The sequence below is a fragment of the Marmota monax genome, unplaced genomic scaffold (genome assembly GCF_021218885.2).
Source record: "Marmota monax isolate L192 unplaced genomic scaffold, Marmota_monax_Labrador192_F-V1.1 WCK01_AAM20220418_F8-fsc00141, whole genome shotgun sequence".
In the NCBI taxonomy this organism is placed as follows: Eukaryota; Metazoa; Chordata; class Mammalia; order Rodentia; family Sciuridae; genus Marmota; species Marmota monax.
In genome coordinates this window covers 2,685,599-2,757,687 of record NW_026692981.1, presented here as the reverse complement: position 1 = coordinate 2,757,687, position 72,089 = coordinate 2,685,599, and positions in this window count along the sequence as shown.

Genomic DNA, 72,089 nt, shown 5'->3' with positions numbered 1-72,089 from the left:
TCTTTATGTTGAGTCCTATTGTGGAAGTTAGTAAGGCTTTTAAAATAGGCACCATAACAGACTGGCATTAACTCCAGAGACTGGCGCAGCTCAGACAGAACATCTTTCATATAGATCCATGTGGTAAAAGGGGAAGGTAACTTACACTAAATTATGGGGGGGTCCCATCCTCTTCTATGATGTCTTTTCATAGGTGAGGTCTGCATGCTACAGACTCTACCTGCTAAGGCAGTTGCTGCCAGCAAATGCAGCCACCTAGTTCTGCTTCATGGACACATAGTGATTTTACCAGGAGTAAAAATTACATCATAGAAAAACAGCAATAACTTTCGTATATGGAACACCTGCTATGAGCCACCCACAATGCTGTGAGACTTATATTTTTAATAACATCTTACTTCTCTCAGCTATTTTTAAAATAGGAGCAATCCTAATTTAGAGATAGCAAATAGGGGCCTAGGAAAGTTAAGCTACCTGTCAATAGTCACAAGATCAATTTAATTATGTTTAAAGTCAAGATTAACGCTATAAAGCTCTATGTTTCAAAATAAATGAATGAGAGGATGAATGAATATCTACACATATTAAATATCTATTCACTGTTATGTACCTTGTATGATCTAAGTAAGTTTTAGAGACAGAACAAACTGATTATGCCTTGATTATAACTACTGAAATAATAAGTATTGTGTGGTTATTAATTAAAAGAATTTATGATACTCTCAGCCATCAGTAGCTCAACCCAGAAATACAGCTCTTTCCATTCTTGTGTGGTCAGTAGAGCTGAGAGTCAACCACTTATAGAACTTTGGATTCACCACCCCTATTTCAAAGATAGTGAACCTGCATTCAAAGGCCAATGAATGGGAAATCCACGCCACATCACCATACACAGAGCAAGGCAGGGTAGGGACAGAGACAGAAGTGCTCTTCACCACATTCTCAGTGGGTACTCACCATTGCGTTAAACTCCCTCCCTGAAATGCACGACCATTACTTCGTCACAGACAGAACGGAGTTTCTCCCTCATGGCCTCCTCTGTATTCACTTGGAAACACTGAGGCCCAGAAAAGCAAAGAAAGAAGAAATCTGCGAGGTGACCTGTGGTGGTAAGTGTGGTTTCGTTCTGGTGAGTGGCATCTAGCCAAATAAAATTCTCTAAAAGGAGTGGTTCAGAAAGGGCTGCAGTAATGTGCTACATCATCGTTGTTTGAGTCTTTCTTACCTCTATCTCAGAAGTCCCACTGATGGAATTCAATAATCCGATTTAAAATGCAGAGAACTTTACTTGATGGGAAACTTCTGAGATCTAAGATAAATGAAAGCTAGGCGACTTAACCTTTTTTACAGATTTGATCAACCCAAAGCAGAACAAAGCATACTCACACAAGTTTTTGCACCGAGTAGGTCTAGAAAACTAACTTCAACTTCCACGATGCTGATAGTGAAGATAGGCAGATGGACATGAATACATACACGTGTAAGTACATATTATATGTAGACAGATACGTGCATACATATCATAGATATATAAACATACACATAAATATAGATATAGACTGTGTATAAATATATGTAAAATATCTACTACACGTGTAGCTAAGTCTACATTAGTCAGTAGTCAGTAGTCAGTAGAGGTGAGGCCAAGCATCATAGTGGAGGGTGTGGAGGAGGAAGCATCTCAGGACACAGTTACCACCCAATTAATCCATTTCAGTGGATGAATCCACTATTTACCTCCCATAATCTAGTCATTTCATCTCTGAAACTTCTTGCAGTGTCTCCCATGTGAGCTTTGGTGAGACACCTCATATCTAAACCTTAAGAGCAGATATATAGATAAACATGATAAGAACTGGTGAATCTGAGTGAAGGATGGTCAGGAGATTTTTGTGTCATCATACAACTTTTCTGGAAGCATGAAATCACCTCAAAATATAAGTACTGTATGTTTTAATTACACAATAAGTTGTTGAAAGATGCTTAGCAAACATTTGTAGAAATAAGTAACTAAAAATACCTCCTCAAAGTGAGCATATTTTAAAAGATGTCTAAAATTAGAACAAGAAAGGCCACAAAAAATCAAAACCTCAGATGCTTCTCCAGTAAAAACAACCCAGATCCACATGAGAGTGAGCGATGGAGAGGTGGGGTCTAGGGAGTGGCTCCTCTTTACAAAGCATGTTCAGGACTTTCATCCACCTACCACTCATTCTTAAATAATGAATTTAATCATTTTAAATGCAAAGAAGAAAGATTCATATAAGCAAATCAATGAAGAAGCATCTTGGAGAAAATTCAGAAGGCTCAGAGAAAGATTCCCTGAGGTCTAACTGAATAGTAAGAATTTCAACAGGAAGACAGTGTCATCCCAGGTCAGACTAAGATCTGCAGAGACATTGGGACAAGCCGAAGAATATTGAAAACAGATGTCACAGTGAGGTGTTTTCACCAAAAGAATAACTATCATCTGTAATAAGTAGACAGAAAAATAAACAAATAAATAAATAGTTAAAGCTCGATGCCCAGGTCAGCAGGGAAGCCAGGGCTGATGCTCCAGTGAGCGGCTTAGCCCTTCTGCATTGGTGTTAGAGGGGCTGCTGAAGTGACCAAAGGTTGTCTAGTCCACGGCCACTCTTGAGCATGGCCCAGAGGGGGTGCAGTGCTGTGTGTTCACCAAGCCCTGAGTGCTTTTTATATCTGCTTCCTGATTTCCAACAATGAGCGCACTGAAGACTAGTGAAGCTGAGAATGGACCTGGGCTTTCCATTGATAATGAGAGCTGCCCCCTGTTCAGTGTTGTTCCTGTGTATACTTAACATGAAGAGTGCAGGTCCTCTATAGGATCTTCAGATTAAATGTGAGTAGGAAACTCTATGGGTCCCATCACCAGAGCGTTTGCCCCCTGGAGAACATGTGGCTGAGAGCTCTGAATGGGGAAGGCTGTTGTGCAGGTAGAGGACGGGGACTGTCAGTCGACCCCTGTGTGGGGCTGGGATGCTCAGCAGAGCCTGAGTTTGTGACCCTTCAGCTCCCTCCCGGGAATTCAGAAGGTGAGATCCAGTGGGGTAATGATCCGCCATTGTCTTTATTCTAATGGTCTGGAGCTGGGATGCTACACTCAGTGGTGGATTTTGGAATTCTGCTCCTCTCGTGAGGTTCCTGGAAGCACCAGGAGTCAGCAGGAGGACTGTGAGAGCCAGGGGGCACTGGAGTCACTAGGATCTGGCTTCCAAGTCCCAGTTGTGACGTTGGGAACTGGTGGAGACCTCTGCTATGTTTTCCGAGCCTTGGCTTTCTTGTCTATAAAAGAGTGGTGTAGGACTCTTCTTCACAGTGGTGACATCAGGATTAAAATGGGTAGAATTTTAAAGCATGAGAACAGTGCTTGGCTAGAAGTGCCCGACAAACAGAGAGCACTTCACGATGCTTCTCACATGACATTTGTTCATTAAAAGTTCATTTTAACTGAGTGTCCTGTTGCACCTATGCGCTAAACCCAGCAACCTTCTTTCAGGGACAACTAGGGGCCTAAAGAATATTTCTCTTTCCCTTTCTTCATCTTGATCTTTAAAACCCAGGCCTGGGAGCTCTTCCTCTGCATAGTTTTTGCTGACAACAAGATCAAAAGTGCATCCTGCGCCTGTGTGCCTGGAAACGGACTTCAAACAACAATAGAGCCCCTCACATTGGCAAATGGAGACAGACTTAGCCACCCAAACGATCAGAACCTGAAGCAGAGTAAACTTACATAAACCCCCACTATCCCCAAAGTAAAATATGAACACGTGTTCCAAAAGAGTGGAAAGACCAAACAGTAAGAACAGGAATAGAAAATGTCTTGATTCCCCACCCTCTCATGATGCTGCAGAACACATGTGCTGACTTCCCTGAAAACCACTTCAAGACCTGAGGAAGCTGAGATGCAACATGAGTTTGAGAAGAAACATTCAGCCACATACCCATGACGTTTCCATGATTCTCCTTCCTAGAGTCGAATGTGCAATTGCAAGATTAAAGAATCAAGAAGCTTCTCCCTTATTGCTTTCCTGAGATAACCAACAGAGCCGGGAAGTCAGGTTTCCAATTTTCTTTTCAACCTAGAAAATCCTGCCAGATTCCAGAAAGATGTGCCTCCAAGATAATGAAAATAACTATTCAAACTTAGTTCATGAAGACCTCACTGTGGCCCATCATCTCCTCCTTCAAAACGACCTGATTTTACTGGGAACCACTTCAGTTTCTCCAGTCAGATCACAGTTTTAACTCGACAGGGTGCTTCCTGACTGGAACCTTCAGGTCATAAACTCTTTTCAACCGATGCTTAACGGCAGAGTTTGGCTGCTTGCCTTTCACGGGCCAGATTCCACTCTCAGCTTTGAACCCTGGATATTCCCTTCTTCACAGGGATAGTTATCAGTATTGAATGAGACCGTCCCATGAGGCCTGGGGCACAGAGCTGGCCCTCCATAAACCTGAAACTCTCTTGGCTGGCTGTCCCCTCCCCACAGCCCAGATACTGAAGGGAAACCATAAAACATAGTTCCCTCCCTACTTACCTATGCATGCTAGATTATTTGTGATATTATTTTAATTTATTTCTTCTTCTGGTTGATAAGCCATGAAAAAAAAATATATGAGACTTACTTTGTGGAAAAGAGTAAATTTTGCAACCATGAAGACGGTTTAGGTACGGTTTCCTTGGGGATCAGGTAGGAGTTTAAGAAGTCCCTGAGTTATCGTCCTAATAACAAAGAGAAAAAATACTGTTTAGACTTGGAAAATAATGCATCAACAAAATCTGTACTCCCACGGGAGGATAAGCTTGCAGGGGGAGCAAACAGCCATCCAGGCCACAGGCAGTGGCTCTGCTGCTACGCTCTATCCACGCCCGGAACCCTGGCTTCACCCTCCCCACTGCTCCCGGAAGCCGTGCCACCACTACCCAAGAAACCCCACCATTTTTCTAGCTATAGATTCAGACAAAGGGAAGGTGATCTGGGCTTGTGTGATAATCAACCACGTCCTGAATGCAGTTCACACAGGGGCAGCCTCAGGGAAGGGCACTCCAGGGCTGTCGCTGAAGTCCAGGCTTAAGGGCCCTTAGATGGGCTGACACTCCTGAGAGTGGCTCATCCCCAGAAGAGGAGCCAAAAAGCTGAGCAGGGCCAGCAGAGGAAGGAGCACATCAGACAGAACATTCTGAATCAGTTTACACAGGAAGATCTCTGATACGAGCTGAAATAACAGCGGGTTCTGCCTGGAATCACTGTCTGCATTCCCCTTGACTAATCTGCTCTAATGAATCCCTTACTCCCACAGTAACAGCAAGACATAACAACCTCCTGGACACCCTCCCTCTATTGTCTCAAGCAAGAGGCCAGCACAGCTGAGGGAAAAATCCTTGCCTGGTGCCCCGGGTTATCAGTCTGCTTCTCTTAAACCTGCTCCTGAATTGGGCCACGTGGTTGAGAAGATCGATGCACATGGCTCCATCTGCGAGCTAAACTGGGGAGCCCATGGTGCAGGCCATGCGCCCAAAACAGGTGAAGCCAAAAGAGAGAACCTGAGCCCTGCAGAGGGTCAGCCTGACACTTGGGTAGGTCCAGTCCAGGTACTCGGCATCGTTAGAAATCAGCATCTGTGAACCAGATGGCCCCATCCTGTCCTGAGTGCTCTCTGTTTTCTGCTTATGTTCCTAAATCTAAGTCTTATATTTTAATTTTGTTTTGTTTTGAGATTCTTTGCTGTTTTCTTTGAACTCATAATTATTTAAAAATAAAGCTGGTCATGTTTATGGATATAGCCTTTGGAGAAGAAGACAGATATAAGCAGGCATTTGATTTCTTCCTGGGTTCACCTTCTAGAAGCCTAAAGGTACACAGTGGTCAGAGAGAAAATAAAATGCTTGGAAGACCTGCTGAGGCAGATAAGGGGGCTCATGCCATCTCCCCTAAGTGCCCTCCCAATGGGAGAACTCTCACCTGGCAGGAAGAGGGAGACCTGGGAGTCTTTCTGACCTGGTGTGTATTTGCGTTTCTCTACCTGAGACGCTCTCCCCACATCCTCCAGATCCACAGGAAACCCCCACATACCCCAGGTGAGGAGAACTTCTGGCTGACTGGCCAGGCCCTCGTTCAACACCGTCCCTATTCCACACTGTCTGACAACCAAAGATCACTTTTTGTTTTTTGATCCCAAGCTCAAGAACTTTCTAAGCCTGCAAAGCCCTCCAGACACATGACATGGAGCTAACGTAGCTCCTCAGTGCCACTGCTGTCCCCATGTGTCCTTACAGCACTGTCCACACGCTAGTGTAAGTGTCTGGACTTGCTTATGTTTTTATGTTTCTGTCTCTACTAGTACACTGCAGGGGAGAGGTCCCCTGTTATTAAGCTTTGTGTCCTCATCCTCTTTTACAAAGCCTGCAAAAAAATAGAAAACTATTCCAAGAGTTGGGCTTCTGGCAAAGCCAGGCTAATTTGCTTTAGACCAAATGTCCCTCTCACAACAATTACAAAAAATATACAATGTGTTTTAAAGTTGGAATGCACTAGAAAAGCAAAGCAATGGGAATTGTCAGGGTCTAGCTTCCAGGAGAATGGGAGGCCAGAGAGGTGAGCCTGGTGGAAGAGCCTCTGTGGGGAGGGCTGGTCACCCAAAGCGCTGAGCGCTCCAGAATCCGTCGGAGGCGTCCCCTACAGGGGCTGGTGGATAGGCTTTGAATTAAAGGCCTCTGAGGGACAAGGAGGCCAGGTGGACCTCCCCCAGTTTGATCTGGGAAGCAACAGGAATATAACGCAGGAGTAAGGAGGAATTGGAATATTCTCAGAAGATCGAAAGCCCTGTGACAAATCATCTCACTCTGATCGAATCACAGTGGGTTCCTGGCAGAGCCTTCTGTCTAAAGCGAAGCACATCCTTTCTGGAAGAAGACTGGCTCCCATTACCTGTGAGCACTTCCACAAACAGAGTAGCTCAACCAAACACCATCCAGCACAGGAAAAAAAGATCCCAACAGACCAAGGAAGAGACAGACTTAAGGACATCGAATTAAGGTTCAGACTCTCAGAAGGCAAGAAAAATAGAGTTATTAACAAGTACTTTAAAAACTGTGACTATTATTTTTAAGTCACTGTAAGAAGAACCATTTTGTAGGCAATTAAAAAATGAAAAGAAAATGTTTTCAGCACATGAAAAAATCATGGGGGAGTTTTCTGGGAGTGGTCTTGATCTTGGTGTAATTGTGCAGAGAATACAACAAGCTGTTCGCTGAAAGTGCTGCTACACAACACTCCTGGTGGTGTGCACCCAAGAGGAACACTGGTGAATACCAAACCTACGGTTCAAAAATGTTCAGAGTAACATTACCCTTATTATAGAAATGGAGCTACCCACTGTAGCCTGCTGGGTATCTTCCCTTGGTTTATTTAGACAACAGGATAATACAGACATAATAACCCATGACATACTATTTTGTACAACATGCATAAATCTGCAAAGACAATCTTGCATGAGAATCCAGACAAGAAAAAGCATCTGGGAGGAGTCCATGTGTGTCAAGTCTAACTTGGCCACAAGTCGGGATGGTGGTCATCTCCAGGAGGTATGTATGCAGAGGGTATTCAGAGATGCTGAGAATTTTCTGTTTCCTCAACTGGGTGGTATGGCCCATTGTGTTTGCTTTATAATAATTCACTGAGCTGTATATTTATGATTTGTGCACCTTTCTCTATGTGGGTTTTATTGCATTAAAATCTTATATGAAAATTATAAATAAAAGTAGGCACTCAATAAATGTTGTTGAAGGAATTAATGTATGAATGAACAGATCAATGAATCTTGTTTCGAGGATTTACAGCCACTAGAAAGGGAAGGGTAACGGGAACAGGTACTAAGGAATGAATAACCTAACACTTCACCTGGATTTACTGGGATTTATGTCACTGTTAAAATGAGGTGACTATTGGGCACTTGAAATAAATGTCTTTCAGGATATTACCCAATATTTGACTTAGCAATAAATTCTTTCTGTTATTATGACCTAAATTACTCTCACAGTTAACATTCTATTTGTCTTTGGTCATATTTTACTTCTGTTTCCAAAGACTGCTCTCAAGATACGCCACTGAATAAATAGATCTTTGGCTGGGAAGAGCAGTAGGAAAATGGATTGTTAAAATCTGTCCTACTGTGTCCCTCTTCTCCATGAATGTGTCCTGAAACTAATACACACAGATATTCAATTGGCTCTTTTATGAGTTCCGGTACCAATTAGGACGGAAAAGGGGCGGTTCACCAAGTGAGTTCCTAAAACCCTAGAAAGTCAAAGGGTGTCGAATTATTCGTTGCTTATAAATAATACAATCAAAGGATCTGGTTCACTGTTTCTTTGGTGGTGTTTGACTTGACTTGTTACCACACTTTCCCAATGTTGGCTAATCCCGGGCATTCTCCTTTAGATATTTCATAAGCCACTTCTAGCATTTGACATTTCACAAACATGCAAGGGTCCCAGATTGTCTTAGCATCAGAAGATGCTGGGCTGGAGTTCTTCAGCAAGCTTCCAACAGAGGAAACCAGGAGTGTTCTAAGAAAAAAATGAAACCTAAGAAGATCTCAGGTCAAGCAGCTGCTACCATGTGTTCACAGCCACGCCCATTTTGAAGGTGGCCTCTGTTGATCACCTCAAGCCTAAGTGTCTGTCGAGGACCAGTGGGCCAGGGAAGTGGCCAGCATGCCACAGGTCTAAGGCAGCGGTGGCATGACCCCAGGACCACAATATCTGACTTTGTGACCAGCCAAAGCAGCTGTGGTCTCTCCATCCTGAGGGCAGGGCACCTCGGGCTCTGCTGGCTGATGAGTCTCTGCTCAAGGACAGGGAGGATACAATCACTGAGAGGTAGGTGGCATCAGCAGGCACTTTAGCTGGAGATCGAGTGCCCAGTCTGCAATGTGACCAAGTAGTTCTTTCTCAAAAGGGGAAAGAGAAATTCTCTCAGGGGTCATGCCTTTGGAAAATAATTTTATAAATATATAATAGGTTCTTCACAGTTTTTTGAAAATAAATTGCAACGGAACCAATTTTTAGTGGATCAACCCTACTTGGTATAGTTCATTGCATGACTTTCCGCCCTCAGGATGTCTGCCCTATCAGATCAGCAGGCCTCTATTATTATTGCTTACTAGGTACTTTGTTTTTCTTTTATTTGACTCAACTTGTTTTCCTTAAGTAAGTTGGCTTCATCATAATATTTTCAGACCCATGACCTTGATAAATTAGTTGCATTTTTTCCTAACATGTTTACAATAAAAACACAATTGTAAAAACTTAAAAACATGTATCAGTCATTCTACTATTGAAAATTAGCTCCTGGTATACTGATGGAAAGAATACCACACTTTGGAAGGTCTTCCACAAGTCATCTCAGCTACATGCTCCTTCTAGCCCTCCTAATGAGCAGATGAAACAGGTGATGTGGGTAAAGAATTCATATTCAAAGTCAGATCTGGGTCTTCTAACCCAGCAGCTGTAACATGGGTGGTCACTGTGTTTTATCATCTGTCCCATGCAAGCAAAAAGACCTGCCTTGTGGGAATATAAAATTTAAGTAAGATCATGTTTTTAGAAGACAGAGTACAGTGCCTGCAACGGAAAAGTGCTCAATAAATGCAAATCCGTCTTTCATTCCTTTGTTTTTAGCAAAAAAAAAAAAAAATCTTACATTCTCTGAGTTTGCAGTTTATTTTGTTTTCTTCAATGCATGGAAAAGACCTATTATGAGATTTTATACAAATGGACAACACATGCACATTACATGGGTCATATTACATATAATTGTATTGATATATCATTCTCACTTGTACATATTACATTAATTCATAATTAACTGTTCAAACATCTGTCCCATTAGACTACAGATTCTTCAGCACAAATTCTGGGTGTTTAACTCTCTACAATCTAAACATATTTGGATTCTGCCACTTCTTTCCAATCACACTATCACTAGTCGAAACCACCATGATTTCTAATGGAGACTTCTGTAATAGCTTCCTGTCTGGGCTCTTGGCCTCTTTTTTTTTTTTTGGATGGGCCTTGTTCTGTGGCCCAGGATCTGCCCCTGAATTCTTGGGTTCAATCCAGTCTCCTGCCTCAGCCTCCTCAGTAGCAGAGGCTGCAGGTGCACACCACATTGCCTGGCTAAAAAGTGCTTCTTTCAAAGACACAAATTGTATCCTTCCTTACAACCATCTGGCCTGACCTAAGCATGTGGCCTCATCCCATGACAAGGACACTTCTTTTCATTAGTGTGTCCTCAGCAACTAGAGTGGTCTTGACATATGGATGTACATTGTGTGTGTGTATGTGTGTGTGTGTCAGGAATTGGACCCAAGGGTGCTTAGTAACGGAGCCACATTCCCAGCCTTTCTTATCTTTAGTTTTGAGACACAGTCTTGCTAAATTGCAGAGACTGGCTTCGAACTCGTAATCCTCCTGCCTCAGCCTCCTGAGCTGCTGGGATTACAGGTGTGTGCCACTGCGCCCAGCCACTCATGTACTTTCAATGAATAAATAAACACTTTCGAACAGGTCCACTCATGGTACAGAGGTAAAATATTCAATCTTTTTACAGAAAACGTGTGGACCTAAATATGCACATATAGTTATCCACTTAATTCTAAAAGAGGGGCTAGAATCATGAATACCCTTCTTCTAGTCCCCAAGGTTAACATCCCTCTAGTGCCATCCACTCTCCCCGCTCCCTGCCCCACGTCAAGTCCATGGCGCCACATCTAGGCCTGTTTCTGCCCTGAACCATGAGAAGAGGCAGAGGGCCCTCAATGAGCAGGGTGCCCCTGCCATCCCCGCACACGGGCCCAGCTCCCCACTTGACCCCAACTGGAGCATCCTTTCTGGTGAGTGAGGCCAGTGAGATTGAAATGTATAAATCTGCCTGTCTGCTACTCAGAGGGGGCTGAGATGTCAGTTCCAAACCCAGTGATAAGGAAATTCTCTAATGATAACAGCAGGCATGACATTGATGAAGCCTCCCCATCTGGTGTGTTCAGGGGATCAATCACGGGTGAGGGGCTGCAAACGCGTTCTCCTGGCTGCTGGCCACCACACATCGTGCTGAGCCGCTTGCTCTTCCCCTGCTCCGCCATCCCCACCTTAGTGTGACTTGCAAGAATGGTTCTAGAAATTTTGAGCTCCTTCTGAACATTTTCCTTTCTTCCTTTCTACCTAATCTGGCTATTTTACTCAAATGGGACAGATGCCTTCCCTTTGGATGTGCTCGGAAAGTTCTTTTGCAGAGAAGAAAGTTTCATATGCATTTTGTGGCCCATTAACATCCCCTCAGAGGCCAATGTGCTGTCTAATGGAGTTGCTAGATACTTTTAAAAGTCAGCAACATTCTTAAATTACTGTTGCTGCTCTGTTCCCTGGCAGTTAGACGCTCTCCCTTTTTCCGTTCGGATGCGCCGGGTGGGTGTTGGCACACTTAGGCACCCAGCTTTATCTAATGTCCTTGATGAATTTCCAGGTGTCTTCCTTCCCCATAAAAATGATTTGCAGATTCCACGTCCCTTCGCTGCAAATAAAGGCACACATCCATTGTGTAACTAGCATTGCTTCTGGGCAGCGATAAAACAATAGCACACTAATTAGCCAGCACACCACAGCTAGCGTCGACTGATATCAGACACAACAGATCTTTCACCAAAGTTGCCATCAGCCTATCCCCTGGAGAGGGAAAAACTGGAAATATCTTTGGACTTATGTACAAAACTTTGCCCTGTATTAGTATGTAATCATAAAGTTTTGCAAAAAAATATAAGTAGAAATGTACAGGGCAATTAACTTGCTGTGCACAAGAAGAAAAGCAAAATGTAATCATTATATTTTAGAATAGAAGGACGTTGAAAGAGAACTGAGAAATAAATAGCCTAACCAAGGTTATGAACTGGTTAGTGAAAAAAATCTGAAATAGAACCAGTATCCTAATTCCTAATTAGTCCTTTAAACAGTACAATAGCCTGAATCATTGGTTCAAAAACTAATGGATGGAATACTGCTTTTCAGTAGTATTATCAGTAGCACTGGAAATATTAGTCCAACTAAAATCCTTGTGTTAACAGCCATATTCTATGACTCCTTCTACCATTACATGATCTAAATCTGCAAATGTTAGTTTTACTTTTACCATCATAATTGTTTTTACTGTCCTCGCAATCAACATAAGGGTTTAGGAAAGATATGATGATGTGTATTATGTGGTTTAAACTTTCAGTGAACCGCTTGATGATTATCTGTTGGACAATTACAGCTAATTGTTAGTCTGAAATGGATAACTATTGGTCCCCATCCATACAGACCCCTTAGCTGCTACAAATCAGATTATGATATGTGCAGATAAAAGTATTTCCCACATAGTTGTAAGAAAAACATATTCATCCCCTAATGTCTTCATTAATAATGTGACTCTTCCCATAAAAGAGATAAAATGTAGCTCATGATTCACTTCTACCATTCCTTTCCTCTGGTCTATCTCTCTCACTATTTCTTTCTAAAAACAACAACACATGCTTAAATTCCCACTGAGATGTAGCATTGCTTACAGGAATATGTAGGAGCATCCATTACTGACCAAACAGGTTTGGTAGAGCGTGTTCTCCACCCTCCGTATACATCCAAGAAGTGAACTTGTGCTTAAACTACCTTTGACCAAGCTGAAAAGCTCAGGCACAATTCCTGTCCCCAAGCGGACGTACTCCCACCCTGGGCAGTGGTGTCAGAAGAGGATGTCCAGCTGGAGCAGGATCACATGGGGCAGTGGTCAAGCCCAGCAGGATTATGTCCACACTGGACTGCTTTCCCAGCTCATCCCACAAAGAAAATCGGTGACATTGAGCTATGTCATGGTGGCATGCTACTGCAAGCTACTCTAAAACATCAATCATATTAACTAACTCAAAAGATTTGGGATAAAATGAGATTGACATTTTCAGCTCTAATTTTTAAATCTGGAACATGGTATTCGAGAAGTATCAGCTGTTATTCATGGAATTAAGTTTATAAATCCATCAATTTCATTTCCTCCCAACAAAGGAATTCCATCAGCAATCTCCCTGTTTTAGTCAGCCTTGTGGATCACTGTGACAAAAATACCTGACAAGAACAATGAGAGGAGGAGACGTTTATGGCTCCAGAGGTCTCAGTTCACAGTTAGCTGACGCCATTGTTCTGGCCCAGGTGAGGCAGGACATCATGGCGGAAGGGTGTACAGGAGGAAAGCATCTCAGGACACGACAATCAGGAAGCAGAGAGAGCTCCCTTCCCCAGGGACAAAATATAAACACAAAAGCACACTCCCAGGGACCTACCTCCTCAGTCACTCCTGACTGCCTACAGTTACCACCCAGTTAATCCATATCGGTGGATTAATTCACTGATGAGTTTGAGACTCTTACAACCCCATCATTTCACCTCTGAACCTTCTTACATTGGCTTACACATGGACTATGGCGGGGGACACCTCCTATCTAAAACATGACACTCCCTGGTAGTGACTCAGCTTCTGGTCAAATACTTCTGATACATGCAGACCTACTGTGCATAAGCTCTCCTCTTCCATCACTTGACAACACGGAGTGTAGAAAGCCCCTCCTGCCTCGTGTTAACCCCACGTGCTGCAAGCCACCATTCACCTCAGCTGTGCAGCGCCAGGGACCCTGCCTGGGCCCGGGCAGCCCTCTCAACCCTGAGCGTCACCCTCCACGCTGTCCTCACCATCAACACCTTCCTCTAGGTATTGTTAGGTTAATCACAACCAAGTTTTCTAGTAATCCTGCAGGTCATTTTTCTTACTTCATAAAGTGAGAAAGCAAGGAAAATTCTCAGTTTATTCAGAGGCCGTTTCTTTCTCTTGATAGAAGGTGAGAGGAGGGCAGGCTGGCAACGTCATCCAAGTCATGCTCCATACTTTCCGCTTTTTGTTCTGAGTCTGTTGTTTGATTTCAAACACAGTGAGGCCTCACGGCCACTCAGGCAGGCCGTGCCACAGTCCTGGGAGCACTGAGGAAGGCAGCGATTAGCTTCTCTAAATTTTATACAGTTAGAGCATGTTTTGTTTGTCTCATTTTTGGTACTTCTAAACAAGACTCCCATGCTTTTTAAAAAAATATGACAGAAACTTTTATGCAACAGCTTATTTAACCATAATAATTTTCTCTTCACTTTTATCTTCATTTTCCTACAAATAAATGATGTACCCTTCAGTAGTCAACATGTCTTCTTATCCCGCTGTGTCTTTAACTTTTTCTTATGTTCTAAATATATTAGAATTGTTTTTTAATGTACTGAGGATTGAACCTAGGGGAAGTCAATCACTGAGCCACATCCCCAGCCCTTTTTATTTTTATTATAAGACAGAATCTCACTAAGTTCCTTAGGGTCTTGCTAAGTTGCTTAGGCTGGCCTTGAGCTTGCATTCCTCCTGCCTCAGCCTCCTGGGCCACTGTTTTAGTCAGCCTTGTGGATCACTGTGACAAAAATACCTGACAAGAACACTTAGAGGAGGAAACGTGTGGTGGCATGTGCCACCACGCCTGGCAATATTTCAGAACTCCGTGGAAAAATCCCTTAGATACTTCCATTCGTCTTCTCAGAGACGTCCAATTGTCCAGGCAGAAACTCCCTGAAGACAGTGTTTGAGACCCACAGAGTTTAACATATTTTTCCTTTAACACACCATTCCTCTAGTTTTCTTTGTTCATACAGGTTTGAAATGTGGTCTTTATAGTATAGAGAATCACAGACCCTTTTTCTATTGTGTTCATTTAAGTAATTCATATTTAGTAATGCCAAATGTGATTTTTCTTTTTTTGAAGAAAATAATAGCCATCTCTTAGAAAAACACCCAGAGCTATTTTTATTACACTAAAGTTCTTTTTATTCCATTTGATAGTAATGCATTGCTACAGTGTTTTTCTGATAGATCTGTATAACTGGCAATTTATCCCAGCCAACACAGAGGAAAGCCTGCATTGTTGCTGCTTTGCAACTATTTTGAGTAATGTACAGAATATTGAGCTTTTGTTTTTAAGTGTTATGTGGGGAGTTGCTAATTATTTGTACAAAAGGAGAGAAAAGTGGAGATAATATTAGATATTAGAACAATCCCAACATCAAAATGAAACTCATGAGTATCTTAAACTCTGGAGATTCAAAATAAAAAAAAAATACTGAAATCATTCATTGAAAACAGATTACCAGGATCAGGAATGGATACTACGCATTCCCCTAGCTTACCCAAATGTCTGCATCTTTCCTTGCTGGAAGAAGATCATGTATCTTGCAGGCTGATCAAAGAAATTGCCATAGCAGAGATAGCTTCTTCCAAATTTTTCTATAGCTAAAGACACAGGTAATCTGGAGTAAAGTGGATCAAATATCTCAGCAAAAATATATATATATTCTATAAATAATATATATTTTTATAAATAATATTTTAATATATTATAATATTATTTATAAAATATATAATAATATAATATATAGAGAGAGCATTTGGTGTTTGTCCCCATGTATGGCAAGGAGACTGTTAAAGTAATCTGCCAATTTGAAGATATATAAATTAGCTTTGCGTCTATCCGTCTGTATCCTCCTGGACTGAACGTCAGTGTGTGCTAAGCACTGTGCCTGTATTACATCACTTAATTTAACACTCATGGTCGCTCTCTCAGTCTACAACACCGGGTCTACACTGAGAACGCTAAGACTCGGAGAGGGCAAGTGATTCTCCCCAAGGCTGTCGACAGCAAGCTGCGGAATGAAGGATGGGAGAACTGGATCACTCCCAGCTCCAGGTTAGCACTGTGTGTGCCCCTGTCAGGCCACCCCCCCCCCCACCGCTTCTACTATTGAAAACTTAGTCTCAGGACACCTGTAAGCTGGGCTCATCTCTTTTCTCTGATGAGGTGTTTTCTCTGATGCTGGCAATCATCATCGCTGGCTGCTTCCTGCCATCCTTTACAAAATCTTTGAGAGATCCTTGAAGTTTCCCAGTGAATGTAAATGATGTCTAATGATTCACTCTTCTTAGCCCAGGAATGAGAGCAGCAGGCATGTCTTGCTGTCTGACAAAGTCAGATTTATCACTCGTGCGCGTCTTGGGACCTGCAGTCTTGGCGACCAGGGGCACCCAATTCGCTTCTGCAATCAGTCACGCCTAGTGTATGCTCAGCATCCCTCTTGCTGTTGGGTCTGGCCATATTTCCCACAGTCGGAAATTTATTCCCATCAGCCTGCACCCCAGCAGCTGATAGTTTGTCTCTTTGATATGTTATTGGCTTCTAGAAGCCTGACAGTCTTCCCTGTGTGGTTTTAATACATACTGATGAGTTTCCTGGACCATTATGTATTTTCAGAAGCCCTTGCAGTCACCCAGAAGCATTTCACCTTATTTATTGGATCTCCATATGGGCTATCTGGACTACTAGGGACTCCTCAGAATACCAAAAGGCTTAGGAGATTTTTTTTCTTTTTCTTCAAAATTCACAAGACTTAGTGGGGAAAATGGTATTGTTAGCAATGAGGAAGGCATTGAACTCCATATGACATTAAATTTCTTTTATTGTATTAAGATTATGCTAACTCACTTTGATAATTTAGTCAGTGAATGCTTTTTGAAATCACTGGTTAAGAATTGTGAACAGCATTGAGTTTTAAATATGAAAAACTAGCCAAATTATTACTTCATTAAAGCCAATTTTTATTGAGAAAATCCTAAATCTTAGAGTCCAGACAGAAAGGTTAATGTAATGACTTCTTAGAACTGACCAGATTCAGAATTACTGGTTTTTTTAAAAAAAAAACAATAAATATATTATATAGCATAATCAACTGTCATTGAGTGCCCAGTAAAAATCATGTAATTTAACATATTATTTTTTTTAATTTGAAATATATACAAAATAGAAAATATGTCTTCCTTTTGTTGGTAAGCAAAATAAGTTAAAAAGGGCAAAAAATAACCCTTAATTTCAACACGGGTCAACCTTTTCTTTGTACTCTTACAGAAGCCTCCAGTCTAAACAGAAGCAATTATTTACAATTTCCCTTTTTTAAGTAACAAGTATAGACAAACTGAATAAACTCATCTTTGAAAATTACCCACTTTGGGAATGGACCTGACTAACCTAGCTAAGGGCTAGATTTTCTAATGTGACAAAGTGAACCATGTGGTTGTCATTCATGGCTTTGTGCCACATAGACAGGAAACACATGCAACGTGAGCCGGTCTGTATCTTCTGTCTATACCCACAGATGGTTTCCCTGTTTTGATTTTCTTCTTTTTTTTTTTTTCTTTTGGTACCAGGGATTGAACCCAGGGCCACTCAACCACTGAGCCACATCCCCAGCCCTTTTTTATGTTTTGAGACAGAGTCTTGCTGAGTTGCTTAGGCCCTTGCTAAGTTGCTGAGGCTGGCTTTGAACTTGTGATCCTCCCTGCCTCAGCTCCCGAGCTGCTGGGATTATAGGAGTGTGCCACGGCGCCCAGCTCCCCATGTTTTATTGTACTGAAGACACACACACGTGAAGGGGCACTTCTTCCCCATTAGGAGAATGGAAACGGCCCCAGACCAGGGACTTAGGAAGGCACCTGAGCCCAGGAAAAGGGCTCTACAGGGTCCAGCCTTGAAAGATGAGCAGAATCTGAACTGCAGAGCGTGCGGCCCACCACACTGCTCTGCGCTGTGGCTTGGCAGTGAGTAGCCCCCAAACGGAGGCCGTTGCTCCAGAATGCTCTTCTATACAACCCGTGTTCTGACTTCCTGGGGTGTTTGATGCATGTGCCTTTTGGCCCCAAATCTCATTCTCTGGGGATGTTTCAATCCTCAAACCGGATGTTTGGGAAGTTTTCAGCTCACTCCTCGAATGCTTCATGATCTGTTAGGGAGTTTCCAGTGACCCCGTCGTTTTCCTAATGACATTATGATTTCAAAATCATTTTATTTTTTTCTAGGTTTTCTGATCAGTCTTCTCTTAATTTAGCATTGAAGTCTTATTTTAGTTTTTTTTTCCTGAGTTTGCAATCACCTCCTAATCCATCTGTCAAATAATCGATGATCTGTAAATGACTTCATAAATGCTAACAGTCATGGAGGGGCCTCTCTTACAGATTCCACACTGAGAGGCCTCAAATAAGTTTGTCAGGCAAGTAGGGCATGAGCGAAGCCTGCTGCCCTTGACTGGCCCATCCCTTAATCCTCTCTTCATTTGCCTCCATTGTCACTTGCACATTTCAGAGCTATGAACCCATTCCCCCTCCCTCTCTGGAATTCATGGTCCCCATCATCTGCTCTGTGCCCTCATATTAACATGCTATTACTTATTAATGCTGAAGCGCTTTCCTTTATGCACGGGCTTTCTGTCTTTTGTCAGCATGAACGTCTTCCCTGGATCCACCCCATTAGCTATCTTGCTAGTACATGGCTCCTTATTTGATGTATTTTACATTTAGACTTGAATTTGAATACTGTTTTTCTGAAATTTGAGTCCTCTTTAGAGAAAATGGACATAAAAAAAATTGCCAAGGTGATGGAAGAATAATTGACTAGTTTCACTGTGAAGCCAGAGAGCCTACATAACATTTCATACTCCTCCCCCAAATCAGTCATCCTGCATAAGGTGGACAGGCAAACCCTGGGGTCTGTTGGCTCTGCCTCTGCATTCCACATCCAGATGCTCAGCAATGTCATCAGCGGGATTTAAGATCAGGTAGCCATGGTGATGAGAAGGGTTATGAGAGGGCAGTAATGAAAACCAGTCCCTCCACATACCTGAAGTGATGCCTTTTGAATGAAAATAGTTCATCAGATCTGGACACGAGAATAAAGGAGAGCATGGTATTTGAGCAATGTCAATTTCCAAAGAGGCTGACACGGGAGGGTAGCATGGCAGGGTTGAGTCGCATACCACTCTGAAAAAATCAGAGCCATGTGACAGCCCCCTGATGTGTTTGTGCACCAAGGGTGCTATTATGTGTTCAGTCACCAGCAATGGACTCTCCACCTAAGACAAGATTGTCACAGCCTGTAAGAGAGTGAATGGCTCATGCCGACACCAAGCAAGACACACCTGCAGTAGCCAGCACCGATTAGCATTTCTCAGAAGACAATTTTAAAGTCTCAACTCTCCCTAACAGTGTGCAGAAACCTGATTGCATGCAGGGCCTGCTGAGAATACTCAGTGGTCTGTTGGATTGGGGCTAGGATGATCCGGCCGTGTGCTAACTTGGAAACTGCCACAAATGGACCTCTCCTTTCTGTTTTCTAATTTGTTAATTTAGAGAAGAAGATTTAAGTAGCAATCTCTGTATTTCTTTTGCTCCATGATTCTCTCAACTCCATAACAAATGCACATACATGAGTATAGGGGAAATGAAAATAAACGGTAGCTATTACAGAAGCAACTCTCCAAAAGCAATTTGGAGATGTTTCATAAGGTAGTTAAGAATGAAAGTTATAATAAATATGAATTTTTACCATGGCCATCTACATCTACAAATTAATCAATATAACTATCTAGTAATATTAATATAATTATTAGTAAGTACCGAAGCAAAAGCTGAAGAGGCTTTCCTTTAATATAGCAGAAGCAGATGACTTGCAAGTTTAGACTACGTATTTAGTCCAAAAGTGAAATGGATTTGGGAGAACTGTCTGTTCATGCAAAAAGTATCACATCACGACCCTCCTTGTTAGCAGTGAAATAACTCAGGACCCTTAACTTTGAAATCCAATTCTTTAAGGTATCATCGTCCTCTAAGTAGAGATAGGGACACAGTAAGTAATAATCCACATTTATTTGTTCTTTGCTTGGTCTATTCAAGTGTGACCTACTTAGACTCTTGCAAATCTTCAACTCCATGTGCTCCTTCATGGCCCCTGAGATTTTCTACCCAAGTTCAGATCTTTCTTAGTCTCAACCTATTTTTGGTTTTACACCCTTCCACACCACTACATAAATTTTTAAATCCCCAGATTTTTATGTATTTGCATGCTTTGCTTTATCTCCTACTCCTAATCTCTACTAATTTAGGGAGGGTTATATATATTTAGCTTTGACAGACATTCTAATAAGTCAATGTCTTAGTCACTCTCCTTGCTCTTTGCCAAGTTGCTGCCATTTATCAACTCCTTAAATTTGATTGCCAAACCCCAAATACAGCTGCAGAAGTTGAGCTGTATTCTCATGAGACTGAATACAGGAAAAATTGATAACTCCAGGAAATGAAACTTGGATCAAACCATTGCTGCTTGAGACTAATCCCCCAGAACTGAGTAGGAACAATAATTTAGCTTTACCACCTCAACACAAAAACATCAAACTAAAAAGAAAATCACCTTAAAAAAAATGAGATCTATATTGGACCTTTGAACTGATAGTTTTTAACACTGAAAAGAATAAATATCATGAAATAGAGGTTCCCAAGTGATTGTGAAAATACTCACAGGCACAGCTAGGGGGTCACTGATCCCTTTCTTTGAATCCAGGCAGTATTATAGCGAAGATAGTCCCACGAGAGTTGACATAGACTTCATTTATTATATTTATGACTGCCAATCATTTTTTGATTAGCCTTTCCATATTGGTAAAATCCTACATTATGAGTTCTGCTTCCTCAAATTAGAATTCATAATTCAAATATTCTGCCTTTCTTTAGGGAAAAGAAAAAGACAAAAAAGATTCCATCAATCAAATCTTCGACAAGAGACTTTGACTTGGTAGTAAATACTGTGGAAATAGGCTGATGTAGACAATGAAGCTTGAAAGTACAGGTGGCAAACAGAAATCTACCTTTTGAGATCAGTTACAGTTCTAAGAGTTGAATCCCTGATGCTTGGAAGAAAGTTGCAATAAAGATGAATTCCAGGCATTTGGTGCTTATTGGTGGCAGCAGAAATGGGGGATGGATTTTTTTCCACTCTTAAATAAATTTCTCCATCCCTTCCAAAGATTTGGGAGAAACCCAATATCCTTCAATAAATAGCAGCCCTGCTTTATATGAGCCTAAGCAATTTCTGTTGTTCACAACTAAGATTGCTGACCTCAAAACTAATCAATCCAAAATCACTTATAGCAGTTAAAGGCTAATGAAAATGTTGTTTATGTGGAGAGAGAAATCAAGATAAAATGTTTGAACTAGCAATAGAAGTTCAGTAAGTTCATAAAACTATCAGAAAAAAAAAAAGATGATAAGGCCCTCAGGTAACAGGCTCAGACCACTTACCACCACAAATTAACAAGTATTTATCAAGATGAATGTTACCTACCAGACAACATAACAAAAAGAGAAAATAATTGAGGATTAGAAGCACTAAATTGTAAGGAATTAAAGCCTCATCCAGGTTGCTGTTAGTTTTATTGACAGGTTTATGATTACCTAGGAAGTCTGGATAGTAAAAGGGAGTGATCTCCAAAGCCTCACATTTGAAATACATTCCAAGTTTTTTTAAAGGATATAACTTCTCTTTCGACATTATGTTGCACTTATATTACTCCATGCTTTTTGTTAGAAATCTTTTAGTGTTCTTTATATATTGATACCTCATAAATGGCTTGACCTGGGGGGTAACTAAATCTATTCCACTATGGTACATCACATGATTAATATTTTTCTCAATATATGGCCAACAGAAAAGATATGGACCTCAAAGAGTAAACAAGGACCATTTACTACCTAGATGTACACATTTCACTTTTAGTAATACGGTTTAAGAATATTTTTGGTTTTAAGTAGCCAGACAATAAGGAATAGCTATAGTTAGTTCATGGTTGGTAAGAACTTTAATTCTAAATATTCATTATCTCTGAGATGTTGGGTCTCCTCACTGAGTTGATTAAAAAAAAGATTGAAGAGGTTTGGAAGACTGAGGCACAGGGAATTTACAGTTTTCAATGTCAACATTAAAGCCAAGCCGTGTGAAGAAAGATCTCCAGGACACTTGATGTCAAGGTCAAGGCTCAGCCCTCCTTTTGAGAGCTGTGAGGACAGGACCTGGTCCAGGCCGCTGAGGCTTTTAGATGGGCATCTTTATGTTCTCATGCTACTTTTTCTGTGTGTGTGCTTGTGTCCAAATCCCCTTTCATAAGGACATCCATCTTACTAGATTAGAAGCCACTATTCCAGTATGAGCTCATCTTAAGTAATTGCATTCACAATGACTCTGTTTCCAAATAAGGTCACATTCTGAGGGCCAAGGATTGTGAGAACTGGGAATTTCAACATATAGATCGGAGGTAGGGGCTTGACAACTCAGCAGATAGTGTACACCAAACACCAACATTCAAATATATAAAGTGCATAGTTTCAGCAGCAATTTAAACTTATCAGGCATAAAATAAGTTGGAATGTGTCATTCACAAGAAGAAGGCATGTGAATCAATAGATATAAGGAAGAATATGACAGAGATAATGAAATAAACAGAAAAAGACTTTAAACAGCTATTTTAATAGAATAGACCACAGCAGATCAAAATACATAGAATAGGACTGGGGATGCAACTCAGTGGCAGAGCACTTGCCTAGCATGTGTGAGCACTGGGTTTGATCCTTAGCACTACATTTAAAAAATAAACAAATAAACAAAAGCCTTCTATCCATCTACGACTACAAATTTTAAAAAAAATTACATAGAGTCATAGCAACAAAATCTAAAATGAATCATAGAAAGAAAAAGATACTGGGGAAAAAACAGACACAGTGACCCAATAATCTCCTGTACATGTCACTGGAGTCACAAGAAGTGAAACATAATGATGAAGAAATAGTGGCTGCAAATTTTGCAAATATAATACAAACTATAAGTTGACAGATATAAAACACGATGAATCATAACACAACACATGGAAACTTATCCCCAAAAAACCTTGTAAAAAAACAGTGATAAAGTGAAAAATTACAAAAATTCATAGAGCATCAAAAGTAGGAATAACTACAGATTCTAAATCTGCAAATATGTGACCCAGAGAGCAATAGATTGACACATTTAAAATGCTAAAAGAAGAGCAAGGGAGCCCTTGTTAACAAGGAATTTAAAATCCAGCAAAATATCTCTAAAACCTGAAGGGTAAACAGAAGCTTAGTGGCTAAGAGAATTTATTGTTAGAACACCTACAAGAGAAGAAATGTAGGAATACAATATTAGACAGTAGCTTGGACCTCTATAAATTAGCATAGACCTCTTTTCTGACTCTAATTTCTCTGAAAGATAACTGTCTAAAACAAAAATAATAACTACTAAGGTGATTACAGATAGGTCAAAGTTACAAATATGACAAAAATAAGACTAAGGACAAAGGGGGATGGAAATATTCTGAATGGGACATTGCTATTCAATGCCTGTAAAATACTGAGATCCATTCTGCAATATTCCAAGAGAAAATGTGATCTGGGAAATGAATTTGTAATTAAGAGTCAAGGTAATGAAAAACATAAAGAATAGCTCTGTCACCCCCAAATAAGTCCATTTTTAAAAGTCCCTGAAGCTACATGCAGCCTGCAACAGCTAACTCGTAAGGGAAGCAGTGCCTAGGAACTGGGGAGGGAGGGGGTGTCAGTACTCGCCTTCTCCTGATAGGGCCCCATGTAGAAATTAGGAGGAGAGTCTACAGGCTTCCTAAACAGTGTTGAGGAAACATGGAAATGAAGCAGGAATAGGAAATGTGAGACAAGAGGAGGGAAGTCCAAGGACGTTCAAGCATGTAGACAGTAAGGAAAAAAGTCAGTGATTCTATTCATTGTTTACAAGTAAAATTAAGTTTGTGAACTCATATTTTCATTAAGCACAAATGATAAACTGGAAAAATTAATCAGTCTGTAACTCTTCTAAACTTATCAAGATCCTACCTCAAAATAAAATAATAAAAGGGCTAAGGATGTGACTCAGTCATAGAGCACCTCTGGGCTCAATCCCCAGTACAAAAATGGAGAAAAAGTCTACAGAATACGTTTTTTTTAAAAAAAGAAAGAAAGCAAAAGTAGGTATCTGATTATATATTCATAAGTAAAAATCAACTACCTAAGATGAATTGATCTAAAAGGCAAAGCTGAGTTACATAGTAAAAAACATAGCTCTCTAAAAGTGTATACGAAAGTGACCCCAAGGCAAAAAGACTAAAGGTAGAGGAAGAGAGAGAAAAGGAAACCGGCACCAATTCAGACAGAAGGTGGTGTTGGTGAGTAAAGGCATTACCTTGTGAAAAAGGGTGGTCACTTTACAGAGCCAAATGTTATACCTAAACAGAAAAGGTACCGCGAATCATCATGCAACAAGAACATGGTAGCAAAATGTATAAAGGGAAATATTGAATTAAAAATAAATAGAGGGCTAGGGCTGGGGCTGGGGCTCAGCGGTAGAGCACTCGCCTAGCACTTGCGAGGCCCTGGGTTTGATCCTCATCACCACATATAAAATAAATAAAATAAAGGAATTGTGTCCAACTACAACTAAAAAATAAATATTAAAAATAAACACATAAATAAATAAGTAGAAACTTAGCCAGGCATGGTGGCACATGCCTGTAATCCCAGCGGCTCAGGAGGTTGAGACAGGAGGATCATAAGTTCAAAGCCAGCCTCAGCAACTTAGCGAGATGCTAAGCAACTCAGTGAGACCCCGTCTCTAAATAAAATACAAAATAGGGCTGAGGATGTGGCTTAGTGACTGAATGCCCCTGAGTTCAATCTCTGGTACCTAAATAAATAAATAATTTTAAAAAATAAATAGAAACTCAATTTATTACAAGATTAACTCAACATCTATCAGCCCAGGCAAGAGCCAAATAAGAATGTGGAGTGAATGACATTCATTTTTATGTGCATTTATTTATTTATGTTTGATGTAAACATAGGTGTGTGTGTGTGTGTATGTGTGTGTGTGTGTGTGTGTGTGACCATACCTAAACATGTACTAAACTAAAACCGGAAACTGGATAATTTAAAGTGGCAAAGGGTTAATTTTATTACCCTAGAGTAGGGAACGTGTATGCGAAAATCTCTCAAGAAATGTAAATAAAACAGAAGTAGGTGAACCATATTATTTTACCATTTTAAAAAACCTAGAAACTAGAAAAAGTAGAAACAAAAAAAAAGCTATTAAGCAGAAACATTTAAAAATCACATTACAGCAAAAGGGAATGAAAGAAAGGAGGATGGGAATAGAAAATAGAGTAGAATGAATCAGACATCACTTTCCTATGTTCATATATGAATTCCTAATCAGGGAAACTCCATGCCAGGTATAACCACAAGAATGGGATCCTAATTGGGATTGGTTGTATTCCATGTATGTATAATAGGTCAAATGCACTCTATCATCTTGTATATCTAAAAAAATACTAATAACAACAATAAAAATTTTTGAAAAAAAAATTAAAAATCATGTCACAGAATATTTAGAAAGGAATACTAAAGTTTATGCATGTGAAACACTAACAGAATATTTCTAAACCTGTGATTCAAGAAAATTACTAGTTTTAACAACTTAAATAAGTTAACATGAAAACTTAAAATAAACTATGTATTGAACTCAAGCAATAAGAAAAGGAACAACAATTTGAAATAAGTAAAAAGAAATATATTTGTGTGTAATAAAGTTTAGGAAACAGTTGATTTGATAACTAAATTAAAAACCAAGTATTTGAAATATCCTCAAAGTAAAGAGATTAACAAAATCAAGAAAGAGAACAAAGTCAAATAGCAAAATATACATGCAAGAATGAGTTCATAGGCCAAACAAATAATGTGAACAAGGTGAAATCGTTTCCCTTAGCACTGTGCACTTCTCTGTGAAAATCTGGATGAATGAGGTGTTTTAAAGAAAATTACAAATTGTTAACATTTACTTTAGAACAAAGCAATAAAAGCAAAGGTTTAAAAGAGCTTCATCAAAGAATACCATCAGTCCTAGATGACTTCAGAGTTGATATTTTTCAAACTTCCAAAAAGCAGACATATCTGATGTGGTTTAAACTATTTAATACCAAGAGGGAAAAATCATACTTTCATAACAACATAAGTTTGGAAGTACAGATGGAAAGATCCTGAAAATAAGGACAAGGAACAAAGGGCCAGTCTTAAGGAACCCCAGAATAGCTGTTTCAAAGCTGTGCAAAGCTGGGGTCCCTCTGGGGCAGGGAGACTCAAGCAGATCAGCAAAACAGAGAGAGACCCAGACGCATGACCTACAGAACTCAGTATGGAATCGATGCAGCTTCACATCAGTAAGAGAAACATTATTTCCATTGTGTATCTTCCAGGCAAAACTTAAGCTGAATTTTTATGTTCCTGTTTCTACAAAATCAATTTTGAATGGGTCAAATCTACTTGTTAAAATAAGAATCATCAAAATACAAGGAAGACCCTTTAGAGGTATTTTAACATAATTTTTTTAATGAAAATGATTCTATTTAATTACTGCACAGCAACTCAAATGAAGCATTTTAGAATTTTATAGACACAGGTCTCAGTCTTCTGAAGTACATTTCAGTTTAAACATCTTTCTTCTTTGGCAAACACATATTCTGTAAGCATATGCTAGAATTTTGTGACTTTTTCTACTTATGATCATCAAACACAAAATTAAATTCCATGTATTTTCTCTAACAAGTTAAGTATGCAGGAAAGCTTTGATATTTCCTATATTTCATAAGTGATTCACCCCCTGCAGGTAGCATTTCCTGTTGCAGGAAAAAGTAGAGCACATAATGAGCCAGTTTGGCAAGTCACAAAGTGGAATTCTTCAGAAACTTTTCCACAGTGGAAACCTAGCAGATTAAAAGGAAGACTGACCAATCGACATCTATGCCAGCCTCAGTCCCAGGATTATGCAGCATGGTGCAACAGATCTCTCTTTCCAAAATCTAAGTTTACTAGAATTGAGCTGTATGTTTTAAATTGGGAGGAAAAAAAACTGTTCCACTTTTCTGAGACCCAGCCAAAAATGAACTGAAATGTGAATTTTAATTACTCTTTTCTTTTAAAATGTCTAGGATTGTTTCTATGCAATTTGGAGCAATCACAAAAAGAATTAGCAAATTTTCCACTTATGATATATGTTACTGCTACAAAACTTACACTTTAATTCTCAAACTTTGGCCAAATTGGTATAAGTAGAACACAGATCTCCTCAAGAGGCATGATGTCCCTATCTCAAATCCATTGGATGAGAGCTATTTATCATTCCAAAGTGAGAACATGTGAGAACAATTTGAGAAGAAGATGAGAACTATATTATCATACTAACAGGTTCAGTCATATTTGTCCACAATAGCAAAAAGAACAATTAGCAAAAGAATAATTCAAGAATTTTAAAATTGAATAAATATAAATACCTCCTCACTTTTGAGCTTTATGATTGCCTTCATAAGCATACAAAACAAGAAAAAATAATTCTCTCTAACCACAAAAGCATCGAGTGTGAGCAATGCTTCCAGGGGAGTGGTCTTGGGGCCTTATTAAAAGCCGCCATCTACTAAAATCAGAGAAAGGGCACTCAGTGAATCAGATCTATTTTGCTGTTGAGAAGTTGTCTAAGTGCATAAGGTATGGAACACGAGCCGTGGCAAGTTGACTGAGTGAGATACATCTGTGGGGAAGGTGACCGAAGAATCAGCGATTATTGGCTTTGAACTAGTTTTCATGAAAAATCCCAGCAACTAGGAAAAGGGGTTGCTTTATGCACATTCAGAAAACTGGTTTCTCATGTTCATGGGGTTAAGTATCTGGAAGAAGAAGGATAAATCTCTAAAAAGTCTTGCATGGAAATAGACCTCACCACAAAACTTTAAGATGAAGGGTTTACATTCACGATAGCCTCAAAAAAAGAAAAACTTGAAAATCAATCTAATAAAACAGTGAAAACTACAAACACTAAAGAAAGAAATTGAAGAAGACCTTAGAAGATGGAAAGATCTTCTTTGTTCTTGGAAAGGCAGAGTTAATATTGTCAAAATGCCCATAACTTCCCAAACTGCTATACAGACTCAATTCAATTCCTATTAAAATCCCAATGATGTTCTTCACAGAAATAGAAAAGGCAGTCATGAAACTATTTGGAAAAATATGAGGCCAAGAACAGCCAAAGCAATCTTTAGCAAGAAAAGTGACACAGTAGGCATCAAATAACAGACTTGAAATTATACTACAGAGTTATGGTAACAAAAATGGCATGATATTGGCACCAAACACACAGGAAGACCAATGGAACAGAACTGAAGACAGAGACAAACCCACCTAAATACAGTTATCTCATAGTAGACAGACACTATAGACACACATTGGAGAAAAGATTGTCGCTTCAACAAATGGTGCTGGGAAAACTGGAAATCCATATGTACAGAGTGAAGTGAACCCCTATCTCTCATCCTGCACAAAACTCAACTCAAAGTGGATCAAGGACCTTGGCAGTAGACCACAGACTACTAGAAGAAAATCTAGACCCAACTCACCATTGTATCAGCTTAGGAACTGATTCCTCAACAAGACTCCTAATGACAAGAAGTAAAATCAGAATCAACAAATGGAATAGAATCAAACTAAAAAACTTCTTCACAGAAAAGTAAATAGTCAATAACGTGAAGAGAGAACCTACAGAATGGGAGGAAAGCTTTTCTGTTTATACTTCAGATAGAGCATTATTCTCCAGGATATAAAAAGAACTCAAAAAACTTAACACCCCAAATCAAATAACCCAATGAATAAATGGGCAAAGAAAATGAACAGACACTTCACAGAAGAAGAAATACAATTGGTAAACAATTATATGAAAAACATGTTCAGCATCTTTAGCAATTAGAGAAATGCAAATTGAGACTATACTGAGATTCCAGATAAAGAAAATGTGGTACATATATACAATGAAATATTACTCTGCCTTAAGGAAGAATAAAATTATGGCATTTGCAGGTAAATGGATGGAGCTGGAGAATATCATGCTAAGAGAAATAAGCCAATCCCAAAGGGCTAAAAGACAAATTTTTTATGATATGGAGATGCTAATTCACACAAAGGGGGTGGGGACTAGGGAAGAATAGATGTACTTGGGATTAGATAGTGGGGAGTGAAAGGAGGGGAGGGTATATAAGGGTAGGAAGGTAGTAGAATAAATCAGACATTATTACCCTATGGGTATACATGATTTCATGATTACATGACTGCTGTGATTCTACATAGAATACAAACAGAAGAGTGAGAAGTTGTACTCCATTCATTTATCGTGTGTCAAAATGCATTCTACTGTCACAGATAACTAATTAGAATAAATGAAAAAGTAAGTGGGAAAACAAGACGATTTATGACTGTAAACAAAACAAAACAAAAATATACTGAGATTCCATCTTGTTCCATTCAGAATGGCAATTATCAAGAACACAAGTAACAATAAATGTTGGTGAGGATGTGGAGAAAAGGTACACTCATACATTGTGGGTGGGACTGCAAATTGGTGCAACCACTCTGGAAAGTAGTATGGAGATTCCTCAAAAAATGTGGAACAGAACCACATATTGATCCAGTTTTTCCTCTCCTCAGTATATACCCCAAATGAGCATACTACAATGATGCAGACACATCAATATTTTTAGCAGCTCAATTCATAATAGCTAAGCTACAGAACCAACCTCGGTTCATTGGATGAAGAAAGAAAGAATAAAGACATGTTTTCAATGGATGAAGAAAACGTGGTCTATCTGCACAATGGAATACAACTTGGCCAGAAGGAAGAACTAAATGATGGCATTTGCCAGTAAATGGATAGCACTGAAGACTCTCAGTCTAAGTGAAATAAGCCAGTCCCTCTAAACCAAAAACCCAATGTTCTCTCTGACATGCAGATGCTAACACACAATAAGGGGGTGGGAATCCAAGTTCAGTGAATCTGACAAAGGCAAATGAAATGGAGGGATGGAGCCTGGGAATGGGATAGACAGCAGAATGAACCAGATGCAACTTTCCTATGTTCCTGTGTGAATGCACAACCAGTGCAACCCCACATCATCGTCCAGCACAAGAAGGCAAGTTGTAGTCCACGGATGTACAGTCTGCTAAAATACATTCTACTGTCATGTATACCTAAAAAAAACAAATAATAAAAGGAGGAGAGAGTTTAATACGAACACTTGTCAACCAAGTTGTCAGCGAATGGGAGATGAGCTCCTATACTTAGGGACTAGACATGCTCTTTAAGGGACAATCGCCTATGTTTGCGGTGGGGGAGGGGGACATTAAATGACTGTCAATGTTCCTTCAAAGCTTGTCACATAAGACCCACCAGAGAAACTTACAAGGATCCAGCCACAATTGCCAACTGTTCTGATCCACCCTGTTCAGGTGACACGGAGTCAACTGTGCTCCCTGTGATTCTGAAGTCTCCTGTGACAGGCATCCCTTCCTAGCTGCCATCTTTCGAACCTGTGGTGTAGAAAGAAACAAGACCTCAAACTAAGCACGCTCCAGAGCGTGCACGCCCCTGCGCGTGATAACAAGTCCTTCCTGTGTAACTAGGCACACGTTTCCCCAGTGACAGTCTCTTGCTCAGGTTCCCCTGGCTTTCTGTGAGGAGACCCCGCTGTGGGAATCATCCCCCGTGCTCTCCTCAGTGCTGCAGGTCACAAACATGTCTTCACCCCCCTCCCCCCTGCTCTACTGGCCACACTCCCCGAGGACCCAGTGTGTCCTGACCTATTACTAATGAGAGCATCAGGAGATGCTTAGGAGTCACCCGAGTGGTTCTGACGGAGGAAGTCCCCACCCCAGGGAGGAGAGAGGAGGTGATGCCCGGCGGGCCCTGGGAGCTGGGACTCGTGCCCCAGGGTCAGAGGTGCTGCCTAGCTTCCCCAGTACCTGGAGTGGACTCCACGGGTCTAGAATGACCACGAAGGAGCAGCATCATTCAACTCGTACTGGAATCTCTCAAGGGGCACAGTAGGCTGGTCCTGGCTGTGACAACCTGCAGCTTGAAGGTCAACGTGAAGGACTCAGGCATGCCCCTCACAGGAGAAGGCTTTCTTGGGTGATTAGGAAGAATTCCAAACAGGTCCCAAAACGGCATGGGAGAAGGGGGGACTGAGCTGGCCTTCAGTGTGGTCGGGAAGCCGTGGTGAGGGTCCCCACAGAGGAAGGCCTGAGTTGGCCCAGTTTGGGCTCCCCACCAGGGAGAGTGCTGAGGTGGCCCTGGGGCCTGCTCCATGGGGGCACCAGAGGAAGGGGAAGGACAACCTGAAGCCGGGTTCTACATGGAGCCAGACAACTGATCTAGCTCCACTGGACGTCCTTCCTTTGGCCATCTGTTTTCTGGTGCTGTGTCAGTGGCATCTGAAAATTCAGGACGGTTAGGTTTGGACTATGAGCTTCAGTCTCTTGTCATTAACAAGTGTCCCTCTATTCCATGATTAATGATTTTGCCCCCATCTTTTCTCCTACAGAAACAGTTGGATGTTTTGTTTGCTCTCTTTCTGCTTTCTCTGGTTTGCTTTGTTTTCTCCCACACCTCAATCTCGGTATTTCTGAATTGCACTGCTTTAGAGTTTTGAAAGCTGCTTAACTCAGTGCAAATTTTATTTTATTGCTTGACCCAATCTAATTTTTACAGTTAAACCTATTTATGTGTATACTATCCAAGAATCTCATTTTTAATTGCTTCCTCTTACAAATATGTCTTATAAAGATTTCTGGATGGGTATGGAACCTACCGACTCTTCTACTCACTAAGTAAAGCATTCAGCATTTTCAAACTTCTTGTCACCTGTCCATCCTCATATGATCTGATAATAGTAGTTTGCAATTAAACATACAACTGAGATGCTCTAACATGCTTTCAACAGCCGCTTGGCAGTTTGCTTTAAGGCTGGTGGCTAGCACCTGCAAGTCCTCACGAGCCACACATGCTTGTTTTGAGTCATTTGCTGATTGGCTGGAGGCACTTTAAAGTGATAAGCTCACTGAGAATGTTGATCATGCTGCCTTAAAAACTTGAATGTTGAATCTGTATTTTAAATCCTGAGGTTACATTTCCTCCCAGATCCTGTTACTTTGGTCTAGCAGTATACCACAGCTTCATAGAACTGTAAAATCATGAAGTCTTTCTGTTTTTTTCTCTTCCCTGGGGATCACGTATTTGCCTAAATCCAGGTGAGATTCTTCATCTTTGCACTTTAACACCTTGATGGCTATGTCCCAGTGTCTATCTGTTCACATCAAGTTTGAAGAATGCAGTTATCCCACGACTTACCACACCATAATGTCAACTGTCACTGTCACATTCTTCCTGGCTGCCATGAGAAGCCAGACCTCCTTTGCCATGCGCCTCTGCTGCAGTGCTCTGCCTTACCACCAGCCAAGAGCAACGCAGCCAGGCAATCACAGACTGAAAACTCTAAAAACCTGAGTGAAAATACAGCTTTCCTCTCCAAGTAACCTAGCTTGGGTATTTTGTCACAGCAATGAAAAGCTAACTAACATAGTTACTTGTCTGATTTGTCTTTTCTAAGAATATTGGGGTTTTAACCTTTTAACTTAGGTCTCTGGTCGATTTTCAGTAATAGCTATGTAGGACATGAAGGGCAGGTTGAAAGTGGTCTGGTTGCATGTCTGCCTGGTTATCTCACGTTGCTTATTGAAGGACTCTTCTTTCAGGCTGGGAATAGAGCCTGAAATATAGTTGGTAGAGTGTTTGCCTCACATGCCCAGGCCCTGGGTTCAATCCCCAGCACCTAAAAAATAAAAAAGACTCTCCTTTCCCCCATTGGATTTTCTTGGAATTTTTGAAATAAATAAACTGACCATAAACAGGAATATATATCTCTAGACTCCAAGTTCTAATCTGTTGATTTATATGTCTCTCCTTAGGCCAGTACCACAGCGTCTTTACTACAAAGGCTTCTTGGTGAGTTTTTAAATGGGGGAGCATGAATTCTCCAGTCTTGTTCTTCTTTTGCAAGACTGTCATGGATATTTTAGAGCTTTTGCATTTCCATATAACCTTTAATGTCAGCTTTTCAATTCATCAAAATAAAAAATAAATGGAGCTTTTATAAGGAAGTGTTGAATCTGCACATCAGTTTGGGAAGCATGGTGGTGCTAACACTCAACTCTCCCAATCCATGAGTCTTGGATGTCTTCCCATTTGTTTCTTTAATTCCTTTTACTGTGGTTTAGGGTTTTCAGGCTGGGGAACTCAAACTTTAGCTAAACTCATTGCTAACTCTTTGATGTTATTACAAATGTATTTTTTCTTAGTTTAACGTTCAGACTTTGTGTTGCTAGTGTAGAGAAGGAGAACTGCGCATGGTATGTTGGCCTTGTATCCAGCACCCTTGCTGAACATGGCTCTCAGTCCTGTGGACTATTTTGTGGACTGTCTGCAGATGAAGTCACATGATCTGTGAACACATGCAGTCTTACTTCTTCCCTGCCCAGCTGAGTGGCTTTATTTCCTTTTTCTTGCCTGATTTCTATAGACTGAGCCTCTAGTACAATGTCAAATAGGAATAAAAAAATAGGAATTTGTCATTTTTTCATCTTTTACTGTATATCTTGTGTGTCTTAGCTTCATTATCATCATCTTTTGTGTCCGATTAATATTTTTATTATATCGTTTTAATATTCTTATCACTTCATTTTCTGGATTTGAGTCATTTTCTAATGGTTTCCCCAGTAACTTTAATTAGTACCTTAAAATAGTCTAGCTTGGATTAATGCTGAACTAATTTGACAGTGCCATCATGTGTTGCTTAGTGACAGGGACACATAATGAGAAATGTGCCACCAAGCAATTTTACCACAGAGTGAGCCTCGTAGAGTGCACTTATGCAAGCTGTGATGGCCACAGTGTGGCTAGGACGTGGTCTTAGGGACCATCGTCATCTATGAGGTCCACTGCTGACCAGAGCCTCGTTACCTGATGCACGTGTACAGACCTGACATCAAAGCAGCTCATTCTGTGCCCATCCTCAGAGCTGGTCTCGCCATGCAAGTCGTGGGTCGTGTGCCTTACAAGCCCATCAAAGCAGACTTTAATCATGTGTCTGTACAGCTGTCATGCAAATAAGAACTAAACAGAACAACAGGAATGGCTTCCTGTCTTGTTCACCTTGTAACCACCTTTGTAAGTACCCTGCGTTTTCAGAGGAGCATTCCAGTTACTGTCCAGCCTCCTTTTGATTCATCCTGGGGATTCTTCTCAGCCTGTCCCGTAGCACAGACCCCGTCAATATTTGTCTGCCTGGGAAAGTCTTGATTTCTCAGGCGTGGGATGCTAGTGGGGCTGTTGAATACCGCATTCTGCCTGGTGGTCTTTCACTTTTGACACTTGGAATATGTCACTCCCTACACTGGGGGGCCTCTGTGGCTGACGTCAGTGTCACTGAAGGCTCACACACATGAGAGTAGCTTCTCTCTCTCTCTCTCTCTCTCTCTCTCTCTCTCTCTCTCTCTATTTCTAGACTTTTAATTTCACTTTTTTATTGATTTTATTTTTTTAAATACATGACAGCAGAATGCATTACAATTTTTATTACACATCTAGAGCACAATTTTTCATATTTTGTATATAAAGTATGTTCACACCAATTCATGTCTTTATACATGTACTTTTTTGCATTGCAATTCTTATTACACATATATACCACAATTTTTCATATCTCTGTTTGTATATAATTCATGTCTTCATACATGTACTTTGGATAATGATGTCCATCACATTCCACTGTCCTTGCTAATCCCCTGCCTCCTCCTTTCCCCTCCCTCCTCTCTTCTCTATCTAGAATTCATCTACTCCTCCCATGTTCCCCTCCCTACCCCACTATGAGTCAGCCTCCTTATATCAGAGAAAACAACTGCCATTTGTTTTTTGAGGATTGGCTAACTTCACTTAGCATTATCTTCTCCCTCCATTTACCTGCAAATGCCATGATTTTATTCTCTTTTATTGCTGAGTAAAATTCCATTGTGTATTTTATACTACATTTTTTCATCCATTCATCCACTGAAGGGCATCTAGGTTGGCTCCACAGTTTAGCTATTGTGAATTGTGCTGCTATAAACATTGATGTGGCTGTGTCCCTGTAGTATGCTGTTTTTAAGTCTTTTGGTTATAGACTAAGGAGTGGGACAGCTGGGTCAAATGGTGGTTCCAATCCCAGATTTTCAAGGAATCTCCATACTGCTTTCCATATTGGCTGCATCAATTTGCAGACCACCAGCAATGCATGAGTGTATCTTTTTCCCCGCATCCTCGCCAACATTTGTTGTTGCTTGTCTTCATAATAGCTGCCATTCTGACTGGAATGAGATGGAATCTTAGAGAAGTTTTGATTTGCATTTCTCTACTTACTAGAGATGATGAGCATTTTTTCATATATTTGTTGATTGACTGTATATCCTCTTCTGAGAAGTGTCTGTTCATGTCCTTGGCCCATTTATTGATTGGGTTATTTGTTTTTTCGGTGCTTAGCTTTTTGAGTTCTCTGTCCTAGAGATTAGTGCTCTATCTGATCTGCGTGTGGTAAAGATTTGCTCCCAGGATGTAGGCTCTCTATTCACTTCACAGATTGTTTCTTTTGCTGAAAAGAAACTTTTTAGTTTGATTCCATCCCATTTATTGACTCTTGGTTTGGCTGCATTCCCAATCTCTCCCTGTCCTGAAGAGTTTGTCCCTGTGAGAATCTCTTGAAGTTTATTTCAGAGTTCATTGAGCTCCTTGGATGCACAAATCAATGTGTTTCTAAAATTAAATTTGGGAAATATTTGGCTAATATGTTTTCTAACATTTTTCCTTTTTCTCTCTCCTTTGCTCTGGTAGTCAGGACATGAAGACTGGTTTATCAGAGGGGCCTCAAAAACCTCTGGACTTCCAATCTCTTTTCTTTATTACTTTCTCTTTTATTCTTCAGACTGGAAAATCTCAACTGATGTATCTTCAAGTTCACTGGCTGGCCCTTCTGTCCGTTCATATTTGCTGATGGGCTTTTCTTGGAAATATTTTGTTACTGCAGTTTTCAGAATTCATCCGTGATTCTTATTCATTTTATTTATTTATTTTGATATTTGATGAAACAAGATGCTCAGACTTTCCTCCAATTCTTTGGTCCTGACTTTAGTTCTTTGAACAACAAATACTGCAGAGTCTTTTTCCAGTGAGTCCAGTACCTAAGGTTCCTCAGGAAAAGTCTACATCGACGGCTTCTTCTCCCTGTTCATCAGTCACGCTTCTCTGTCTCTTTGCACATCTGGTTTTCCATTGCTGGTAAAGAGGGCATTTCCAATGGCAGGATATGGACGCTCTGGAAATTGGAATCCGCCTCCCTGTGGGTTCTGTGGATGCCTTTATCAGTAAAGGGTGTGCATGGTGTGCACGTTTGCTAGTCCTTTATCAGTAAAGGGTGTGCATGGTGTGCACGTTTGCTAGTCCTCCTGCCGCAAAGCCTGCCCGGGCAGGTGCAGTCCCCACACTGACTAAAGTGACCAGTCAGCCTAGGGGCAGTTAACGTGTGAGCCGAGATCTCCCAAGTCTCAAGTCAGCAAACCACGTTCCCCTCTGTGTTTTCCACCCACCAACTTCTTTATATCACAGTGTATTTTCTTAAACTCAGTTTTCTTTTTATGAACTGACTTTTCAGCAGTGTCTCATCTGCTGTAAGACCACCCATTGTTCTTTTAAATTCTAACATTTTATATTTCTGTTCTAGAATTTTGATACATTTCCCATTCAAATATCTTTGTCTTTTTTATTTTAACACTGTTTCCTTATTATATTTCTCAATGTCATTTTTTTTTTTTTTTGGTTTGTTTTGTTGTTATTATTGTTTTTGTTTTGGTAGCAGGGATTGAACCCAGGGATGCTTGACCACTGAGCCACATCCCCAACCCACTTTACAATTTTTATTCAAAGACAGGGTCTCCTTAAGTTTCTTAGGGCCTCACTAACTTGTTGAGGCTGACTTTGAACTCATGAACTTCCTGCCTCAACCTCCGAGCCGCTGGGATAACAGGCGATTCACTGTCACCACCCTGGTTCAATATTGTCTTTTATCTTTCCCTGTTCCTAGGAAACTTTGGGAATTCTGTTCAATCCTCTTGGCCTCTCTTACAATTAATTTATATTTGTGGTAAAAATACAGCCCCAACTACAGTCTTTAAGTTCCCACGTTACCTTTGAATCTTGACATAATAGTGCATATTTATCAAGAACCATAACATTTTAGTATCCAATAATTACACTTATGTGTGTCTCCTTTAAGAAAATAACCTGAATATGAATAGATTTCTATGAAGATATTCAAAGCAGAAAAAACGGATAATACAAAGTGTTTAGAGAAAATCTAAGCATTTGACAATCAGAGAAGTAGGCATTTAAATTGTTGGAGTAAGATGTAGCCATTGTTAATGATATTTTCAAATAGTTTTGTAACCTAGTAAATCGTTCACAATTTTATATTAGAGGAAATTTCAGAATAAATATGGTTCATCTAATTACTTCCTGAAAGCAGATTATTTATCCATGACACATTGCAAGACAGAAGAAAATACCCCCGAAGATGTGGCAATAGAAACCATTTCAATTTTTTTCTTTATATGTCCCTAACCTTTCCGCACTAAATATATATCAAGAAAACAATCACATTTCAAATTAAGAGGTGAATCTGAAGTAGTAGGAAACCCTGCTCAGAGCACGTGTCTGGGAGGACCCTGGCCCCACACTGCCAGCGAGGCTGCCCCTCTGCTGCAGGAGCGTCTGCCCCCCTGGCTGTCAGACTGTCGCGCTGTCTTCAGAGAGTCTGGCCTCAGCGTGGGTCTTCTCATACCTCTGAATACGGCCTCAGGGGCGCACTCCTGATGAACATGTTGCCTCTTGGAAAGGTGCTCGGCCCCCATCTCTGGGTCACGTTCCCTGGCAGCCCACACAGAACCCAAATGAAAGTGAGGACAAGGCTCTGGAGTCCTCCCAAGGTAGACTTGCTCTTCTGACATCCATTACACCCATCAACAGTATCTGAATACGAGCTCATTCCAGAATTATTAAAAACGAGAGCTAGACAATGGGATAATCATGGAGACCAGTTCAGTTGAGAAATCTATGTCAGGAGAGCATCCATGAATGCCGCTGTCATTCACCTCTATTCTGGTGTTTTAGCAAAGTATCACTCATTATCATTTTTTCCTATAGAAACAATTTTCTTTGTTCATTACATGAATAATATGATGACTTCTTGTTGGCATGCCAAATAATTAATCCTCTATGAGCAGATTTGTTTTAATTTAAACATGCTAATCTTTTTGCACTTTTCAAGTAGGAAGTGAGACATCACCTAACAGATAATTAGTTTTAGCAGCTCTGCATTATATTTCACAAATGATTTGGAAACCTTGATTTGTCTGCCAGCCAGAAAACAGAACTCCATAGGTTGTGTTGCGGAGACGTTATGAGATGGCATCACTATTTTTCAGAAGAAGAGAACTTCACATCTTTTAGCAACTTTGAAAGCTAGAAATAACACAAAATAGGATTCTTCAGTTCTGAGAGAATGGGCTATTCAAGAAGCAAGACCAGGTGAAGAGTGAGTTGCTCATCAGGTCATTATTTCTTTGGTTAGTTTTGTTTTATTTTCCTTAAAGGAGAAGCCCAAGACCAGCGGATCAGGCCTGCTGTAGAAGAAGCATCCCCAGGGTCAAGTGGGCTGTCCCTGAGCTGAGCTCAAGAGCAGTGCGGGTGATGGCCCGTCCCAGAGCATTAGTAAATCCCGGCTGGGGCACGGCTGTATGCTCAGGAGGCTATGAGTTGGCTCGGGGAGACTACAAAATTGAAAGTTAAGGCTATTTGTGGATTACGTTACTGCGTAGCATGGTTTGCCTTTATGCCACTCTGGGAAACTGGGCTGCCGCTGTACCATGGAGCCAGAGTGCTGCAAAGAGAAGTCACCTTCTCTGGGGTGCTTCTTCGTTTTTCCAGGTCAAAGAGTCAAGGTTAATGGAAAATTACAACAAACCTCCTCCCTCTCCAGTGTGGATGTATTGGGGGTGTGGGGGGTGGATGCTCCCTGAGGATTCAGACCCTTCAAAAATGAGGTCAGGGTTGCTCAGCTAGATAAGGAATCTCAGTGAGCTGTGGTCTTTGGTTGAAGGCAACAAAACGGGTATTGGAAGAGGAAAACTCACAAGTTCCTGGGCCTCATGATCCGATACAGAAATGAGGCTTCAGCATCTGTGCATGGCTCACCGCAGGTGTGTTCCGTGTTCACACACAGCAGGTGCACACAGAGGTGACTCTGCATATCCCCAGAGCAATGAACACTCCCTGAGGTTGAACACCTAGACCTTCTCCAGTCATCCCCTGTTAGGAATCCTACCTTACTGATAGGCTTGTGTCTACCTCTAACCGCTACAACCATCACGGCTGTATATAACAAGTACATTCTCTGTAGATATTTAAAATACGTCCTTCATTATTGAAGGACTTCACAATCACCCAAAAGTACTTGTCTTTCTCAACAAGTTCTATTTTTTTTAATCTCAAAAAAAAAAAAACAAAAACACAACACTGATTTCATCAGCAAAATGGTGCACCCCACTGCTTTATGGGTGTTTAATTTTACAGACTGAAATTTATGTGAGCTTTCATTGACATTTTTTGCTGGACTTTATGTTTTTAGTGTTTGTGTACTAAAATGTTTTTACAATGGTAAAAGATCTTAACATATTCCTGTAGAAACTCTGCCACAGTAAGATTCATTGCAAGTAGTTTCCCAGTTTCTCATTTGCTTTCTGGGTTTTTGTTCTTTGGTTTGTATGTGTTTTTATTTTAAATTGCTAAAACTCCTGGTCTTCCCTCTTGAAATTCCTCCTTGCTCCAGGAACAGCACCCAGCAGCAGATAACAGAAGTGTGCAAGCTTGGAGTACAAGAGAAGAGGTCTCACCCGATGTGAGGCACTTATCCTACCCATTTTGCAGGCACGTGCACACAGCCCGCCTTCCTGAGTGGCCGCAAAGTCCTGGAGGGTCGAGCCTCTGCCTCCCTCATTTCTAAATATCCCCAGAAAGAGTTCAGTAAATGTCTCGTTAAATGGAAAAATATAAATTCACACACATGTACTTTATCAGCTTTACACACATTTTTCAAAAGGGCCCAAGGCCCTGAATATTTATTAGTTCTAATATACTTAATATTTTCTCTTTTTACTTGTTTACATTTGGCAATAAAACTTACTTCTTGTACATATGAAAAAAATGATTTTTAGCTAAGAACTAGCATTATACCTAAACATTTCAAAAATAAATGTAATCAACAAGAAAGTGTCTTGCAAAAGACATCTTCTGTAATGTATCATCTGTGGGTTTTTCCTCTTCCACTCATTTTTCTGTAACATACAGGAAGCATCACAAGTATGTCATAAGGAACTTCTCTTCTACTACTGAAATAACCCATAAATAAATCAAGGGAATCCCCAACTGCAGGTGACTAGGTACTGTTTCCATAGTCAGCAAGCTGGAAATTGGCTTTGAGTTAGGTTATTCACGGTCATTCAGAAACTGAATCTTAGAGGAAAAGCAATGGATTTGATCCAAAAGAACATGGACTATCTCACTAGCATTAGAGTGAGATGAGAATCACCATTATGTAATTTTACTTTAAGAAAAATTAAAGCTTTATATTTTCTTTTGCTTTTCTCTTTCTTTCTTTCTATTTCTTTTTCTTTTTGGAACCAGGGATTAAACCCAGGAATGCTTACCACTGAGCCACCTCCCCAGCCCTTTTTAATATTTCACTTAAAGACAGGGTCTCACTCAGTTGCTGAAGACCTGGCTAATTTGCTGAGGCTGGCTTTAAACTCACCATTCTCCTGCCTCAGCCTCCTGAGCCTCTGGGATTATAGGCATGTGCCACCACACCTGGTAACGCTTCATATTTTCAACATATGCCACATGAAACACTATTTCAAAAAAAAAGGAAGCTCTAACTTTGTAGTGATCACAAAGATTTCTGTTTTTCCTTCATTTCCAGGGTTATGGCTCTCAATACCATTCTCAAGGGGCCACATAAACTCCTGTTTGGGGGAAATAGCACTGTGGATGAGAGTCCTTAGTGGATAAAAGCTTGCAAATCACTCCTCCCACTGTTTATTTTTAAATGGCCCGTTGGGGTGAGGGAGGGAAGGAGCTACTTTCACCAGTGGAAAGATTTCAGATGGATTCCATCGTCCCCTTGCCCATTCCTGTCTGGAGACCCTGTGTCCCCATCAGCATTCAGGGTCCTTTCTTCCTCACCGTGCCCCAAGTCAGCGCTCATTAGAAACAACAAATCCTGCATTGGATAGTCTGTCCCCTGCCCTTTCCTTCGGGTCACTGTAAAGGCTGTGGTGGCTGCACCTCTGTCCTGAACTGGGTGTTTGAGATCCTAAGCTGTGGTCTTCATCCTTAGGTCCTCGAGGCCATCGAAGGCGTCCGTTCCGTATCAAATCCATCCTGTGACATCGCCACGTGATGTCCCAGTACCTCCTCCACCCACTCCCAAGGCCCCTCAGTCCATGAGTCCATCGGGAGTGAGGCCTGCTCTCCTTCCCTTCACTTGGACCGACCCAGCTTGTCACCAAGTAGCCTCTTCACAGGAACTGTTCCGGAAACTTCTTCCAGAAGAACAGAGCACACCAGTCTGTGCTGACTTCTGCTTCATTAGCGACTGCCACCACCAACAGACATATATTCCCTGTTACAAGTCTAGCTGGACTCTGATCTTGGAGCACTGACTACACAGAAAGGTCTTTAATTCTTGCTCTTATCCTCCTGACATGAGGGAAGACATCATGCAAGGACCTTAACGTGATGACTTAGTGTCTCCCCTGTCTGGAAGTGAGGCTGTGTCTCCAGCCAGTCTACCTATGCAGTGTCTCACCTGGAAATCCCTCCACATGTGCGGAGACGCAGTGAACAGTGTCCCAGCAATGAATTTCCAAGTGGTCTTTCCCAGCTACTTTCACGCCCTCCAAATTGAAATGCATAAGAAAAATAAAAGGCGAGCTAGTAATTCATGAAGTGGAAGAGATAGTTCACATTATAAAAGTGGTACAGACTAATGCTGCAAGTAGATGACCTTTAATCAACTTTAAAGAGGAAATAAAAATACAAGAGAAATTTTATGTACTTCAAGATTCAATCCCTCAGATAAAAATGTGGTGCCTCCATACACATTGGGAAGGAGATAAGAATTAGTTTTTTGCTTTGTTTTAATACTTGTACACGACAAATCTTGAAGTTAGACATTTATCCAATGTGGAACTAAATTTATTCTATTCAACTTTGAACTGTACTTTGGTAGGCAAATGAAATAATCAGGTATCAAGCATTCGGTAGGTATTTCTTGTATCCTATATAACAGGCATTCTTTCAGATACTGGGGTGAAAGCATCTAAAATATAGGTATGATTTCACAGCTCAGAGAAATAGAGAGCTCAGGGGGCCTATGTTCTAGTGAGAAGACAGATGATAAGGAATGAAACAAATGAGAAAATTTCAGATAGTGCCACAGGCTGGGAAGACTATAAGCCAGAACACTGTAATGAAAGAATGAGGGAATATGTTGGGCAGAAACAGCTGGCATAGAAATTTACTGCCAGAAACAATTACGTAACAACTAGGTATTTTGGAGCGGGCATAGCAAGATGGAAACTAAGATCCTCCAAAGATCCTCGATCTCAACAGGTACAGGGATGTGACCAGCTGATCATGCACCAAACTACCTTCACGAGAGCTAAAGAAGGCAGGAGAGAGACCACAGTTGAGCCAGGCTTAGGAGTGCATGCCTGATTCCAGCAACTCGGAAGGCTGGGCAGGAGGATTGTGAGTTTGAGGCCAATCTGAGAAATTTAGCAAGATTCTCTTAAAATAAAATTTTAAAAAATGGTGGACGGGGGCTGGGGATGTGGCTCAAGCGGTAGCGCGCTAGCCTGGCATGCGCGCAGCGCTGGGTTCGATCCTCAGCACCACATACAAATAAAATAAAGACGTTGTGTCCGCCGAAAACTGAAAAATAAATATTTTTTTAAAAAAGGGGGTGGACGGAATAGCTCAGTTGTACAGCACCCCTTGGTCAAACCCCCAGTGCAAAAGAGAGAGAGGGAGAGAGAGAGAGAGAGAGAGAGAGAGAGAGAGAGAGAGAGAGAGAGAGAGGGAGGGGGAGGCCTCCTAGTCGCTGACTTTATTATAATAAAATGAAAAGCGGAAGGACAGCAGCCTCCCCGGCTGGTGGTAGAGCACAGAAGCCAGGGCAGGACTTGGACCTGGAGCTCAGTGCTGCACCCTCCATGTAAGACCTGACACAGGCAGAGACCAAAGGCCCATGCCCAGGCCAGAGCTCTAGGGCCTGGCCAGGCATCAGCAGCAGACCTGCACACCAGTGGGACAGGCGCATGTGTCATCCTGCATCATTGCCAGCCCTGGAGTGGGCCCCAAGCAACCTTCCTCCAGACATTGCCGGTCCTGCTGGCTGCAGGCTCAGCTGTGGCCCAGATTAGTGTCATGCTTAATAGCCAGAGCACTGTCTTACCACCCTTTCTCCATGCTCAGTTGTCCCCACAGCAGCCCACATGGAGGAAGACTCTGTTTTCTGAGCATAGACCAGGGCACAGATTGGGTCGTGGAACTCAGTGCCAGGATGGTGAACCCTAACCCTGCAAAGACACTAAAAGCCTCTAACCCCAGGTAAGTACCATGGACAGAACCTCTGGAACAGCATCAGCCTCAGGAAGGGAATGCAGCCCCGGTCTGTTTGACTTCTGTTCCTCTCAGCTCCACCTGTGGGTGGCTTCAGTGGCCTTGGACCATGAGTCCACCTCAGCAATAGGCAGCCCATAGCACCGGGCCATTGGTGTTACCCCAGTGCTGTGTGGATCTCAGTGGTGTGTGGTCTCAGCTTACAGCGTTGGTGCCACAGAAGTGGCATCGGAACTTGTAACTAGTTCCTCCAGCCTAGAGCCAGGCAGAATCCTATAGTGCCCGACTAGGACACTGACTATACATAAGGAACCTGGGCCTATTGCCCATCCCAAGGACATGCTTGAGGGCATGAACTTCCTTTTGAAGTGATCCACTAGTTCTTGATGAAAAGCATACCAGCTGCAGAATTGGGGCAAACCTAGGCCTGGGTTGCCCTCTTGTACTGAAATGGTAACAACACACCTGTGGCAAACAGACTTGGCACCATCAGTGCTAAGATTATGGAAGTGACAACAAATCTGAGAAAACAGGCAGCCTACTTAGAATATCTGGAAATACAGGCACAGAAAAAGCCAAATTAGGAAGACTAGAAAAAAATACTTTATTCTTCAATTCTCACATGATGTTGCACACCAAACATAAGGAACTTTCAAGAGACCATCACCTCACTTATCAGTCAAAAAAAGGTGCCCCAAAACTGCCAAGATAGTAATCAGTATGGATAAACTCTCAGGTTGAGAATTTGAAATAGCTGCTTTAAGGAAATCCAATAAAGTTGAAATAAAAAACAGAGAAACAACTCAACTTAATAAAGAAACTTAACAGAGATGGAAGCAATTTTTAAAAATTTTTAAAATTTTAAAAATTGCTGAGGATGTAACTCATTGGTAGAACACTCACACGGAATATACAAGGCCCTGGGTACAACCTCCTGCACCACAAAAATATATTAATTAATTAAATTATAAATGTATAAACAACACCAAAAATCATTGAGCTGAAAAATACACTAAGTGAAAGTAAAAGTACAATAGAAGGCATTAATAACAGGATAGATCAAACAGAAAAATTATTGAGTTTAAAGATAGGCTTTTCCAGAGGAAAAGAAAAGAAGAAGGAATTTAAATGATGAAAGTCTACAGGAACTTTGGGACAACATTTAAAAAGTGAACACTCAGGCAATTGGGACTCAAAACAAACTTGAGCATACTAAAGGGTAGAAAGCTTATTCAAAGCGATGATAACAGAAAACTTCCCAAATCTAGAGAAGGATCCAAATATTCAGATATAGAAAGATCAAAGGTCACCAGTCAGATTTGACTCAACCAAGTATACCCCAAGACATGTTATAATCAAGCTCTCAAAAGTGAAATATGAAGAGATTTGAAGACTGTAAGAGATAAAGAAACAACTCACTAGATTGTCCCTATTCTCCTAACAGCAGCTTCTCAGCAGAAGCATTTCAGACCAGCAGAGAATGGCATGAGATTGTCACAGTACTAAAGAGAAACAACTTCCAACCCAGCCAGTTTATCCTGTGAAATCATGAGAGTTAAGGAATTCCCAGAGGAAAAAAAAGAAAAGACTAAATCCCCAACAGATCTGTTCTATTAAAAAAATGCTAAAAGGACTTATTGAAACTGAAAAGAGGAGACATAGTGAATAGGAACAAAACACAGGAAGGTATAAACTTCAACGGCAAGAATAACTATACAGGTGAATTCACTCTAATATTTTAAGCACTTTGCATAAACCATTTATATATCTAGTATAAAGACATAACAAACAAGAAATTAACATGTTAAGAAGTAGGCAATGTAGTAGATATAAAATGAGACATCAAAAATTCAAAATGGGGGAAGGAATAGAGACCAAGAAAGGGGGGTTTATTAGTATGTTTTGTTTATTTTGTTTGTTTATTTCCTTTCTTACCATTACAGTTATGTTAAGTTGCTATCACTTCAAAATAGCCTGTTATAATCCAGAATATTTGTAAGCCTCTTGGTAACCACAAAACAAAAATCTGTAGTAGACAAATCAACAACAATAAGCAAGGGATCAACACCTCACCAGAATAAATTACTTAACCACAAAGAAAGACTGTGAGAGAGAAAGAAAAAAGTAACTACAATTGTTAGAGTCTGTAAACAAGTCTGGATGGCACCTGGCAAAATGCCAGAGGGAGTGGTTTGTGAGGTGGAGCCAGCGAGCCATTAAGTGTGGAGATTTCTTATTGGTTGACTGCTGTATCTAGTTTATGTTAATTAAGATAAGCTGTGTGGAATGTATAAATACCCCTCCTGTCCTACAATAAACAGCTCTTACTCCTGCTGTATCAATCTGCACAAGTTGTTCGTCACCCCCCGGTTATTTGTAGGACAGGAGCGGTATTTATACATTCCACACAGCTTATCTAATTAACATAAACTAGATACAGCAGTCAACCAATAAGAAATCTCCACACTTAATGGCTCGCTGGCTCCACCTCACAAACCACTCCCTCTGGCATTTTGCCAGGCGCCATCCAGACTTGTTTACAGACTCTAACATACAATAAAAACTAGAAAACAAGTTACAAAAGAGCTATAAAGATTATTACCTAATGTAAATGGATTAAATTCTCCAAGCAAAAGATATAGTGACTGAATATATACTGAATATATTAATTTTAAAAAGACTTAACTATGTGTTCTAATTGTTACTGAGAAGAAACTCACTTCTACTCCAAGGACACACATAGAAAGTGGAGAGATGAAATAAGATATTCCATAGAAATGGAACCAAAAATAGAGCTGTAATAGCATTACTCATATGAAATGAAATAGACTTTAAATGAAAAGCAGTAAAAAGAGACAAAGAAGGTCACTACATTGATATGATAATAATAAAGGGACCAATTCAGCAGGAAGAAATAACAAGTCTAAATATATCTGTAACCAATATTGGAGTATGTAAATAAATAAATATATCAGAGGGAGGGAGGGAGGGAGGGGGGGAGAGAGAGAGAGAGAGAGAGAGAGAGAGAGATTCCACCATTAATAGCAGTAGGGGATTTTTCTCACTTTCAGCAGTTGACAGGTCACCCAGACCAAAAAAAAAAAAAAAAAATCAACAAAAAAGTAGGAGATTTAAGTTTCTCCATTGGCCAAAGGAACCTAACAGACATCTACAGAATATTCCATCCAAAAGCTACACAATGCACACTCTTCTCATCAGTGTTTGGAATATTCTCCAGAAGAAATCAAACTGTGGTCTACAAAATAAATCTCAACAAATTTATAAAATTGTAATCATATCAGGTATCTTTTCAGATCGTATTTTAGTCAGCTATTTCAGAGCTGTGACTAAAAGATCTGACCATAACAACTGGTCAGAAGAAGGAAAAACTTATTTGAGGGCTCATAGTTTCAGAGGTCTTAGTCCATAGAAGGCTGATTCCATTCCTCAGGCCTTGAGGTGAGTCTGAATGTCATAGTAGAAAAGAGTGGTGGAGGTAAGCAGCTCACATCATGGTGATCAGAAAGCAGACTGAGACTCCAATCTCCAGATACAAAATATATACCCCATAACCACTTCCTCCAGCCACACCTCTCTTGCCTCCAATTAGTATCAGTTAATCCCATCAGGGATCAATTCACTAATTAGGTTAACATTCTCACAACCCAATCATTTCTCTTTGGAACCTACTTGCATTGTCTCACATGTGAGCTCTTGGGGGACACCTCATATCCAAGCCACAATAGATCACTATGCAATTAAGGTCAAAATCTAAATCAAAAGAAAATTTGGAAACTATACAAACACATGAAAAATAAGCAACTTACTCTTAAACAACCAGTGGATCAAAAAAGAAATTAAAAGATTTTCTTTGGGGCTGGAGATGTGGCTCAAGCAGTAGCATGCTCCCCTGGCATGCATGCGACCCGGGTTTGATCCTCAGCACCACATACAAACAAAGATGTTGTGTCTGCCAACAACTAAGAAATAAATATTCTCTCTCTCTCTCTCTCTCTCTCTCTCTCTCTCTCTCTCTCTCTGTCTCTCCTCTCTCTCTCTCTCTCTTTAAAAAAAATAATTTTAAAAAAAGATTTCCTGCAACAAATGCAAAGGGAAACACAACATACCAAACTTATGGGATACCAAAAAATGCTATATCAAGAGGAAAGTTTATAGGTATCAATGCCTACCTATATGAAAGAAGCAGAAAATTCACGAATAAACAATTTATCATTTCAACTTAAGAAAATAGAATCACAAGAACAAACCAAACCCCAAATTACTAGCAAGAAAGAAATTGTAAAGATCCAAGAAGAAAAAGATTAAATAGAGACTAAAAAAGCAATGCAAAAGATCCATAAAATTAAGAATGGTTTCTTCAAAAAGATAAACAAAATTGTCAAACCAAATTCAACTGAAAATTAATACAATTTTTCACCATGATCAATTGGGATTCATCCCAAAGATTCAAGAGTGATGCAACATGCACAAATCAATACATTTGATACACCACCATCAACAGAAGGAAGGACAAAAAAATATATATATATCATCTCAATAGATGTAGAAAAATATTTAACAAAACTCGACATCAGTTACTATAAAAACAACTGAACAAATTAGGTACAGAAAAAAATCTCAACATCATAAAGATCTCAACATTATAAGAGCTGGGAGATAATATAAAACAAAAGGTGAAAAATAAAAATCTGTCTAAGATTTGAAACAAGACTTTGATTTTCTATAAAAGACATGAGTGCTCAAGTTTACCACGTTTCATTCTACATGCTAATAAAAATCTTAGAGAAATTAGGCAAAAAAGGAATAAAGGTCATTCAGTTTGAATAAAAGTCCAATTTGTCACTATTTGAAGATATTGTGATCTTATATATGGAAAATCCCAAAGACTCCACTAAAAAAAACTCAGAACTGATAAGCAAATTTTGCACAATTGCAGAATACAAAAACAATGTACGAAAATCAATAGCATTGCTACACACCAGAGTAACTGTTCTCAAACAAGAAAGCTTTCTCATTTATGATATCTACAAAAAATAATAAAATACTTAGAAATAGATTTGAGCAAAAAGGTGAAGGATCTTTACAATGAAAACTATGCAACACTGATGAAAGAAATTGTGGGTGAAAAGAAAAGACATACCATGTTCATGGATTGAAGAATAATTATTATTAAAATATTTATACTCTCCAAAGCAATCTACAGATACAAGGCAATCCATAACAAAATACCAGTGACATTTTTCATAGACTAAAAATAAAACTAAAGTTTGTATAAAATTACCAAAATATTCCAAAAAAAGCCAAAGCCATACTGAATAAAAAGAATAAAGCACGGTGCATTACACTACCTAATTTCAAAATATAAGAAACAAATGTAAAATAATCAAAACAGTATAGTATTGGATAAATACATAAATACACACACACACACACGGGGCAAAATACAGAGCCTAGAAGTAAACCTACCCATCTACAGCCAATTGATTTTCTATATAAGTTCTAAGAGCATCACTGGAAGTAGAGTGGTTCTCAGGAAATGGTCCGGAGAAAACTGGATATCCACAGGAAGAGGAATGAAAAACTAGGTCCCTATCCCTCACTATTTACAAAAGCTGACTGAAAAGGAAGCAGAGGTTTAAATGTAAGACCTAAAACTATGAAATTACTCAAAAAAAAACAAGGGAGAAATGTTTCAGAACCTTGGAACTGGCAAGGGAATTTTGGAGAAGACCCCAAAAGCACAGGAAATGAAAGCAGAAATAGACAAGAAGAAAAACCTCAAACTGAAAACTTCTGTCCAGCAAAGAAACAATCATCAGAGTGAAGTGACAGCCCACAAAAAGGGAGAAAATGTGACCATGGGTGAACATCCAGAATATATGAGGAACTCCAAAGCTCAAGAGCAAACACAAATAACCTGATTAAAAAGTGGGCAACCGGCCTCAGAAGACATCGTCAAAAGAGGACATGAAAATGGTCAACAGGTATGTGAAAAAGTGCTCCATATATCACTAATCATCAGGGAAATAAAAATCAAAACCACAAGGAGATATTGAAAGGCCAAGGCTCATCAGAGATTAAAACACACACACACAGATAGCAGTGACAAAGATGAAGCGCTTTACTGCAAGCTGGTGCTAGTTTATATAGAAAGTGAGAGTCAGTTATCTTAAACCAGGAAGCTCCTGGGGCCAATCATAGTAAAGGTCAGGTCATCACCTACGGTGCATGTACGTCCGCCCTGCATAAGATTCATGGGGGGCACAAACTGTCTATGATCACGGAAGACGGGAGGGCCAATTAGAAGGTTTTCAAAACAACTTGTTATCTGCCCACTGGCAACTTGCCCGCTGCCATATTGCATTAGGGGCTCCTTATCTGAAAGGCACGGGGAGTTCTCAGGGAGACTCCCAACAGATATCACCTTATCCAACAAGAATGACAATTACCAAAAACATAAAGAAGCAAGTGCTAGTGAGAAAGTGGAGGAAAGCCACACCACTGGTGGAAATTCAATTAGTGAAGCCATTATAGAACCCAGCATGGATGATCGTCAGGTAATTAACAACACAACTACCACAGGACGCAGCTCTCCCACACTTGGTGTGAACCCCCAAAGCAAATGAACCAGGTATGCTCAGGAGACATCCGCACGGCCCTGCCTGCTGCATCACTGTTCACAGTAAGCATGCAACAGAAACAGCCCTCATGTCCATCAACTGATCCAGAAATGTGGAGCACCCACTCAGTGGATGTTAGAGTCTGTAAACAAGTCAAAATAACACCTGGCATTTTGCCAGGGGAATGTTAGAATTCGTAAACAAGTCTGGATGGTGCCTGGCAAAATGCCAGAGGGAGTGGTTTGAGAAGTAACAAAAGCGAGCCATTAAGTGTGGAGATTCCTGATTGGTTGACTGATGTATCTAGTTTATGCTAATTAGATAAGCTGTGTGGAATGTATAAATACTGCTCCTGTCCTGCAATAAAGGGCTCCCACTCCTGCTGTATCAACATACACAAGTTATTCGTCACCCTCCGCTTATTTTGCCCAGCCAGCCGGGCTGCGGCAGATGGTGGCCCGTACGGGGAGCCCCGGGACACTCGGGGGTAAGTGACGAAAAAAAGCTGCCTGTCCATAGATAGGACGGGAGCAAATCTGCTCGTCCCTAGGCAGATAGGGCGAGAGGAAAAATGGCCATTTTGAGAAAATGGAGAAGATTGATGCAGTATGTTTGTGTCTTGTTTTGTCTCAGTGAATTATATTGTCTTTGTGATGAAAATATGGAAGGGGTGAGAAGTAAATTACTAAGGGAAGAAGGCACCCCAGTGGAACCAAGAATAGTTAGGGCATGTGTTGATGGAAGCCCAGGAACTCTAGTCAGAAAGAAAAAGAAAGTTCAGAAGAAGAAAGATTATCAGAGGAGGAAGGATTATCAGGAAAAAAGTTGCAGCAAAAGGCTATTACTGAATACTTTTCATTACTGGAGGGTGCATGAAGCAGAGAGGCGGCTGCCGAGTGTGCAAGCCAGTCACAGCACAGCAAGGATTTTCCAAGAGGCGGTGGCGACTGGCCCTTCCCCGCCTCCTGGCCGGGGAGCTGGCTCTTCCACTGCTGCGAGCCCAAATCTAGACCTGACCTGGAGGCACAGTCTCACAGGCTCTTGCTCCCTGTGCCCAGTAGCAGTTTGAGTCCGGGACACTCCCCAGGGCCATCTGGGGCTGCCCAGGCACTACAGCCAGCAGAAGACGCTACTGGTGTCCCTGATGTTTGGTCATTTTCAATGCCAATAACTAAGCTACAATGGTTCTCCCACACCTGGAAGCTGATGAGTAATGAGCACTATTAAGGCTTATTTCAAATGTAAAAAAAAACCTTGAGATAATGTACTAAATTGTTCAGAAGGTTGTTTTCTTAGTAGAATACTACAGGATTTTCTTTAGCCATCCAGAGTTCCTGCCTTCGTCCCAGTGCCGGTGAAAAATGAGGGTGGAAGAATTTCCAGTGTTGCTGAAAACCGGACGAAACTTTGGCTGAAAAACGGACGAGACTTCGGATTAAGCTAGCTGCCTGCAGAACTTACCTGGACTGTGATTTAAGCTAGCTGCCTGCAGAACTTACCTGGAGTGTGATTTAAGCTAGCTGCCTGCAGAACTTACCTGGACTGTGATTTACCGGGACTGTGAGTTAATCTATTGAGACACTGCTTTACCTGGACTGAGACAACAAACTGTAATCTATAACAAATTGTAACTCAGTATCTTTGCAAATGGTGTCATTGCTGGTATAATTTTTCCAAGGGCTTCTTGCATGGAGCCATCAATTGGCTTGGTATTGTGGCATTTTGTATCCTCCCTTTCTGTTTGTAGCAGGTTATTTATGGTGTTTCTGTAAAAACCACTATGGTTGTTATTTAAATTAAACAAAAGGGGGAAATGTTAGAGTCTGTAAACAAGTCAAAATAACACCTGGCATTTTGCCAGGGGAATGTTAGAATTCGTAAACAAGTCTGGATGGTGCCTGGCAAAATGCCAGAGGGAGTGGTTTGAGAAGTAACAAAAGCGAGCCATTAAGTGTGGAGATTCCTGATTGGTTGACTGATGTATCTAGTTTATGCTAATTAGATAAGCTGTGTGGAATGTATAAATACTGCTCCTGTCCTGCAATAAATGGCTCCTACTCCTGCTGTATCAACATACACAAGTTATTCGTCACCCTCCGCTTATTTTGCCCAGCCAGCCGGGCTGCGGCAAGTGGACTCCCTTCAGTCTCCAAAGAGAATGAAATCCTGACGTCTACAACACGGATTGAGCTGCAGATTGCTGTGTTAAGTGAAGTAAGTCAGGCACTGAATGAGAAGTACCTCACGATCCTACTCACATGTGGAATTTTAGAAAGTTGTTCTCACGGAAGTTGAGACAGGAACACTGGTTACCAGAGGTGAGGGTAGAGGGGAGGAGGGGAGAGGGTGATCAGTGGCTACTCAATTAGAGAGGAGCAGACAGGTGTGGTGTGCTCTTGCAGGGTGAGTGTACGTGACAGTTGTGTTCTGTACATCTCCAACAGCTGGAAGAGAGGATCGGGAACATCTCACCTTTAGTAAAGTGATCAGGGCTTAAGGAGACAGATATATCCAACCTGATTTCAACATTATGTGGTATAGATTATGTGTATTGGAGTGTTACGTGGTAACCCATTAGTATGATAAATTTTTTTTTATGTTTCTACCAGTTGGAATGAACTTAAATTAAAAATGTTAAAAACTGGGCAACTTATATAAAACATTTATTTGTAGGCATTCAGCAGGCTTGTGAGCCGTAAAGGAAGATGATTCTAATCACCCAGTTTTCTCTCTGAGTGCAAAAGAGAAGGACGCTCATTCAGTGAAAGAGATCAGAGTTGTCAGGTGCCCAGCAAGTGAGGCTTAAAGGGCAGGGAATTAGAGAAGAAAAACCTGCCGAAAGGGACCTGTTCACTCAGCTCTAAGTATTCCTCGTAGGTCCTGCACGGGCAGGGTGAGACTCCCAGAGGACCAGTAGTGGACAGCCTGGATCCAAGGGCCACAGCACACACAGCCAGTGTGAAGTCGGGGTTCAGACTCAGCAGCCAATTATGTGCTATAAACTCCTGGGCCTCTAGCTGGGAGTCCAGAAGAGCCTCATCCTAGAGTCAGGCCTGATCCAAGGAGTGAGGGCACAGATTTTAAATTAAGTGAAGTTACCTGTTTTACCAATTTTTAAATTACTTTTGTCATTAGTGAAAATCTAAAGAGTCTGCTCCCTGATTAATATTGTAAATACTTTTTTCTCAATCTAGAAAATTAAAGTTGCATTTACTTTGAAAGATTTTGATCTTTTAAGAATTTTTATTTTACTAAAAAATAAAATATTATTATCCATCTTGTAATATGAATTTCAAATTTATGAATTCTTATAAGTATACTAGTTCCTGGTAGAAATATCGCATCTTTAAGAAATAATTGGGTGGGTGGGGGTGCAGGATTCGTATTGGCTCAAGTGATGGTGAGCACAGGGAGGGTCCCTGTGGTCAGTCCAGAGTGTGTGAAGAGCACAGAGATGAACCAGTTCCACAGTGCACTTTCACAGTTCCTGAGGATTAATCTATGACTTACACCACACTTATCTGAACGTTGATGAATGTCAGAGCTTTGATTTACTTTGACTTGCCCAGAGGTAAAATGCAACTATTTTTATTTGCTTAATTCTGATTGCACTTCTCTTTAGAGGTCAGACTCGTTCTTTGTACTTTCTGCTTTAAACTATCACATCTTCCTATAGTCCCTAATACAGCCTCTCCCCAGATGCCACTGAGATCTTCCTGACAACACTCCAGAAATGAGAGAATTTGTAGTATCAATGAAAATGATGATTAAAAAATATTATGACTCCAAAAACACACAGAGCTCAATAGGAAGAAATCCAAACCAAAGTCAGTCACCAGGCCTCAGCATGCAGTTCTTCACTGAAGGGCCTCAGAAGAGACGTGAAGAGTCTGATCTCTTCGTAGACACTTTAAAGAAGTCTCTATCAGAAAGCTGGGTCTGCACAAAGCAGAACACCTTCTGCACTTGAAAAGACCTATGAATACAGGCTGAAAATTCTCACTTAGATAATCAGCGCTTACATACACATTTGCAGTTCACTAAGATTCAGGAAGAAGAACCAAAAGTAGCCGAGCAAACAATACAAGTGTCTACAAATGCTGGGACATGTCCTCTAGTTGGCAAAGGAAGGGTTGAGACAGTATATTGGACTTCCAGGCAATGGAAGAAGTTTTCAAGATTCAGAAAACACTCTCTTAAAACTAAGGACAATAAGCCAATCCCACAAAACCAAAGGCCACATGTTTTCTCTAATATGCAGATGCTAATTCACAATAAGACAGGGGGGCACTAGGGAAGAATAGTGTTACCTTAGATTAGGTAGAGGGAAGTGAAGGGAGGTCAGGGGAGGGGAGGGGGCAGACAGGAAAGACAGTACACTGAAACAGACATGATTACTGTGTGTATATATGTGACTGCATGACCAATATGATTCTGCAACATGTGCACTCATAAAAATGAGAAATTATACCCCATCTATGTATGATATATCAAAGTGCATAAATGCATTCTACTGTCATGTCTAACTAATTAAAACAATTTTTTAAAAAAAAAACAAAAGAGCCACTTTTCAGGAAAAAAAAAAAACTAAGCACATTGTCTGGCAATAAAGAAAGCCAGTGCGTTCAAGCAGGGAGACTTAGGCTAGGAACCACCGTGGGCCCTGCAGCAGGGTGAAAACCAGTCGGAAGGATTGTTTTCATGTGGCAACTAATGAAATGCAAACCTAGGGAATGAAATTAGGAAAAGAACAATTAAGCAAAATATTTAACCTAAAATAATGATCTCAATTTTAAACCCTCGATTATAACTGAAGCCAATATCAGCAAGAGAGACAGAAAAGAAAAGCCTACGAAACTTCTGCTTTAAAAGTGAAGACTCAAAAGTCTGTGTGTTTATTCTTCGCTGGGAATAAGAAAAATGTAGATTAAAGAAGGGTTTGAAGCTCACGTGATGGTGGACCCAGAGTGTGTGAAGGGCACAGAGATGAACTAGTTCCACCATGCACTTTCACAGTTCCTGAGGATTAATCTAAAACATCAGAAAATAAAATGAAATAAAATATGGCTTATAAAAATAAATATAAGTGATCAAGGAAAAGTTACACAATAATAAAACAAATTGATATGTATACAAGGCCAGACAGTTATAAACAAATATAAAATTATAAAGAGAGAGAGAATAATAATTATAAATGTAGCAAAAAATGAAAGTTTAAAATCAATGTTTAAACATTTTGTGTGTGTGTATGTGTGGTGCTGGGGATTGAACCCACGGCCTTATGCATGCGAGGCAAGCACTCTACCACCTGAGCTATATCCCCAGCCCTCATTGATTAAAATCAGTGTTTAATCTGAAATGATTGTGAATGAGAAACTAAAAAAAAAAAAAGTCCTGATTTTGTGATTTGGAACAGTGCAATTCAGTGTCTACTGATCATAACTTTTTGCATGCTATTGCATTATTGTTTGAATCAACCTAGACTTGTTTTGTTTATCTGGTAAATTTTGGATTAGAATTAAAACAAGAAGTTAAGATAATTGCAAAATCAATGCACAAAAATGCCATATTAAGATAAATATTGACATGGTTAGGATATGACAAATATTGGTATGGTTTGTATATGGTTAATGCATGAATATTCAGAGGTGAAATGATTTGATTATGAGAGATGTTACCTGATCAGTGAATGAATCTATTTGATGGATTCATTCTTGGAATTGATTACTAGGTGGCAATGGTAGGTCACGGAGGACATATCCTTGGGTATTTTATCTTGTCCCTAGCTCCATGCTCTCTCTGCTCCCTGGGTGTCATGAGCTGGGCAGTTTTCCTGTGCCACATCCTTCCTCCATGACTTTCTGCTTCATCTCAGGCCCAGAACAAAGATGGCAGCCCACTATGGAATGAATCTATGAAACCATAAGCCCAAAATAAACTCTTCCTCCTTTGAGATTTTTTTCTATTCTAAACTTCTTTATTAGTGCATTATAGTTATCCATAATAGTGGGGCTTGTTTTTATACAAGCATACAGGCATGGAACATAATTTGCTTTGTTTCAGTCCCCAGTACTTCTTTTTTCCCTCCCCTCCATAAACCACATTTCTCTTCCTCTACTCATTTGGCCTTCCTTTTATTTATTTGTGTAATTTTAATTGGTGCTTTTAGTTATACATTAAGGTGAAGATCATTGTGGTGTATTCATAGAGGTGCCATAATTAGTCAGCATCACTCTGCAGTTCCTCCTGGTCTACTCCTCCTTCCTCACCCTCAATCCCCTTTCTCTATTCCACTGATCTCCCTTCCATTTTCATGGGATATCACCCTTTCTTCTTTTCTTATTTTGCTCTAGCTTCTGCATAGGAGAGAAAACATTTGACCCTTCACTTTCAGAGTCTGCCTGATTTCACTTGTCCGACTGCTTTGACTAGAGTCTCAAGCACTACATTAATAGGAGTGTTGGGAGTGGACATCTTGCCTTGTTCCTGATTTTTGAGGAAATGCTTTTAGTTTTTCTCCATTCAGTGTGATGTTTGCTTAGGTTTGTCATATGTAGCCTTTATAAAGTTGAAGTGAGTTCCTTATTGTTTTTCCAGCATTTTGAACATGAATGAGGGCTGGATTTACCAAAGGCTTTTTTCTGTAGTCTGAGAAGATCAGGTGATTTTTCTCTGTAATTCTATGTATATGGTGAATTACATTCATTGATTTGCATATGTTGAACCAAACTTGCATCTCTGGGTAAAACACAGTTGATTATAATATACTTTCTCCTTCTCCTTCTCCTTCTTCTGATGGTACTGGGGATTGAACCCAGGGACACTTAACCACTGAGCAATATCCCCAGTGGTTTTTTTTTTTTTTCTTTAAGAGAAAGGCTCTCTGCAAGTTACTTAGCGCCTCACTAAGTTGCTGGGCCTGGCTTTGAACTCGTGATCCTCCTGCCTCAACCTCCTGAGCCACTGGAATTACAGGTGTGCACCACTGAGCCCAGCCTACTGTCTTCTTAATGTGTTTTTTAATGCAGTGTGGTAATATCTTAAGGACTTTTGAATCTATGTTCATTGAGGATATGATCTATAATTTTCTTTCTTTGATTGTCTTTGATTTTTTATATCAGGGTGATACTGCCTTCATAGAATGAATTTGGCAGTGTTCCATCCCTTCCTATTTCATTGAATAATTTGAGGATCGTTGGAATTAGTTCTTTTGTAAAGGTCTGGCAGAACTTGGAGGATCCAGTTAGTCCTGAGCTTATCTTTATTGGAAAGCTTTTTAATACTGCCTTCAACGTCATTTCTTGATATTGGTCTGTTGATGTTTTCTATTTCCTCATTGTTCAACTTGGTTACATCACATGTGTCTAGAAATTTGCCAATGATTTCTGTATTTTTCAATTTATTGTATTATGCATTTTCAAAATAGTTTCTATTGATCCTCTAACTTTTATAAATGTCTGCGGTGATATCTTATTTTTCATCTCTCATTTAGTTCCTTCAGGTCTTCTATCTCTTTTGCTTAGTTTGGCTAATGGTTTATTGATATTGGTTCTCATTTCAAAGAAACAACTCTTTGTTGCATTGATCCTTTATTTTTTTAAATAAATTCTCAAGTTCATTAATTTGAACTCTGATCTTAATTATTCCTATCTTCCACTTATATTGGAATTAGTTTTTTTCTTCCTTTTCTAGGGCCTTAAAGTATAACATTAGGATTTTTGTTAGATGGGATCTTTCCATTTTTTAATGCAGGCATTCAATGTAATAAACATTCCTCTAAGAACTTTCTTCATACTATCCCAGAGATTTTGAATGATGTATCTCTGTTTTTATTTTTAAGAATTTTTGCCTTTCTCCTATGATTCATTCCTCTTTCAAAATGTATTATTTAATCTCCATGTATTAAAATGATTTCTGTTTTTTATCTTTCTATTGGTTTCTAATTTAACTCCATTATAATCTGATGAGATGCAAAGAATTATCTACATTTTTTACATCTGCTAAGACTTACTTTATGTCCCAAAATTTTATCTATTTTAAGGAATGTTCTATGTGCAATTGAAAAAAAAGTTAATTCCATTATTGATGAAAGAAATATTCTGTAGATGTCTGTTAGATCCATTTGGTTATAAGTATTTTTTAGTTTTGAAGAGTCTTTAATTATGTCTGAATGACCTAATAAATACAGAAGTGTGTTGAAATTACCCAATATTATTGCATTTGGGTCTATTTGAATCTATTTATTGAGAAGAGTTTGTTTTATGTTCATAGTTCACTGACAGTTGGAGCACAAAAATTTATAATTAATATATCTTTCTTTTGAGATTACTTATTTAACAAGTATGAAGTAACGTTTTTTGTGTCTTGGAGCTTGACATATACTTTGCCAAATACGAGAGTAGCTGTTCCTGCTTGTTTGGGGATGCCATTTGCGTGGTATGCCTTTTTTCATCTTTGCCTATAATATGAGTCTCTTGTAAATACAGGATTGTGTATTTTTTTAATCCATTCTGCCAATCTATGTCCTTTGATTGGAGAATTTAAACTTCTTACATTCAATGTTGTTATGTGATTTTTATTTCATGCCATTTTAATTTATTTCTAATGCTTAATTAAGTCTTGATTTCCTTTAGATGAGCATTGTACTAATGAAATTTATTCATAATATGGCTCATATTTTTTATTTATTCTGCATAAAATAATTCATTGAGTATGTTTTCTAGTGCTCAATCAGTGATTACAAATGACTTCAGTTTCTGCTTATCATGGGAAGATTCTGTTTCATCTTCAATTCCAAAAGATAGTTTCTCTAATATAGTAGTCTTGGTTGGCACTCCTTATTTTTTAGGACTTGGCATTTGTCACATCCTCCTGGCTTTTAAGGTCTTTGCTAAGAAATTCAACAGAAAACCTAATTAAGCCAATTAAATATGACCTGCAATTTTTCTCTTTGTGTTTTAAAATTCTGTACTTCCCCTGTATATTAGGCATTTTAATTATAATGTGTCTTACAGAAAATATTTTTTGATCTTTTCTATTTGGATTTCCAACTGCCTCTTGCATTTCCATCTCATTCTTAAGGTTTGAAAAACTTGCTGTTATTATTATTTCACTGAACAAATTGTGATTCCCTTAGTTTGTATTTCGATGCCCTCTTTTACAGAAATGATCCTTAGATTTGATCTCTTAATTTTATCTCAATTTTCTCAAATATTGTGGTCATAATCTCTTTACATATTTTATTTTGGACTTTATTTTCAAGATAATGTAATTTGACTTGAGGTCTAAGAATCTATCTTCTATGTGACCTAATGTATTGATGTTTCTTTCAACTGACTTTTTATTTGATTTATTGAGTCTTTCATTTCCAGAATTTCTCTTTGGTTCTTTTTTCAGAAACTCTCTTTAACAACATATCAATCACTCCCTGTATTTTCCCTTTTAGTTCATTCCTTAGATTTTTTTTTCAGTTCATTGAACATTTTAACTATAAATTTTCTAAATTCCTTACCTTACATTTCCTCCACTCTGGTGTAAATGTGACCAATTGTTGATGTGTTGTTGACTGTTTAGGGTGACTTGTTTCCTTGATTTCATATTGTTTTTATGTCTATTCATTTGGTGGGTTGATTACATCTTCTACTTTTAGGCAGGGAAATATGTATTGAGCTTCTTTCTCTTAAGTGTCCCAGACTGGGTGAATATCCAAGGATTAATACTGCCACTCCATGTGTACCCTCTGCTATCCTCACTATCAGCACCATTTTGAGAAAAAGATACTAAATCCTATTAACTGCAGTCAGTTCAGAGCCAAGGCATGTACTAGTAAACCTTAAGGGCAGGGGTGGGGGGAGCTTATTGAAAATGCTGTCCACAGTTCCTCTAATCTAAGTATAAAATTATAGTAATGCTTTTAAGTAGATTGAGAAATTAGTTATTAATTATTGTAAAATTTCTATTTCACATACAGGAGTTGTAAAGGCAGAAAAGAAAAAATGGGCAAAAAGAGAAAAAATAATAGAAACTAAATAAAAAGAAGAAAAATGAGATACAGGTATGAGACAGAGTAAGTAATATAAGAAGGAAGAGACTAGGAACAATTGTAAACCTGAGCTAAGAAAGCAATGATAGGAAGAATGATTCTAGTCAATGTTTTAAAACATTAGAATGTTATTAATAGGGTTGAGAGTTGCAATATTTAATAATAAGGAACCATTTATCAATTAAGTATGAGAAGTAATATCTGTAAGATCAAAGTTAACAGTAGAGCTATTTATGATATTCCATGCCAAGGTGGGTAGATTTCTTACTGTTTCCGTTTTAGATTTCAGAAGGATTGGGATCTTCAGATGTCCACTATCCTTCAGCTTTACCTCCAAGTTTTCCAGTGTTTGGAGGTAGGGAACACATCAGCTCTACTCTGATACAGTTCTAGGAGGACCCTCTGATCTGGTGCCAACTAGCTTTCTGTTAGGTTGGAGGAGATGGTCCCTAACTGTGACTTAGCAGCCTGGTTACTTTAAGAGGGTGTAGTCATATGTGCCTCTGTGAAGTAGAGTTCTGTGTATCCTGTGCTGTCAAATCTAGTGTGGAGTCCCCAGTGCATATTTCTCACAGGGTGTGATGGTCTAAGGTGGAATATCACCTGGACAGTGTGGTGCTGGGGGCACATGAGGGGGTGTAGTGTTGCTGTCCCCTTTCAAAGGCGCAGGTCACAGGTTGGTGGGCTTGTATCTACCTAGGCACACTGGCAGTGGCTGATATTTGTGGAGTACACCTCTGTAAGACCCTTTGTGGGCTGTATTGCCCTTGTGTATGTGCTGAGGTTCTCTGCTGGCTGCTTGGGGCTACCCTTAGGAACTGTTGTCTATGGGCCTGTGCATCTGAGTGAGAACTGAGCCACCCAGGTACACCAGGACTCACAGCTATGGGCCCTCCTAGAGGTGCTGGGGCACAGGAGCTACTTCCGTGGTTGCTATGGTTTTCTGTGCTGCATCTGCTGGTCATTTCTTTTGGAGATAAGGGTGGTGCAGGTTGACGACTCGGGTGTTGCTCACTTCTGAGGAACTCTGAGCTCCACAGGGGCTTCTTTGGAGTTGCATACAGCTAGGTGGTTGTGGGTGCAGTCTCTCTGGAAAGTCCATAGCACATGTCCTCCACCTGGCTGGTGTAGAGCCCGAGCAGATCACCAGGGTTTTAACTGTCGCTGTGACAGGGGTGGGACGCCAGCTGGCCTGTCCTGGCCTGAGTTCCTGTGAAGGCTGTGGGGAGTGCTGAGGTGGGGTCAGCCTTCCGGAGTGGTCTGCTGTCAGTCAGCCCCAGTCCACTCCCCGTGTCCAGAGTGAGGGGATGGAGCCGGGGAGCCTTTGGCCAGCGCAAGCCTCTGCAGTTCCTTCTGGGTGTACTGCTGAGCCAGCTCATTCCAGGGGCAGTCCCTCTGGCTTTATGTGCTGCTATCTGAGTGAAGGGAGAAGCTCTTCTTATTCTAGGGGGGCGGGCTGGCTACGGACTCCAGAAAAGGGCTGCCACGCTGACTCGGCTTTCAGTCCACAACTGGGGTCACACTGGGTCAGCTCCTTCACTGTCTTCACTGCCTCTGTCCAGGTTTGACTTGGTCATTCCGACAGTTATTAAGGAAGTGAGCGTACAGGCCTTTCTCTTCTCTGTCTCTGTGATTCCTCCCTGCTAATCCCACCGGGTCAGGGTTTGGGATCCAGGCGGTCCTTATTCTCTGCTCTGGTTCCCAGCTCCAGGCCCTCCAGGCTCAAGCTGAGAGGCGGAGACTTTGCTCAGCCACCCACCTCTCTGGCCAGCTGCTCCCTTTCTGGCTCTGCAGGGGTCAGAAGTGCTGCCTGCCTAGATCCAAACTGCCACCGTCCCAGTTCCTAAAGTTGTTCTTGTCAGAGAGTTTGGTGGCAGGGCTGGAAAGGTGACCAACACAACTGTATTTGTTCATATGCTGTGAAATACTCAGGGCTACTGTTGCAGGGCCGGGTACCTAACCATGGGAGCAAAGAAGCCTTATTTAGGCAGACCAGTTGTACTTAGACTTGTCAGGCTCGGCTAGAATATTCTGGAAACAATAGTTCGCATTATCTGAATCACAACCATACGTGCCATCCATCAATCTCAATTACTCTGACACCCTGCTGGTAACACACACTTGGCATCTGTCCCTGCAACACCCACAAGCTTGTTTTGAAAGGAATCAAAAGGAAGCACCGTTGCCAGTGTTGTGATTGCTACATCCATACCTGCCTGAAAAATGTAAAATCACCACTTTGTAGAAATGACTCTTATCAGCATAATGAAGGGAAGCTTTTCAGACTCTCTGGTTAGTGCTCATTAAGATCACTGAAAGGATTGTCACCAGGTTTTGTTTCTGATTGGTGTATCTTAATTAGTCCTCATTACACTGAGAGATATGTATCATCTTCATCTTCACTAAAGCTTAGAAAACTGATTTTCCCAAGGTCACGTGGCACCAAATCAGGACTAAATAATAATAATAATAATAATAATTCAGGTCCATCTGCCCTCCAAAACCATAGCCTTCAGACGAGCACTGGGCTTGCCTCTGCCTGCCCCTCTGATATCTGCCAGGTAGAACATTTCAGGTGTTTTGTGTTTTCAGAGTATGGAATCTGAAAATAGATGTAGTGCTAGGTAGGTCTCAGCAAATACTTAACGTTCTCTTTATCCTGCAAAATTTTAGGATGAGAATGGATTTCCAAGGTCACCTAAATTGTCCCACATTTTGTGAAAGAGAAAGATGGGGCCACAAGGGTACTGCCCAACCCCCTCCCCAAGAGGTGACGACTGGAGCTGGAGAGGGTCACTGCAGCCACTTCGGAGTGTTCGCCATCTGTGCACAGTGTTCACACTTGCTTTTATAGAAGTGCTAATAAACTCTTGTTTCTTCCTTTAGTCTTGCTCTTATCAACATGGGGATGCCACACTCGGCTGCCCATTATTCAGACGTCCTCAAGTTCCAATAAAATGAGCATTAAGCCGGAGATTCCTAATGTAACATTTCTCTTAGGCATGCACAAGCTGCTTCCACACAGAACAAAAACAAATAAACACAATAAAAATCTATATATCCATCTGTGTGTGCGTGCATGTGTGTGTGTGTGTGTGTGTGTGAATTTGCTGTCTTCTTAGAAGAAGCTTTACCTCGTTAGTACACTGAGAAGCTGACTTATGAACACAAGAAGGCAGCTCAAATCATGTGGAGAGTCATTCTTTTAATAGCCCCAATAACAATTTTTAATAAAAGCATTAATACAAACTGTATGCTTATGTGGTTTCATTATGAAATAGTTTTCTAATGCAAATTTTAATCTCCATAAAATCAGAAAGTATTTAAAAGGATTATATTAGCTAAGTCTTTGTAGTGAAGCACAGACTCTAAATATCACTAAGGAGACAGAAATTTGCTCTGGAGGTGATTACTTCTTAATGGAAGTGTCCAGAGGAGCTGGGAATGTGTTCTGTTGGCTTCCAGTCAGTGAGTTCACCACTGAGTCTGGGGACTCAATGGCCACTGGTAAAACATGGTGAAGCCCCACCCAGGCGGGCTTCCAGTGCACATGTGGGACGTCAAGGGCACCAGTGTTAAAGTTCTTTGTGGACTGAGGCTTTCCTACCACAGAACTCCAGGCACCAAAGCAGATTTATAGAAACCCTGGTGCCTGCTCCTTGTCTTGTGGACTACGAGAAATGTGGTTATATTTAACTTCAGGTTGATTTTATAATCTTTATATGTTCTTCATCTGCAGCATGGGGATTACTAGCATTTTTCGAAAGATTTTTGTGGGAATAAAATTTGACAACAGCTATGAAAATACTTTGCAGTGTACAGGACACAAAAGTATTCGTTTTTAGCCTCTAAACACAAATGGAAGAAATATTAATTGGTAAAACTAAATAGAAATTATTTTATTATTTATCTTTAGGTAAATACCTGCCCTTTGACTCAACAGTTCCTTTTTAAGACCCTATTCTGAAGAAATAATCAAAGGTGTGATCAACAGTGTACACATAACGACATTGTTACCAAAGCTGCTGATAATAAACAGTAAGCACACAGAAACAAGTGGCTAAATGTGAAAAAAAAACCTAAATTATAAAAAACAAAAACAAAACAAAGGGATTAAATCCAGTCATTAAATCAGCTAGTGTTTACACATGATGTCTTTGAAAATCAGTTATACTATTATATACAAATAATGTAATAGTAACCGTATTTCTAATACTATAACACATGTACATTGAATGTGTTACATATACATTGCATGTGTGTATGTGTGTGTATGTGAAGGAAGTACAGAAATGGAAGCAAAGATTACCATGTTATGTCTGGGCATTGGAATTATGAGTGAAATATTTGCATTTGCTTTTAATTTTATTTCTCTTCTAAATTTTTCAATAGTAAACTTGATTTATTTTTATAGTTATAAATAGATCATTAATAAAATTCAATGGTGAAAAATATCTCACATGTATCATAAATATTTACAAGAACTCTCTGAAGTATTGTAAGCATGACTATAATTACCACTAACAGAGGGCTCTTAATTGTTAGGCATTGTGCCATCAATTTTATGTATGGATGCTATTTTGCAAATTCTATGAGCTAGATATGCCTATTATCAAGTTGAGAAAATTACGTCTCAGGCTAAATATTTTGCTCAAGGACATAAGATGATTGGATGTTTAAATACTTCATTGAAAGTCTGATCTGTAGGATTCAGAGGCTTAATTGTTCAACCATTATAGTTTCTCTAATATTAAAGTAGCCAAATGTAATTGGCATACTCCTCTCCATAACTTACTCAGCAAAGAGTAAAGAGAATAGAGGAAAGGAAATTACTTAGTCCCTATCTCCTGAGAACTGATGGTTGATTATAGGAAGGAATACACAAACAATCTATATGTTCTATTTGCATACTTACGAGTTGATATGCACTAAATATATATCCTATACACCATACAACACATAAAATGGGATATTGAATGCATTCTGAATGCATTTTGCATTGCGTTTATCAGATACGTGCTGCACATAGTGCGTGATGCGCTACCCTAGAGCGTGTGTGCATTTCTGTGACACACAGAGGGAGGCAATAGAACACTTTAGATATTATTCTCTCCTTTTAAAAAATTGTCAAAGTATGTCTTGCTTTCTGCACAAAGGCAGAATTACTCTAAAACTCAACAAAAGGAATTTTCCTACAAATATGAAATCTTTCAAATTTGACAACTTAAGTTTTCCAACAAAAGACACAGGGAAAACCCATCTTCCCAAAGAGAGTTTCCCATTATCAGCTGCAGTTCACAAGGAGAAAAGGCAAGGCGTCTGCCATCACCGACTCCCCACAGACTCCACTGCTCCTGCCTCCCAGGTCTCTCCACGAGGCCACGTGGGAGGCTGTGACAGTGGCCTCTGAATGCATTTCACAGAATGGGCACAGCACAGCCAGGGCAGGGGGCAGAGACAGAACCTGTGCGTGTGTCCTCTGTTCAGAGGGTCAAGTTCTACCTCGGATTCCTGAACTCATCATAGACACCAAAGTGAATTACAGCCAGAATTCTAATGGTGTCGGAATACAAATCTAAAGGGGAGGCTGTGAAGAAGTCAAAAAGTGGCCCTGGTCAATACTGAGCATTTGAAATGGAGCTAACCCAAATAGAGATATGGACCAATTTTGTATGAAAAAGATGATGGATAATATCTCAATGACAGTTTTTACATTGATTTGCTTGGCAAGATTACAATACTTTGGATCTGGCTGGGCTATATAAAATAACTAAGATTTTTTAAAGTGATAATAAAGTCTTTTGACCATATAATATGATGGAAAATATTAGATTTGATGTCTAATGACAGATAAGAAATTATGCAGGTAGTTGACAGGATGAACACGTGAGGGTTGCCAGCTTTAGAAGTTAAAGTCCCAGTAATATTTCTGAGACTTCAGTCACATCCAACTGAGAGCACAATTCACAGGCAGTGATTTTTTTTTTCAGTAGCTAAAGAAGCTTAATCCTTCTCAAGAAAGAGCTCCTTCCCTTGAACTCCTATTAGCTGACTTAAAACAATCAAGCAATTTGCAATGGAGAAAATACACTTAGCACTGAAGAAACCCATAGCAGCCCGCCCTTCCTCACAGCTTGCTCTCCCCATCAGAATTTATTGCTGGTATTATTCTGGAATCCTATCTTAGGTAATATCTGATTAATGTAGTTCTTTTTATTGAAATACAGAGCACTGATTATAATATACAGATTTCCAAAACCACCTAGGTAATTATAGGCCTGCAAAGCAAACTCTGTTCTTTATCCTCTCCAAAGGAAGTTTCATTATCCCTGTATTATCCTGCACACCAAAAAGAATTTCCTGAAGGTGACCTTTTCACAGGTGGTAACCATAGTAACAGATTTCCAGCCGCCAACTCTCTGACACTACTTGTGGCTGCAAACGGTGCAGGGATGCACAGGATGGAGGCTTTGGGTCGCCCTCCAGAGACAGAAGCTGCATAAATACGTATCAATCTGAGAGCGAGATTTTAAAAGAAATTTAAAGCTATATCGCCTTCTCCCTTGCTAATCAGGAAGGGATCTTCCCCCCTCCCCCAATCCTGGTAATACACTCAGAGAATATCAAAGGAAAAATAAAAGACATGGATCTTTAAGAGACCCACGGAAAAAGAAAATTTGTGCTTACGTTATTTTTAAATAGGACATTCAAGGGATCAGAGAGTGGGGAGCAACGCTACCTTGGGAGTCTGGTCATTGCTCTAAAGCCCCCGCAGAGTCACCAGGAGCCGTGAGGGGAGGTACTGGTCCTCGTCAAGGGGGAGCAGGCTTGCTGTGCCATCCTAGGAAACTATCTCAGCACTTCATTCAGAAAGAGCTGGAACACTTTCAAGGCAGTCAGGAAATTGGGAGGCAGCTATCCCAGCTGAATGTCAGCCTATAAAATACCAGAAAGGAGAAGGGAAGCGTCTGGTCACTGGAAGCCAACTGGCGATACAGCACTCTTGGACCCGAGGGATGAGAACACGGGTCTGGTATTTACCTATGTGAAATAGTGAGTCTCTGCCTCCCCAGGGGGAAGGCAGGCAGGCTCAGGCAGTCTGGCTCACCAACAGGGCCTGTTTCTTTACTTTTGTATGGGGGAGGGAGACAGGATTCATTCATATTTTCAATAAATATGTTTATCTCTGGGCTTGAGGCAAAGATGCTGTGGTTTCCTGCCCAAGAAATTCTGCTATGGGGTAAGAGCATCATAATTACAAAGCACAGCAGAATATGTAAGTATCATACTGGGAATGAATAAGGACAGGCATTGCTAATAAATATTTCACAACAAAGAAATGAGGAGTTTCAGCTTTCTCATATCAATCTTCTGCTTTTCTAGGTACTTGGAGACTGCAAGCTTCCCCCGTGTACAATCCCCAGAGTCTTCACAAATCCACTCAATGACTTCGTTTCAAAACACTTTGGGTTTCTGTTGTTTATTGGCCTAACAAGTCTTTCATTTTCCTAAGATATCCTGTGTGTTTGCTCAATTATTTTCAGTCCTGTCAATCTTTTCTAGAAACCCCAACACAATCTTCCTCTAAGATGTCCCTTCTCTCTCCAGTTTGTGCTTCCCTCTCTTTAGGGTGGCTTCTCCACTTGTCACCACACCCTGTGTTTGCTTACCTGTGAACTCAGCCCCTACAGGGCACTCCCTGAAGACTTCCACATAGTCTTTCATCACTTAGACCAGCGCTCATCTTTTCCTACCTGTTCTTCTGAACCTCCCTCAAATTGTTTTACTCTATCCTCTCTTTCCTTATAAATCATGGGCTCCAATATAAAATATTGTCAATGTGCCTGTATGTGTGAATGCAGATAAATTTATGTGTACACGTAAGATGTGTTAAGAGAAGGAAAAGATGCTGTGGTTTCCTGTCCAAGGAATTTTCTAATGAGATAAAAACATCATTGTCTTTAAACCCAATGGCCCTTTGAGGCAGCCGAGTAGATTAGGGGTATTTGTACAGTGAAATCTTTCCATTTAGCCCCCAAGACCCTCCAACATGCTCTAGTTGCTGGGCTTTATGGGAGTTATGTCCTAGGGACTTCTGGGTCTGATGCGTGGAAAGAGGAGAGTCTTGAAGTGACACCATGATTCCAGGCAGTTCCCACTGCCCAGATCAACAGAGGGCCTGGTCTGGAACCAGAGACTCAGCCACTTCCTAATGACACAAGGATTGATGCCTGTCCCCCAAGGCTTCCCTTTACTGAACCATGAAAACTGAGTGTTCACCCTGGCTCAGGAGCAGAAGGGACAGCTACAAGGAGCCTGCACTGTCTAACAGTTAGAAAGGCACTATAAATCCATGTCCCTTCTGCTCCAGAGAAGGAGAGATGTACTTTCCCAACTCTTCCCACCAGGTGCAGCTGCAATCCCCAGACATTTTATGTAAAATAAATACAAGAAATTTTTGACCAAATTTGCTGGGACCAAAAGGCCTGATGAGAACTTACAGGAGGAAAAGTGTATTTGGGGCCTACAATTCCAGAGGTCTTTCAGTGGCATTGGAAGCTCTGGCCAGTGCTACATGGCAAAAAGAGGAAATAAAAGATACACAAATTGGAAAGGAAAAATTTCATTGGCCCTAACTGCAGAAGACATAATAGACCACTGGTCGCATAGCTCTGGGTCCGAGGTGAGGCAGAGCATCATGGCGGAGGGCAGGAGGAGGAAAGCAGCTCAGGACATGGCAGCCAGGAAGCAGATAGAACTCTGCTCAACAGAGACAAATTATAAATCCCAGAGGCATGCCCCCAGTGACCTACCTCCTCGGGCCAAACCCGCCTGCCTCTACCTGCCTATGGTTACCACCCAGTTAATCCATCAGCGGGTTGATCTGCTGATTAGTGAAGCCTTTTATAATCCAGTTATTTCATCTCTGAAAATTCCTGCATTATCTCATGCATGAGCTTTTGGGGGAACCTCATAAGCCATCAATAAAATTAGCAAACATCTAGCAAGACTAAGAAAGAGAGAAAGAAAAAGAAAACCAAATTACCAATATCAGAAGTGACACAGAAACTATCTGTCTCCATAGACCCCAAGGCACCAAAGAGATAGTAAGGAATTACCACTAGTACAGCACACACATAAATTTGACTTCTTAGACAAGATGAACCATTTTCTTAAAAAACTATAAACTACCACAACTTAACCAATATAAAATAGTTTGTTTTCATGTAGCTCTACAACTACTAATAAAATTTACTTCATGACTTTAAAACTCCCCAAAACGAAATCTCCAGACACAGATGACTTTAGGAGAATTCTTTATGAAGAATTAACACCAATTTGATACATTCCCTTCCAGATGATAGGAGAAGGAATACACCCTGATTCATTTTTGGCATGCAATATTTCTCTACACCAAAGTCAGTCAAAGACAAAACAAAAGAAGAAAATTATAGAGCAATATCTTTCATGAATTTAAACACAAATATCTTAACCAAAATAATCAAACAGAATTCAACAATCTACTAGAAAAATATACTTTATGGGTAAATGGGGTATTTCATGGCTGCAAGGCAGGTTAATATTTGAAAAATACATTAATTAAATCCACTCTCTTAACAAAATAGAAGGAAAATGTTTTAGTGTATACAGGAAAGCATTTAACAAAATACAGCACCTATTAATGATTTTCAAAATGCTTGAAAAAAATTAAATATCAAGAAATTCCTTCAACATGATAATGATAATTTACAACAAAAAACTAATGATAACATTTTCTAATGGGGGAAAACTGAACACTTTGCCCAAGATCACAAACAGGGCCAGGATGTTCAGTCATCACCCTCGTTCAGTGGCCTTGGAAGCTCTGGCCAGTGCTACATGGCAAAAAGAGGAAATAAAAGATACACAAATTGGAAAGGAAAAATTTCATTGGCCCTAACTGCAGAAGACATTATAGCCTACATAAAAATCAGGAAGGAATCTACAAAATAAACTTCTAGAACTAATTAGGAAATTCTGTCACATCACAGGATAGAAGATAAACATTAAAAATAAATTGTGTTTAATACTAGTTAGTAAAAATGTGAGCCTACCATTGGAAATGCAATATTTACAATCACTCAAAAAATTAAAAACTTAGGTGTAAATATAACAAAGATGCAAAAAACTTGTCCTAACAGAATTTATGAAAGAAGTCATGTTTTAAATAAATAGACTTACCATATTCATGGATTTTAAGACCCAATTATAGAAAAGAATCAATTTCATTCAGATTGATATGTTAAATGTTATTTCTGTCAAAGTGGAAGGAATATGTGTATAGCTATGGAAATGATTTTTTTTAAATTTATATGGAAAAGCAAAGCAAAGGAACTAGAATAGCTCAAAGAATTTTTACAAGGAACAAAGTATAGAGAATCAATTATCCAATTTAAAGATTTACTGTATCAATATAGCAATTCAAAGATTAAGGTATTGGCAGAGGGATAGATACATAGATCATTGGAACAGAACAGAAAGCCAGAAATAGTTCCACACATATACGGACAATTTATTTTGACAAGTACACAAAAGCAATTCAAGGAAGGAAAGAGCTCTTCAACAAAAGTGGGAAACAAGCCAGTCGGCCTTCATTGGGTGAATTAAAATCACGGTCCATCTATATTGTAGAATAATACAGTAACAAAGAACAAATTGTTGAGATATGCAAGAACTTGGGTTGATGACCAGAGAATCGTACTGAGTACAAAAAAGTCCATCCCAAAAGGTTGCACACTTCAAGATCTTTTTAATCATATGTAAATTTATATAATATTCTTGAAAAGGAGAATCATGGGAATGAACCACAAACTCAGGAATGCCAGGGTGAGCAGGGTCAGAGTGGGCAGAGAGTTGTGTGTCTATCAAAGGGCTACCTGGAGGATCCTGTGGTGCAGCAGCTTTCTCTGTCCTGACTGCATCAGCGCCCAGCCCAGAAGTGGCACTGCACTGTCACAGCCGGACTGCAGGTGCTCTTATGTGTTGAAGGGAACCGAGCAGAGGGCACGGAGGGTACTTTGTGCTGGTTCTTACAACCGCATGAGAATCTACAATTCTCTCACATTTTTAATCACAAAGCAAAATTTGCCTATCAAAAATAAAATAGTTTCTAATCAAGAAGATAAATATGTCCATGCACTAAATAAATATATCAAATTCCTATTGTTTCCTATGCAGGAGCTCAGTTAGCATAAGCATTCCCCAAATAGTTCAAACACCCAATCACAAAAGCCCCGGCCTAGGCGCGGGTACCTTTGCTGTGAAGTCAGGTACTCACGAGCCCAAATGGCTTACAGAAAAAGAGAATGGCAAGACGTGTGATTTTAAAACAATCTTAATACTCAAAAGCAAGCCATTCTTTACAGATAGCGTTTGAAAACACTCTATGGCTGTTGTTTTGTTTTTTGTTTTTTTCCTGAGAGAGAGATACAGTCTTACTTGGAAGAGCAGTTCAATTAAAAAGACCTTTGAAATCATGCATTCTCCTTTTTCTATATCCTGAAATGAAATGCTTCGAACACCTGTAAATCTAATATTTAAACTATGCAGAGAGATAATCCTATTCTGTGACTGATGGAGGATAAAAGGCTTCTCAA